Source organism: Quercus robur, chromosome 8 (assembly GCF_932294415.1).
Source record: "Quercus robur chromosome 8, dhQueRobu3.1, whole genome shotgun sequence".
In the NCBI taxonomy this organism is placed as follows: Eukaryota; Viridiplantae; Streptophyta; class Magnoliopsida; order Fagales; family Fagaceae; genus Quercus; species Quercus robur.
This window is the reverse complement of record NC_065541.1, coordinates 31,320,983-31,393,071: the sequence shown is the minus strand read 5'-3', so window position 1 is coordinate 31,393,071 and position 72,089 is coordinate 31,320,983. Positions and strand designations below refer to the sequence as shown.

General features: G+C 35.2%; 4 protein-coding genes across 5 annotated transcripts; 1 reads left to right on the top strand and 3 right to left on the bottom strand.

The window, feature by feature from the left end:
• Nucleotides 1–13,488: 13,488 nt before the first annotated feature.
• On the top strand, nt 13,489–18,212 carry LOC126695207 (WRKY transcription factor 1-like). Its single transcript, XM_050391873.1, has 5 exons — nt 13,489–13,824; nt 15,671–16,365; nt 16,450–16,618; nt 16,714–16,869; nt 17,676–18,212. Exons 2-5 carry the CDS (start codon nt 15,768–15,770, stop codon nt 18,016–18,018), a joined length of 1,266 nt encoding a protein of 421 aa, XP_050247830.1. The 5' UTR covers nt 13,489–13,824; nt 15,671–15,767; the 3' UTR covers nt 18,019–18,212.
• Nucleotides 18,213–18,792: 580 nt separating this feature from the next.
• Nucleotides 18,793–22,578, bottom strand: LOC126695206 (scarecrow-like transcription factor PAT1). Its single transcript, XM_050391872.1, has 2 exons — nt 22,474–22,578; nt 18,793–20,843 (listed from the first exon to the last, which is right to left on the bottom strand). Exon 2 carries the CDS (start codon nt 20,624–20,626, stop codon nt 18,956–18,958), a length of 1,671 nt encoding a protein of 556 aa, XP_050247829.1. The 5' UTR covers nt 20,627–20,843; nt 22,474–22,578; the 3' UTR covers nt 18,793–18,955.
• Nucleotides 22,579–56,003: 33,425 nt separating this feature from the next.
• Nucleotides 56,004–57,559, bottom strand: LOC126695205 (glucan endo-1,3-beta-glucosidase 1). Its single transcript, XM_050391871.1, has 3 exons — nt 57,376–57,559; nt 56,776–57,027; nt 56,004–56,273 (listed from the first exon to the last, which is right to left on the bottom strand). Exons 1-3 carry the CDS (start codon nt 57,440–57,442, stop codon nt 56,239–56,241), a joined length of 354 nt encoding a protein of 117 aa, XP_050247828.1. The 5' UTR covers nt 57,443–57,559; the 3' UTR covers nt 56,004–56,238.
• An 866-nt stretch (nt 57,560–58,425) lies between these two features.
• Nucleotides 58,426–68,299, bottom strand: LOC126695202 (histidine kinase 2). 2 transcript variants are annotated; one of them, XM_050391867.1, is made up of 15 exons: nt 67,581–68,298; nt 67,123–67,485; nt 65,868–66,143; nt 64,985–65,473; nt 64,193–64,468; nt 63,400–63,569; nt 63,055–63,267; nt 62,775–62,961; nt 62,477–62,528; nt 62,161–62,390; nt 61,952–62,050; nt 61,025–61,692; nt 60,182–60,688; nt 59,171–59,593; nt 58,426–58,888 (listed from the first exon to the last, which is right to left on the bottom strand). In XM_050391867.1, the coding sequence occupies exons 2-14, from the start codon at nt 67,462–67,464 to the stop codon at nt 59,344–59,346; spliced, it is 3,759 nt and encodes a 1,252-aa protein (XP_050247824.1). In that variant the 5' UTR covers nt 67,465–67,485; nt 67,581–68,298; the 3' UTR covers nt 58,426–58,888; nt 59,171–59,343. The 2 variants fall into 2 exon arrangements, with proteins under 2 accessions (XP_050247824.1, XP_050247823.1); XM_050391866.1 differs by having other exon boundaries at nt 67,123–68,299.
• Nucleotides 68,300–72,089: the final 3,790 nt, after the last annotated feature.

The following is a 72,089-nucleotide window of genomic DNA, read 5'->3' as shown; positions in this document are numbered from 1 at the left end:
ATTCAAAAGTTTTGAATTAAAATAACACAATTTAAAGAGATTAGTAAACCAAAGTGCTCCACAGTTTCACTCCCACTAACAAATATAGATAACAGCACACATAAATATCTACATAGTTTCCAAAGGGTGGACTTGAAACAACACACATAAAAATAATCCAGCATACTAACAGAAATAACCTAGCCTTCAAAAAAGGTCAAGTCAGTGCACCCCATTTTGCATATAACTACACCGCGGTCAGGTAACAATGTCTAAGATATTAACCATCATTGTCATAAATATAAGTTATAAAACAGATTCTGCATCAACTATCTAACATATCATGATGGCAGACTCAAAACACATTCAAGATACGGGTGTTTTGTACAGACCAAAATTGGGTTCTTGGAGTACCAAATACATTTTTACGGATAAATTGATAAACTAAACATGGATCATCAAAACATTTCCCCCAAGAATCAATAACACAATTAAAAGACAAAAAATTTACAACTATTTAATAAATACAACCATTAGTAAGTCAAAACCTACCAAAGGCATTTACCTTTGAGATCTTACTTTATCATCTTTTTCTGCAATAAGAAGTGCATCTTAATATATCTCACCCTAATGGAAGTATATTGGGTACCGTAGTTGTGCTTATGTACAACATTATATAAGGCAAACAAAACTGCACAAATAGACACGGAAGGAGGTGCCATGTAGATGTTGCCAAACACTGACCTGTTACGCAAAAGCTAAATTTGTGAGATACATATTGGCAAAAATGATTTGGTAAAAGTAACCTTGTGAAAGTGATACATTCTAAAACTTTCCTCTACATATAAATTTTGAGTTTCCATTTTAAAGAAATTCATTCAACTGTTTTCTTATTTCAATTGACAACCCAGGTACATAGTTACTCTTGTAGGCCTTTTGTCGAACACCTAACAAATATGGCCAAGAAATAGAACTTAGTTAATGTATAGGTGCTGAAACAAAAGAACTCGAAAAAAAAATTAGAATAATCTAATCTAGAAATTAAAAACTTATTGACAGAAAATTGACATACCACTAATTTCAGGCTTCAACCAGAAAATCCAATTTATATTCAATACATAAAACAAAAGAATTGGGCATGAGGATAATCTTATTGCAACCCATGAACACCACTGTTAGTCTGTTACCCCGCCCAGCAAATCCGTCTCAATTAAAAAAAAAAAAAAAAAAAAAAAAAAAAAACATTTTTTAATGCCGGCAAACCAAAGGCCAACCATTCAGCCATAGCAACCCAAAACACCAAAGTAGATCACCCACAACCACAAACAAAATTCCATGAACAATTGAAGTGGAGAAAGAACAGTATATTGGAAGAATAACTGGGCAGGTAGGTTTTCAATTGAAGAGCAAATCAGAATTCTTACCTCGGGTTTGGACTTCCTTTACAGAGGAGACTAGCTTCAGTTGTAGTTGACAGCCAAAACCCAACACACCCAAGGGTTAGGAAGTGAAATCCCTAAAATGATAGAAAAATCTAATTAAAGACAAAATCCCTAAATTGACAGAAAAAGATTAATTGAGAAATACAGAGAGAATGGTCTGATACGGAGAAGGGGTTTGGCTGACCTGTATCTACGATTGGAGTGAATCACTTCAGAGGCGTTTTGGACGATGGAGAAGGGGAATGGGATCGGGTTTTGTTTGGAGCTAATATGGGTTTGGGTTTTGAATGATGGAGAAGGGCTTTGGCCGTAAGGTCTGTTTTGGACGACGGAGAATGTTTTGGATGACGGCGAAGGTTTGACCGTGAGGCGTGTATTGGATGACAGAGAAGTGGAATGGGGAAGAAGAAGGGGGAGAAGAAGAAGTATTATCGGGTTTTTCTTTTAAGTGGCAGAGAATTTTTTTTTCCGGTTTTATAGTAAAATTATAATTTTTGTTTTAGATTTTTCTGGTTTTATAGTAAAATTATAATTTTTGTTTTTTTTTAATTTAAATAATGTTGACATGGAAAATTGTGGGAGCTTCAAAAGCTTCAGTTATATATATATATATATATATATATATTATTCCTTATCAAAAGTACTGAATATCTATTCATTCACCTTATGTATTAACTTTTTTTTAAAAATTCCTAAAAAGCCATTAGTTACCACATCTTTAAAAGGAAACAAAATAAATTTTCCTTGTTGTTAATTATTAACTTTATATTGAACACCCTAAATTAAGTGTATTTTAGGAAATTTGACTTAAAAATGATTTAATTACACATTCTTTTTATACTCTACTAAATTGTGGATGCATATTCAGGATTCTATTACTAAATGGTCACCAAACTAATGAATAGTAATACTTATTACATTCCAACTTAATGATTTCCTTGTAATACTTATTCCTATTCTCATGTAATAATCATTACAGTGTACCAAACGTGCCCTTACTATAGCAAGCTGCTACTTTTTCTTTTTGCTTTTTTATTCTCTCTCTCTCTCTCTCTCTCTCTCTCTCTCTCTCTCTCTCTCTCGTCACCAATGCCTCTCACCTATCATTCATCTTTGTGGCGGTGGCATGATGGTGGATTCTCAGTGTTTGTGGGTTTTGTTGGAGGTTCAGTAAGTTTTTGGTTGGGCTTTTTGTTGTTCTATGCAGTGTTTGGGTAAGGATTTAAGGGTATTTTGGTGTTGGCATTGTGGGTTTTGGGTATGATTTACAGAGGGTATTTTGAAGGTTTTTTTAATGATGTCTCATGGGTTAATTTGTTGGGTTTTTTGTGATGTTTGTTAAGTTTTTTGTGTTAAAGGTAGAAGAAGAAAGTGATGTAACAAATGAGGGAGGCAAAGAGATAGAGGGACATGAGAGAAGGGATTTTGAGAGGTGAAAATCAAGCAAATTAAAATTTCTATTTGGAGACTAGAAATGAGAGTGAGAAAAGTGGGAGAGAGAGAGAGATGAATAAATAAATGAATAGTGTTGGTTATGATGTGAAAAATAAGAGATGTGATGTAAGGTGAATTATGAAATGATGTGTTAAAATAGATAAAATAGCTTTTTGGATTGTTAAATGCTAATAGCATCTTAAGAAGCCTGCTCTATGGAGTATAGATAGACTCACAAGACTTTGGGTCCCACAGTTTCTGGTCCACCCTATAGAGCATGCTCATAAGGTAATTAGTCCATGAAAGGGGAAAATCCTCCAATATTTTAGGTCCAATTAACGAGTGTCTCACGAAATTTGTTAATATTTAACTTTTTATGGTAATCGATGAACTTATTTTTGGGTAGAAATGGCAACGGGTCGAATTTGGGGCGAGTTTCTTTATGCCCGAAACCACCCCAAGGGCCCACCCCCATTACCCGAACCTGCCCTATTTAATAAATGGATTTTTTTAACCCCCAAACCCACCCCATTGAGCTCCATCCAACCATGCCACTTTAGGGCCCAATCCATGGCCCAAATTGTGGCATAATAAAAAAAAAAAAAAAAATTATGTTGGACTGAAGCCTATACCATGCCCTAATCAAAAAAGATTTATTTGCCCATATTTAAGCCCTATACTGTGGCCCAAATGCCAAATCAATCCAAAAATCAATCTCATAGCAGCAAAAAAATAAAATAAAATAAAAAACCTACGAAGGACATGGCTAGATTATAAAAATTCTTTTTACAAAAAAAGCCCTACACCAAATTGGACCATGTGTCAAAAAAGAAAAAGAAAAAAAGGAAGGGGCGTTCTGATAACAGAGAACATAAGGACAAAGGGGCAACTGATGGGGATGAGACAAGTATAGCTCGTGCTTAAGTTGTAGTCCAGAGAACATAAGAAACCACAAAGATTGGGCCTATTCCAACTCGTCCATAGTGTCATTCATGTCTAGTAAGGTTGTCCTAATATAAAAATGTTGTCCATCATAAGGAGGCCGTCCAAATTAAAGGAGGTCATCCAAGCATGGAAGCAGATGGACGACCCTTCAACACTTGGAATATCTTTAGAATGAATTTATACACAAAAACTTATATTTTGAACCACGTTCAACTATTTTGAAGTATAAGCAAAATCCTTGCTCATCGCTTTAACTTCTCACTAAACTCCTAACTTCTAATGGCAGTTATAGAAGATAAGATTAAATCTTCTAACTTCTATAGCAGTTGTAGAAGTTAGAAGTTAGGTTTGAACCTTGTAACTTCCATACGGTTTAAGGAAGTTACCAATCAAGTAACCACTCCAGGCTCACTATATAAGGACTCATCCACATCAAACGAAAGTAAGTTTTTCACCTTTCCTCAAAAGTTGGAATTCTTAAGTTCTAAGAAAAAACTAACTTAAGCATCAGAGGGTTCTTGGCCAGTTCACCTTGGTCACCTTTGATCATGTTTTTCTTTCTTTTCAGGCCTTCAAACAACCTCTAATTCATTGAAGCCCGGAGAATTCAACTTACTAATTTTCTGTGCATTATCAGCTGGCACCGTTTGTGGGAAGATTAAATTTGTGTTTTTACAATTTATCTTTCTTTTGACAAAAAGGCTATATGGTTCGGACATGGTTAATGGCCATTAGTCCAGGCCACTAGGAAAGTGGAAACGCTTCTAACCACCTTAATTGTGCTCACCAGTCAGTGCCTATTGTGCAACTGCCTTTCGTCCCACAAATGCAGTCTATGGTAGCTGCCATGGCAGAGTTAACCTGTCAAAATCAAGAGTTGACTCGAGAAATAAACCAAAGAAAGCAACGTTATGAAAGGTATGTGGAAGGACAGGCTTAGAGTCAAGAAGTTAGAGGAGAAAATGTGGAGCATGAGAACCACTCAAGGGGGATAGCATCACGTAGGGTGCCACATTTAGAAAGAGAAATGGATCAGATGAGGAGGGTTATGGACGAGATGGGGGAGAATATGAGAAGGACGAATCATGTAGATGATTTAGTTCAACGAATCGATTCCCCTTTCGTAGCCTCCATTAATAGTCATTCCCTACCTTCCAAGTTCAAGATGCCCTGGTTGGATTCCTATGATGGAACGTGCAACCCATGTGACCACATGGCAACCTTCAAGACCACAATGTACCTTTAAGGAGTTCCAGGTGAGATAATATGTAAGGCCTTCCGAACCACCCTCAAGGGGCGAGCATGGGTATGGTTCAATAAAATACCTCTGAATATTGTTGGTTCTTTCGAGGAGTTAAGTAAGTTGTTCGTCAACAACTTTATTGGAGGGCAAAGGCACAAACACTCCTTATCCAGCCTGCTGACTATAGAACAAGGAGAAAATGAGAGCTTGTGGTCCTTCATTACTTGCTTCAACAAAAAAGCCTTGACAATAGACGAAATGGATGATAAATTGATGTTGGCAGCCTTCCACAATGGAGTTAGTTTAGATTTGTTCATCCACAAGTTTATGAATAAGAGCCATAAACCATGGTTGAACTCGTCCATTCAGCCCAAAGATTTATGAATGCAAAGGATATGATCATTGCGAAGAAGAGGAAGAGAATGGAACTAATGGAAGCGGACTTCTCACATCATCCTGAACAAGGCCCTCGTCCAAAGAAGGCCCGGATAGGAGAGAAGAAGGGTAGAGACAACATGAAGGCAGTTTCATCTTCAAGAAGAGGTTAGCATTACATGCCCTTGAATATTCCACTTGATCAAGTACTTTTGCAAATCAAGGATGATCCATCCTTGAAGTGGCCAGAGAAGATGAAGGGAGATCCTAACAAGCACAATAAGAATAAGTATTGCCGCTTCTACAAAGACCACGAGCATGACACGGACGAGTGCTATGACTTGAAGTAGCAAATAGAGAATCTTATTAGGTAGGAAAAATTGAGGAATTTTCTAGGACGAGATCATAAAGGCGAAAAGTTGAAAGGAAAGGTGGAAGAGCCATCACGTCCCCCACTTGGAGAAATAAGAGTCATTATAGGAGAAATTTCAGCAGGGCAATCCTTTAAGTCAAAGAAGACTTACCTGAAGGTGGTACAGAACGTCCAACTTTCTGGACGACCACCAAGGACCCGGGGGGGGGGGGGGGGGAGGGAGGGGCAGACGAGCAGGCCAATACCTTTACAGACGAAGACGCTGGAGGGTTCATCACCCACATGACGATGCAATCGTCATAACTTTGCTCATTGCAAATTACACAACTAGAAGGGTGTTGATAGATAATAGAAGTTCAGTAGACATCCTGTATTATCCCGCTTTCCAGCAGATAAGGCTAGGACGAGACCAACTTCATCCAGTGAACTCTCCCTTAGTAGGATTCGAAGGAATGAAGGTACAATCAGTGGGAACTATTACTCTACCTATAGTGGTAAGAGCGTATCCATAGCAGATAGCCAAAGAAGTAAACTTCCTTGTCCTGGATTGCTCGTCTTCCTACAATGCCATCATTGGACGACCAACTCTGAATAGTTGGAAAGAAATGACATCCACCTACCACCTGTCTATCAAGTTCCCAACAGATTATGGAATAGGGCAAGTACAAGGAGATCAACTAGTAGCTAGGGAATGCTACTTAGCCATGTTGGCTATGGATGAGCATGTGCAGACGATGAATATAGAGGAAAGAAGGGTTGTTGCAAAGCCCACTGAAGTACTAGAACATATCCCTCTCGAAGAGGGTAATCCCGAGAAGTTTACCAGAATAAGAGCAAGTATGGACAATAAGACAAAGCAAGACCTCATCTAGTTCTTAAGAAATAGCATTGATGTTTTTGCGTGGAGTCATGAAGACATGCCAAGAATTGACCCAAGTGTCATTACTCATCAATTGAATGTGTATCCATCTTTCAAGTCTGTTCGTCAGAAAAAAAGAGTTTTTGCTCTTAAGCAAGATAATGCTATCAAGGAAGAGGTCCAGAAGTTAGTCACAACAGACTTTATTCGAGAAGTCTATTATCCAGATTGGTTATCCAACGTGGAGATGATCAATAATGCAAATGGCAAGTGAAGAATGTGTGTAGACTTCATTGATTTAAATAAGGCTTATCCCAAGGATAGTTATCCTTTGCCACGCATTGATCAATTAGTAGATTCAATGGCGGGTCATCAGTTGCTGAGCTTTGTGAATGCCTTCTCAAGGTATTATCAGATAAAGATGGATGAGGGAGATCAAGAGAAGACATCCTTCATTACCAGTCAAGGCCTGTTTTGCTAAAAGTTTATGCCCTTCGATTTGAAGAATGTAGGGGCAACCTATCAAAGGCTAGTTAACCATATGTTTAGTCCACAAATTGGACGGAATGTAGAAGTATATGTAGATGATATGTTGATGAAAAGCTGGGACGAGGACAAGCATCTGGATGGCTTTCAGGAGACCTTTGATACTTTGAGACGATATAACATGAAGTTGAATTCGAGCAAGTGTGCCTTCGGAGTTTCGTCAGGAAAATTTCTTGGGTTCATGGTTTCACATAGGGGAATTGAAGCAAATCTTGATAAAATCCAAGCGATACTAAATATGGAACCACCGAGGAATATCAAGGACATCTAATCTCTCACCGGACGAGTTGCAGCCCTTAACAGAGTTGTTTCAAAAGCAACTAACAAGTGTTTGCCATTTTTCAAGGTTCTCAAAAAGGCATTTGAATGGATGGACGAGTGTCAGAAGGCCTTCTAAGACCTTAAAGTCTATCCTACCACAACCCCCTTACTAAGTCCATCCATACCAGGTGAGGAGTTGTATTTGTACCTAGCAGTGTCCCCACATGTAGTAAGTTTAGCGCTAGTTAGAGAAGAAGGAAAGATACAGAAGCCTATTTATTATACAAGTCGAGCATTAAGAGGGGCTGGAGGATGGTATCCCATGATGGAAAAGCTGGCCTTTGCACTGGTAACAGCTTCCAGGAAATTAAGGCATTACTTCCAAGCTCATGTTATCAATGTCATGACAGATCATCCACTCAGGAAGGCAATGAACAAGTTGGAAGCCACATGACTATTGATACAGTGGGCCATTGAACTTAGTGAGTTCGATATCAAGTATCAACCTAGGAATGCAATAAAAGCCCAAGCCCTAGCAGATTTCATTGTAGAGTTTACTCCAAGCCATGGTGATTTAGATGAAGAAAATAAAACTAAGGCATGGATCATCCAAGTAGATGGGTCGTCCACACTATATGCAAGAGGAACAGTAGTTGTATTGAAATACCCAAAATGGGATAAGTTGAAGTATACAACTTGTCTGCAGTACCAAACAACCAACAATGAAGTCAAGTATGAAACCCTTCTTAAAAGGCTAGAATTGGCTAAGTCCTTAGGGGTAGAATCAATAGTCGTCCAAGGAGACTTTCAGTTAATCATAGGCAAAGTAAATGGAACACGTGAAGCAAAAGAAGAACGAATGAAAAAGTACCTCAGTAGGGTGAAATGCCTTATTAAGAAATTTAAAGAAGCCACTTTCATTCAAGTCCCAAGGGAAGAAAACATGGAAGCAAATGCTTTAGCAAAGGCAGCCTCCACAAATGGATCGGTGGACGAGCTTGATGAAGTCCAATACATGCCTAGCGTAGATCTTCCAGAGGTGTAGCAGATAGAAGGCCAAGGGAATTGGATGACCCCAATAATAGTTTTCTTAGGGGATGGAAGGCTTCTAGAAGAAAGAGATGAAGCCAGAAAGCTAAGGATTAGATCAACTAAATATGTCCTTATAGACGAGGTGTTGTACAAAGGAGGTTTTTCTTAACCTTACCTAAGGTGTTTGGCTCCAAATGAGGCAAACTACGTCTTAAGAGAAATTCACAAAGGAGCATATGGAAACCATTCAAGAGCAAGAGCCCTCGTTCACAAGGTCGTCCACGCAGGTTACTACTGGCCAACCATTCAAACAGATGCTAAGGCCTATGTAAAGGTGTGTGATCAGTGTCAATGCTTCAGTAACGTCCCTAGACAACCGTCAGAGTATCCCACCCTAATGATGGCTTTATGGCCCTTTGCATAAAGGGGATTGGATATTTTGGGTCCCTTTCCAATGGGAACTAGACAAATGAAGTTTCTAGTAGTAGGGATTGATTACTTCACTAAGTGGGTGGAAGCTGAACCTTTAGCAAAAATCACACAACAAAATGTAAAAAACTTTGTTTGGAAGAGCATTGTGTGCCAATTTAGGGTACCTAGGGTACTGGTGTCAGATAATGGACAACAATTCGATAACACACCCTTCAGAGATTTCTGCGAGCAACTTGGAATCAAAAATCATTATTCCTCACCTTCCCACCCGCAAGCAAATGGACAAGCAGAAGTAGCAAATCGATCCTTGTTGAAGATCATCAAGGCTCGACTTGAGGGGGCAAAGGAAGTATGGCCAGACGAGCTACCAGATGTTCTATGAGCTTACAACTATGAGGACCCCCACAGGGGAAACTCCTTTTAAATTAGCCTATAGAAGTGAAGCAATCATAACTATAGAAGTACACGTGGCTAGTCACAAGGTGATGAAGTACTAGGATAAGGAGAATGAAGAACAACTTCATCTTAACCTCGATTTAATAGACGAGGTAAGGATGGAGGTAGAGCAGAGAACAGCAAAGTATAAAAACCTCATGGCTAGAAAGTAAGATGCAGTGGTGAAACCCAGGTGCTTTAACATTGGGGACTTTGTCCTAAAAAGGGTCTCTTTAGCAACCAGGAACCCAACTCATGGGAAACTGGGGCCTAACTAGGAAGGACCTTACAGGGTTATTAATTGCAAGAGGCAAGTATCATAGTACTTGGAAGCCCTAGATGGAAGAAAGCTGGAACACCCTTGGAACGTTGAGCATTTAAGGAAATATTACCAGTGAGGTATCATCCTAGATGAGCATCATATTAGACGATCATTCTGGACGAGTCAAAGTTTGTCGTTTTCCGTTACTTATGTTTACTTGTATTTGTTTTTAGTAATATATGTTGCTTAGTATTTTAATTCCCTAAAAAAGTGTTAGTTTCTAACTTAAGCACTGTCTAAGGACAAGTTTATGATAGACGAAGTCATGTACTTAAGGCACTAGCTTCTAAGCATGTGCCATGCTTGTGGACAATGTTTATGTTATGTTTGAATTCCCAATATATATATTGTTGTGTGAAATTCTAACTTTCATGTTATTTTCATTTAAACTAATCCACAACAAGGCTATAGGCACAAGACGAGTAAAATCTCTAGACACTGGGATGTAACATCTATAAGCTTTTTATAAGGATAAAGCAAAGAAAAATAAACCTAAGGTACACTCGTCTAATAAATGGACGAGGTAAACCCTAAGGTATATTTGTCTATTCAATTAACAAAATAAAGCCTAAGGTATATTCCTCCAAATAATGGACGAGAAAAAAAAACGTGCACAAAAATATTCAAAATCCATGGATAAACCTGACCAATTAAACAATCCATTTTCTGGACGAGTAAATGCTGGAAAACGTCTTGCCCAAAGACGAAGATTAAGCGAGCTATAAGTTAAACTTATAGACAAAAAGTTGGCAAAAGAAATTCCATTCATAGACGAGTTACACGTGCAAAATATAGTGAATGGAATGTTGAGCATAAAAAGTTGTCCGAATATGGACGAACTGAATGCCTTCACAAAGTGGACATACCACACAAGCCATTAGACATTACACGGACGATATAAACAAAAGAAAACTCATCGATGAACAAAGTATAACATGTCCAATAAATAATAAAGAATGAAGATGGAAACAAACATTCATTCATAAATATCTAAAAGGGTAGACAACCATAGTCCAAAAACCCTTATAAAGTTAGCCTAAAAGGCAATTGTATCAAGAAAAACATGGACGAGTCAAATGTACTTAAATAAATTCAAATGGTCCAAAACAATGGACCTTATATTTAAATATATAAAAAGAAAGGGAAATAAATTATGACAAGATAAAATTTCAAACATCTTCTATTGAGGTGGGTTCTCTCTAGAATTAGGCTCGTCCTGAGCAGACTAAGTAGTGGCATCATTCTCAATCTTGGCATCCTCAGAACTCGTCTGAAGGAGAGAGCTTGCAACACCAGTATTGAGCTTGATGGAGCTAAAGTCAACTTCAAGGAAGTGTTCTTCAGTGTCTATACGGAAATCCTTAAAGCCAACAGCGTAGTTCCTGTCTAAAAGGACGATAAACTGACTGGAAGCTTTGAACTCCTCAATAGCATCTTCTTTGGCCTTTTTAAGAAGGGCGCGCAGCTCATCATTCCCTTTCTAAAGATGGTCAAGACGAGTATCCTTTTTGACGATGTCAGCCATGATTGTATGTTATATGCATACTAGTGTGTGTGTGAGTTAGGATACAAAGTGTTGAACATGTTTTTAATAAGATTAAGACGTAAGACACAATGATAGGAGGCCAATCTTAAGATTGGGCGATCTTGGGTGCCTAACATCTTCCTAAGAACGTACCTAAACTCTGAACTCATACTTTGGTAGTAAGATCAAAGGTCCTTCCTCGAGAGGACGCTATATATATGGTTCCTAGACCATTGCAAAAACTAGGAGAAAATGGGCAAATGCCCCTTTCAAAAAAAAAAATCTAGCATTTTGCCCTCTTTCCCAAACTAATTAGGGAAATGCCACTCTTTTGAAACTCAATTTTCTCAAAATCGAGTTATAAAAAAAAAAAAAAAAAAAAAATCTGGAGTCCTATAGTGACGTTTTAAGGAACCTATAGTGACATTTTAAGGACCTATAGTGGCGTTTTGTAATCCGATCTCCATGAAGTCGAGTTACATGCAATTTTTTTTCTTTTTTTTACTTACAACTCGACTTCATGAATATCGGATTACAAAACGCCACTATAAGTCCTTAAAACGTCACTATAGGCTCCTTAAAAACGTTACTATAGGGCTTAACTCGATTTTGAGAAAATCGAGTTTCAAAAGAGGGGCATTTCCCTAATTAATTTGGGAAAGATGGCAAAATGCTGGATTGTTTTTTTGAAAGGGGCAAAAGCCTATTTTTTCCCAAAAACTAAGTAGCAACTTCAAAAACCCCTTGTGTCCATAACGGGTACAAAATAAAGTGTGTATGATACTGATGGACCAATCAAGGAGCATATTAGGCAAGGATAGAGGACCAAAATAGGCCTTCGCATCGCCTTCAAAGATGCCTTGTTGCCAATGCTCCTAGACTACAATTTCAACTGCCTATTGGAGAGCAACTGTTTCAACTTGGAGGGAAGAGCAAAAGAGACTACCTTTGTCGCATACTCTAATTACCTCGCCTCTATGGCATCTAGCAATAGTAGCCAATGTTGATCTTGACCCTGACAAAGCAGCATTGGCGTTGATTTTGATCTAACCCAAAGGATGAGGAGTCCACATGGGGAGGTTTAGAGATGCAGGGATGGCTGTAGCTGACACCATCTTCGAGTATTCAAGGAACTTGGTTTGAATATTGTGGATTGACTAGGGAATATCTATGTGCCCCTATTGGAAGTGACGTGATTCCTCAAACACTAAATCTCGTCCACAGTGTGAGCCATATTAAGGGAGATAAGCCATTGATCGTGACTAGGAAGGGGTGAGTTGGGAGGTTCCATGATCAGCTTGACAAAGCTTCCAATGAAGGGAAGGAGGCTTGTATCAAATCTGAACCCCCAGCATGCGGATAGCCATATAGCTCTAGCTAGGACGGACATTGAAGGAAAATGTGCACGCTTGGTTTTGATTCATTTTTGCAGAGCACACATCTAGGATCGATATGATCCAACTTTGCATCAAATTTTCTTTGCAATTTTGAGTGACCCTAAACTAATGCCGCTCATCCCCTTACTACTAGCTTTTATTTAACTAAAATATACTTTTTGACTCTTAATGTTTAGGAAGATATATATATATATATTTTGTCCCTTAGGTTTCAAAATTTTTTATTTTAGCTCTTCATATTTGATTTTATTTTCATATTTATATATTCTCTCCGTCCCAGTTTATTTGTCCTCTATTCCATTTTGGGATGTCTCAAAATATTATCCTGATCCTTAAAATAAAAATCATTAATTTACTAATGTTCTCATTATATCTCTACTTTATTTTCAAGACTATTTGAAAAGAAAACTAACAAATATTTTTTTTAAATTAATCTAATTGGGACACCTTTTTAGTTATCTCATTAATAATAACTCTTTAAAAAAAAAGCTGATAAATTTATTTAAGGATAATTTTGTAAATTTATACATTTTTATAAGATAGATAAGATAATAAATGATGTTCCCTTAAAAAGTTTGACTTTTCAAACAGGACAAATAAATTGGGACCGGAGAATATATTAGAATTACCATTGCCCATTTCCATTAGTATTATGATGGTCCATAATTGATTTGTTGCTTACAATAATAAAATTACAATATTTTAAAATTAGTATTTTAGGAAATAGTCAAATATGAAGACACTTAAATTAATGGAAATAACGACAGGCCAATATAAAAACAAGATTAAACATTTTTTTTTTTTAAATGTTAAAAATGAAAATTCAGAAACATTGAAGGACCAAAAATATGTTTTAAGTAGTGTATTTAATTATTAACATCTCCATCGAAGCGCAAAGACGTAAAAAGAGAGCACAGACAATAATAATTCCTACTCCGCTCGCTCGCTCATCGTCTCCTCCTCCCAATCCCAATCCCAATCCAAACTCGATATTTTTGGGATTCGACTTGGAAACCTCTTCTCTCTCCATCTCAATCTGGAACTGGACCCCACACAATCGACGGTTGGAATCCCGAGAGACTTGATGATCGACGGCAGTGATTAAATTAAAACGAAAAACAAAAAAACAATAGTCAAAGAGAAGAAACGGTTGCACGTGGAATTGGAGCAGCTGATCAGGAATTGCAGCAGTTGGTTTAGAACTCCGAGGACGAGGAGACGAAGGTACCGTAATAGTAGTATAGAAAATAAAGTTTGATTGCAAAGTTAGTTGATTTTTAGTAATTACTACTACGTCTTTAATTCTTCATTTCTAAAATTAATACACTCACCCCTCTTGTAATCGGAATTGGAGGGAGCTCTTTAATTTGTTTGGCTGCTCAGGCTCAGAAAGATAATTGAATTTCGACTTCAAGCACCTGATTTGACTTTTAGAGTTCACTAGTTGGACTAAAATTTATCTAAACACCGTTTCAATTATCTTTCTTTGTCTTTAAATTTTAACTTTCGTTTCGGTTTCTCACCAGCCAAACTCTGGGTTATCTTGTTTGTTGTATGAACTTTGTTTGGCTGCAGAGAAAATTCTCAGCAGCCAAACGGGGGGTAGGTTTGTTTGTTCGTTCGTTCGTTCTGCGTTTATTAATTGTACCAACTCTTGTTTGGCTGCTGAGAAAAATGATAGAATTGACCGAGGCTATTAGGACTTTTGTCTAAGCAGCGGTGAATTACCATTTTTTTTTTTTTTTTACCCTTTGTTTTCTCAGTTGCTAAACGCAGGGTTAGTTTATTTTCAGTTCTAGGTAATTGTTAGTTATTATTTGATATATATATATATATATCTATTGATAGGCTTGGATACAAGTTACACCTTGTGTAATTCTAAGCAATATTACACTAACCAATAATTTGTTATTAAATTAATATTTTGAAAATCCAACCGTTGAATTACATGTTCTATATGTTCTTAACATGCATGCCAATTTTCATATCAATCGAATGTTATCTACCATTTTATTTATAAACTTATTTTTTATGTATTATTTGAAACTACAAAAATTTGAATTTTAACAATTGATTAATGACATGACTATTAATTTTTTATCACCTCAAAATTTTGCAAGCATGAAGAATATACGAAGATAATGTAATCTAACGGTGGATTTGTCAACATTCGTATCCAATTAAAAAATATTGAGTGGTATAATATTACTTAAAGTTACACAAGGTATAACTTGGACCCAATCCATATATAGAAGATTCTGAATCCTTGTTGTTCAAGTAATTGTTACTAAATTGGTTAACATATGTGGGAATTATGGTTTTTAGTAGTTGTTTTATGTATGTGTGGGCAAGAGACTGGTGAATAATTGTACAATTTTCGTTACTTTGCCTTTGCCTTTGCCTTTGTCAGTGCGTAAACGTTGCAAACAGTAAAGGAGGAGGGTTGCGTTTGGACAATGGTCTCTATAAATTTTAGTTATTTTATTATAAATGGATGATGATGGATCCTTGGTAGTGGAAGACTTAAAACAATCTAATCTAGGTAGAAAAAGTTTAAAAAGACATGTTAATTACGGAGGTGACAAATAAAATAATACGATTATTGATAGGATGAATTAGTGGAGAAGAATACATGTGATGTGGCTGAATTCAATTAGTCTGTTGAGGATCCATAAGTAACTTGAAGTTGAAAGTTCTGGGACTAAGGCTTTTTTGTTGGTTGTTTGCTGTTTGACATGGTAAATTTGAAGAATATGATTTGTTCAATGTTATTGCATTCCTACTATATGAAACTTATTATTGATCATAGTTACTCGTATGGTATTTAAAATCTTGTGTGGTTTATTCTCAAATTACTTAGTCCTTTACAAAGATAAATCATATGAATCGGAATGGTATAATTGGAAGATTTTACTGTCTTAAGAATGAAATTCTAAAAGGATGACATGAGTTATGAGTACAAGCCATCTTCCATTATTTGTGTGGTTAGTATAATTTCCAATTGGGCCTCATTGCAAGTTATTAATATGTTCTTGTTTATGTAAGTTTCTTTTTTATGGAATCTTTTCAGGTCTGAACAACTGGTAGCATGTGGGATTTCAATCACAGTAAGGACATCCTGAGTTAAATTGAACTCTTCTGTTTCCACTACCAATTATCAGATTCACATGATTTCTTCGGGGGAATGTGCACCAGATGAAGGTGCTTCAGATAAAATGCAGCATAGACAGAGCTCTGATGGTGGAATTGCATTGGATCAGATACCTGATGATGGACTTCAAGCAAAACAATCAGATCAAGAAGCAGGCACTCCCTCGTCAATACCTGAGAAAGCTTCACAGGCACCTCATGCTGCAGTTCAGACAAGTCAATCAGATCAAGAGCAAAGTCCTTCCTCTATAATTTCTGAGAAAGGATCACAGGCCCGTGATCCTAGTAACCTTACATCACAATCGGGTCAGGAAGGAAGCACACCATCTGTAATTCGTGAGAAAGTGGTGACAGAAGATGGATATAATTGGCGGAAATATGGACAGAAACTTGTTAAAGGAAATGAATTTATACGGAGTTATTACAAATGTACACATTCAAGGTGTCTGGTGAAAAAGCAACTGGAACGGACACATGGGGGGCAGATTATTGATGCTACCTACTTTGGTCAGCATGTTCATCCCAAACCTGAACTTATTGTCCCTGGATCTGTTGGTTTAGCCTTGTCCGTTGTAGATGAAAAACCAAATGAGCCTTCTTCAATTGGTGCGACAGGTGAGAAAGACATATCTTCAATATCTAGTTTTGTTCCATTAATGAAAAAGTGCTTGATTTATTTTGTGACCTCGTATTTTGAAGACAAATCATTGGTTGAGTATGGCCAAACACCTCATCAAATGAAGCCAGTAGATGCCTCTCCATCTCGGTGTTCAATAGTTGCAGTAAGTGATGACATGAAAGGGGCACTTTCACAAACAAGTAGGATAAGGAATGAGGTTGTTGATGATGATCTAGACTCAAAAAGACGGTATGTTAATGAACTAGGTACTTCAAATTTCTTGTCTACTAGTAGATATTTGAACTAACTCTTTTGAACTGCCAAAAATTGAAATTATTAAACAGGAAAAAGGAAGAGTGTAATGTTGCCGTTTCAGCGGAGAAGCCTAGTGGTGAACCACGTTCTGTTGTTCAGACTTTGAGTGAGGTTGATATTGTAAATGATGGCTACCGCTGGCGCAAATATGGGCAGAAAATGGTGAAAGGCAATCCAAACCCGAGGTATTTAACAATTTCAATGTTTATATACAGTTTCAGACTCTTTATATAATTCCTGCTCGTAGATTTTGGATTACTGGAAATTGAAGATCTTGTCAGTGTGGTTTGCCTTTCTGCTCATGGGTTTTGGATTATCGGAAATTTAAAACTCTTGTCACTGTGATTGTTACAGCTACTTGATATCGTCACAACTAATGTATATCGTGCAAATATCTAGGCAGGAGCAGAGATATAGTTGGTGATCCTTTTTTGTTGGATTGATATAACACCCCATTAATTTCCTCTATTGTAATTTTCATTTCTTAAGGAGTAATTTATCATGCCTTGGTTGAAAGATTAGAAGGATAAGATTATGGACATTTTAGAATGCTAGTCTCTTTTAGAATGGGGCAGCCACAAATTCAGGCCACTATAGTATCTGCAAGCTCTCTCCAATTTAATATCTTGCTTGTGGTTTTGATTGGTTGTCTTCTTTGGCGTGTCTTTCAGAGAGGGCTGTGAACCTAATGGCTTCTTTATAGTTGTTTGCTATTAGAGCTTCTTTGGTATTTTGGGTTTGTAATCCTCTTTGACTTACTGGAAAGTGCTTTTTTTGTTTAACTTTTTTGTTCCCAAAGATTATGTCATTCCTGGATGGCTTCAAAATTAGCACCGTTAGTTCCAATGCTATTAGTCATAGAAAGTTTCCCTTTCATTTGAATATAAGGGTAGATTAGTGATAAATCAAATGTGAAAATATAGGTAAATTAGTGATAATACTTTGCAATCAAGTTTTATACTGACTCTAGTTTTGCAATCGGTTTATGCAGGAGTTACTACAGATGCTCAAATTCTGGATGCCCGGTTAAAAAACACGTAGAGAGGGCATCTCATGATCCAAAAGTGGTTATAACTACATATGAGGGACAACATGACCACGACATGCCTGCTGCAAGGATTGTTACCCATAATACAGCTGGATCACATGTTCACACAACAGCCCATAACGGTGAGGCAGGCACTAAATCAGAGGAAGTAGATGCTGTTTGCACTGAAGATGAGGAACTGAAGGACAAGCGTAGTAGAACTAAATCAGAAATGAATGGCAAGCCAGGGATTGAGACAAATATAAACGAGCGACAAACGCCAAATCCAGAACCTGTCCAAAGCTGATTCATGATGCTGTTTCTGGTTGCGGCAAGTCAAAGCCTGTATGGACGATGTTTATTCACATGGATTGGGATGGACATGTAGCTTATAGGAATGCTAGAAGAGCACCAACAGGTGTTTTAAAATATGTGTCAAATAACAACAGTACAACACAGAATTTTTCTGAATTTATAATATATATGATAGATGTTTTAGTATTTTCTTGTTAATAACATTGATGCATATTTTTTATTTTTCTGTTTTTTCTTCTCCTGCTTTTATTGTGTGTTGCTATGTATCTTGACAGGGAAGATAGTTCCAATATATCACTGATCTGACAAAAACTATACATAATGCCTTTGAAGGATTATAAGCACAAGCCATAAGCAATGCCTGTGAATTATTCCATAACTAAGTGCGGCCAGTGATTTGATTGTTTCCACAACTACGTACGGTCTACCAAAAACATGCTCAGGATTGGTTTGCTTATGATGCGGTGACTTTGACTAACGCGTATTTCCCCATGCTAGTTTGAGGGAAACATTCAGTCATGGCTCAATTTAATCAGCACAAGTAAAGCCGTTTCAAGCACGTTGAGGGGCTGACTTATTGAAGCCCGCCTCTTGCTCATGCTCAAGTACCTTAAATCTTAATCATGTGGCTTCTTCCAAAATCAATATTTTATTTTCTTGAAAAAGACATAAATTTATGTCAAAGCACATCGATGATTAAATTCTGCAATTGCACCAGAATGCCATTCTCTCTGAGCCAGCAAACAATAACATTCAGGGCATTAAATTGGTCTAAATGAAAATGGCCATTTTGGATTTATAAAAGAGTACACACGTTGACAGCACCTTCTTTAGAGCTGTCGATAAGGTAAAAACACAACAAAAGCACTAGTTCTACCGCAGCTTTCGATGCTGATTCCTAAAAAATGTCTCAATTGTGCTCTGTAGGTTCACTTCCACGCACAAGAAGCAACCAAGTCTCTGTCCATCCAGCCAAGATACAGAGCTCCGTCTCGTTCTTGAAGCCTATATTTGTTACAGTAGTTCTCCAGCAGTGTTTTAATGGTAGCATTCACCAAGGAGCTTAAAGGGTAAGGAGTAAATCCCGCCATTTTGAACCGTGACCTCCACTTACCAAGAAGCTCATGGCGTTCCACCCTCTCAGGCCCCTCACATGCTAATATGTTAACCACCTCCCTTGCCAAGCAGTGCTGCTCAACATTGATTCGCTCCTTGTGCTCCCTTGGAAGGGTCACATCAATCGACTCAAACATAGCAGTGTAGTAGCTCAGCGTTTCAAGGAACCGCGGATAGAATGCAGCAGTATTCGTGTTAGATTCTTGCTCAACAAGGGTAACCACCTTTGGAGACAGGCTCTTGACCAGCCTCAGCAGCCTGTCCCGATGATTCTGGGTGCTGACACTTTCATCTGGCATGTGATGGAGCATAAAAGCGAAGTTCACAGCCAGAGCTTCCCCTGGTCGAACTCCAAGATTTTCTAGCTGAACCTCACAACCAGACACAGCCACAGCATGGAACTCAAATGGCACCTTAAAAGACTCCGCAAGCTTAGATAGCCTCTTTCCCACAATATTTAGACCTCCTCCACGAGCATAAGCTGACATGGAATCATCAATACCTGTTATGCGGATGTGGGGTGGCCCACCAGGCCTAGATGCAAAAGCCTGGATTAAAGTAAGCCATTGACTCCCCTGAGCAATTTGGAAATCAATTATGTGAACTCTCTTTTCATCCTTCATGGCTTCTGCAATAGCTCCATTGGCAGACATATACCCAAATTTGAAGTAAGGGCAAACCTCATAAAGAATGTGCATATAAGAGAGGAGATCCTTGCTTTCTGGTTCTTTACATTTCAATGCCTTGCAAATCGTACTCCCTGAAGAGGCCAACCGCGCAACAAGCCCTTCCAACATGTATGCTCCCAACCTTTGAATTGGTTCACCAGCAACTGACACCATTTGACGTAATTCATCCATCAACCAATGTGCCATTAACAGATCATTATCTGATACTGCTTTTGCACAGAAGATAAGGATCTGCTTTAAGTTCCTATTAGAAATTGCTTCCATTACTTGTCTACAGCTGTCCATTTCCAGTGAAGTATTGTTTATACCATTCTGGAAGGAATTATCATAGCTATCAAGAAAATTGCAATCAGGACCCAGCATTACATTGCAATCAGGACCCAGCATTACATTTTCCAGTTCTTTCAGTTTGTGCTTGAAATCATGTACTTCATCAGTTATGCAGGACCCACTTATTGGAGAGCCATAGGTATTATCAGGGGAATAGTGTGGGTCGGCAGTGTATGAATGAGAATCTTGCTGAGACATCGGGCTACCATTGGGCGAGAAACTGACAGTTGATGGGGAATTATGAACAGCATAGCTACCATTTGCCGAGGATGACTCCAAAGTGCAATACCGCTCATAGAAATTCTGAGCCAGGTAGTTGTTGGATGCTTGGCTGCTATCATTGTAGTATGGCTGACAGTCAAATGTTTGAAATTGAGGCAAGCAGTTGGCCTCAACTTCTCGAATTGGTTGATAGTACAATCCGTTGGACATGCCTGAAATTCTGAGCCGTTGTGATGCTTGCATTGAAGAATAACTTGCTCACAGAGTCTGCCAGGTCCCTCAACAGAGTCTGTACAGGGAGTCTTTTCAGGGTAGGGCTGTTTTGGAACTCAACTGAAATCAACTGGCCATAAGTTGGCCTCTTCTTCACTGTTATTTGGTGCTCATGGCAGCAACATAGAAAGCCTTGAATTTTCTTTCATAATGCAGCACTTGTCTAAATTTTTGAATGAGTTCTTCTCTGTTGACAAGATACATACAGATTTGAGTAATTTGCATAAATAAGTAACAAGATCATATGGTAACTTTCAGAGAATGACCAAAAACACACACACACACACATGGATGGAATCCTGTGGCAGCATTTGTAAGTGAGTATATCCTAATTTACTTCAGAGAGGAAGTGGCTGTTATATTGTTCATCTCAATAATCCACAAATATCCAGTACTTCTAGGGCATATAAATAACAATTATTCCCCTAAAATATTTCTCCTTCTTCCTTAAATTTCTTCAATCATATCAATTGTAGACAAACTACAGAAACTGTAATCTCTGCATTTTATTAATCTCAGTTAGATAGACTCGAATAATTAAGTGGTCAAATTTTGTAAAACATAGAATTCCAAATGCAAGTCAATATTTCGTGCTCTTTAATTTTATAACACAAATATCACAATCGTTCACATTCATATAGTGTCACACCAATTAGTCAGTGATTTACCTTCCTTTCTCCCTTCAAGGTTATCTTAACCCTGATACCAAAAATCAAGGAGTAACCACTTCACAGATTTATTCAATTCCAAGATAAGTAGATACAAAGTTGAAGAACTAGATAAGATGTCATTCTCTAGAACTAACTCACAATGAAAAACAATTAAGGTTAGACAGTCTTATATTCTCTTTAAACCCCACCCCCCAACACCCCCCCCCCCCCCCCCCTCGGCGCTATTACCACAGAATGCATCCTCCATTCCCTCTCTGCATTAAAAGTTACCAAATCTTCCTTCAGCTCATAAAATTCATCCAATTTGATCACGATCTTAGCAAGCAAATAAATTATAAGGAACTGTCCAACTAAATGCGTACAATCCTTAAGAAAGAAATGGCAATTTGAAAGATCATACGATGTAAAAAAGGATCTGAAGTTCAGTATACAATTCAACATATAGATTAACACCCACAAGAGGAAATAAACCATGAACCACATTTCACCCACAAAGTCATCAGCAATCCTCCTCTGACATAAAACAAGGTATTCATCCCTAGCCACAGCACCACAACATTGGAATTGGTTTAAAATCAATGAAACAAAAAAGAAAAAGACAAATGAAAAACTTGTATGCCTCAAGCCAATGACATCCCTCATAAACATGCGAATCCTACTTCACAAAAGGAAAACCATACAATCAAAAAATAAGTTCAGTTCCAATTATCTCATTACCATAATTGGTCATCAAATCTCTCTCACACACACACTACCACACTGGCATTCCAAGTAAGAGCCATTTAGAGAGGAAAAAAAAGGTTCAAGCTTCAATCTTTGAAATCATGAAACAAATATAGATAATAATAAAAACAGAGCAAACACCAAAAGAGAAAAAAAAAATGCATGATAGCTTTTAAAGATCCAACACCAAACCATTTTGAGAAATACTGAAACATGTTTGAGAAAAAGAGTTGGGCCTCAATATTTTGCCTCAAAGAAGTGATTTTTACATACCCAGTAGTAGTAAAATCAGAGACAAAGCAGAGAAGAACTGAAGGAAAAGAAATAAGAGCAAGTGAATTATTAATAATAAGGGTTGAATAGTTTCAGTTTCAGTCTCAGTTTCAAAATCATATCAATATGAGTTTGCTGACAAAAACCCACCTTGCTTCAGAGGAAATTTCAAGGTTGGAATTCCACCTTCCACCACAGACCAAAGTCTCTGAGTCAGATAGAGAGAATGGTCTCCTCAGGCCAAAACCATCTGTCTATGGACTCTCTATTAAAATAAGTCAATTAGCAAAAGACCTGTAATTAATTAGAAAATACTAATCTGCCACTTGTACGTGTTGATCTTTTAAGGACTTATTTGTTTTAGCTTAAAATCTTAATTCAATTATTGTCATCATTTTTTTATAGAAATTATTGTGCACTTTAGCATTTTACGCTCCTTTTTAAAGTATAATTATGTTTTTTTTTTTTTTAATTTATTTCTTTTAAAATATAAGTCAATAAAAATAAGATCATGATGGCATCTATTATGATTTAATTAATTCAGTTTATTTTTTTGGATATATATATATATATATATATATTTTTTTTTTTTAAAGAAAAAAAATATTTTATATATTTATAAGTATATATACCTTAAACTCAACTTATTTCTATCTCACTAAAATAAATTATATCAAACACACACTTACCTCTGTTTTTTTTTTTTTTTTCTTTTTTGTTGAAAAGGACACACTTACCTCTTAATCATATAAATAATACAAATTACATAAGTGCTATATTTACAGTTCATTGAGTTTTGTTAAATGATAATTTTTTTTCTTTTTTTTTTCTGAGAAAGAAGCAAGAATATCATGACAAAAATGTGTATAGGTATTAAAAAATGAGTTGATCTTTCATAAAATTATATAGTTCATAGAAACTTGTGAAATAGTATGTTTTATATCATTAAGATATGGGGTTTTTGTATAGTTATAAATTTATTGTATGTTCTCGAATAAACGAAATAATTATTAATTTATTATTATTATTATTATAGAATGAAACTTGGGAATTTTTTTTAGAAAATCAACCAGTATAGGCTAACAATACAGAATAAAGATGCAAAGGAACATCCTCCATCCACATCGTGTAACCACTAACATGTCTAGCATGTTTAGCTAGATTATGAGCAACAGAATTACCAAGTTGACGTACATGAGAAAAAGAAATACAGTTGGCTTCTGTCATGACTTTGACTGACTCAAGAATATGACCAAAAGCCGAAAGGGAAATCTCTTCACTGCTAAGGGTCTTTATCACAAGTTTTGAATCACCTTCAAGTATAAAGGAGGAACATTCTATTTCCAGAGCAAAAGAAATAGCCTTTGTTGCTGCTAAGGCTTCAACCACGTCTGAAGAAAAGAGGAGAGGAATCTGTTCCTACAGAGAAGCAATGGCCTAACCTTGGCTGTCCCGTATCACCACACCCAGTCCTGCTTTGCTGATATCCTTGAATCTCCATCAAAGTTTACCTTCCAAGAGTTTGAGGGAGGGGGAGACCATCTACTTTGTATGGGAACGTGAGTGGAAATTAGTGATGAGGCTATGCTGTTTGCTGTGCTGAAATTTGGAGTGTTTGTTGTGCATTCGAGGCAATGAAATTGGGTAATCTGCATTCTTCACTCTTATCTGATTTCTGCGAAACCAGATAGTCCATAACAACATCACCATTTTTTTTAGGTTTTTTCCTTCTTTCTTGGCATCTAAAATGAGTTCTGTGTTAAGGACATATTTTTATGTAATTGGCACATCATTTGATAAAACACATTTTACTTGTATTTGGGTAATCTGCATTCTTCATTCTTATCTGATTTCTGGGAAACCAGATAGTCCATAACAACATCACCATTTTTTCTAGGTTTTTTCCTTCTTTCTTGGCATCTAAAATGAGTTCTATGTTAAAGATATATTTTTATGTAATTGGCACATCATTTGACAAAACGCACTTTACTTGTATTTTGGTAAATTTAAGAAGGTTCAAGATGATCATTACAAGTGGTTAAATTGAAGACATGAAGATTACTCAAGAACTGCTCAAGAAAAGTGCAATCTGCAGGTCTCAATACCTCCTCGACAAAAGCTCGATCTGTCGAAATTCATTAAAGCTCTATCTGTCGAGATTTATTAAAGCTCGACACATGTCTTGATCTATCGAGCTTACAAGATTCAAACTATAGCCAACAACATTTTTATTCTTAAAGGCTATTTATTTATGGGTTTGTATAATCCTTATAGGACTAGGAAAACTCAAGGTTTGTGGGTTTGTATAATCCTCATTAGACTAGGAAAGCCCAAGGTTTGTGTAAACTTATTTGGAATAGGAGAGCCCATTAAGCTCCTATTTAAAGGAGGTGGAAAAAGAAAAACCTAACCCTAGAGAGCTTCATAAGGTTTTTCTTTTCCGAAACCATAGCCTCCTCCTACAGAAGAAAGAATTCTTGTTGTGTTTCTTGTACGCCTTTGGGTTCTGTAACCAAGCAAAGTCTCTTGCAACAACATTGAAGATCTTATTGGTGTTTCTATGTGAAGCTGCTGCAAATCAACTACAACAATCAAAGGGTTGTTGTGGAGTTAGTCAAGTACTGGGATCTGTACATCATTGGTTAGTCACGTACTGGGAGCCATGCATTGAAAGGAGAAATTGCCACTACATTACAAGTCTAATTGGGTATTGGGGTAAGGATTCAACTATAGATTGGTATTAGGTACTGAGATTCATTTTACTTATAACCGCTTGTTTTGATAATAGTAGATTTTCGAAAGTGGTGACCTTAAATTCACTCGGTGGGATTTTGTCTTAGTAGTTTTCCCCATTCGTAAACAAATCACCTGTGTCAAATTTATTTTCCACTATATTGTAACTTAGTTGGTGATTTGTTTGTGCTACCACACTTATTACATGTAATTGAATCTAATTAATTTCACTTAGCTAATTAATTGATTAATTTACCAAATGGGTCAATACATTCTTGACCTATCATTCTGAGATGGTGAAAAAGCCATGAGAGAGATGAAACCTGAACTCCAAGGTAGAGCTCTATACCTATGAGATTTCTGGACAATCCCACAGAGCATGCAGCACACTTTCTAAGGCCCTGTTGCAGTGATCACAGGTATCAGATAAAAGGATTTTTTGCTTTTTTAAATTCACCTTCACTGGTATTACATCTCCGCTTGACCTCCAGAGGAAATTTTTGACTTTGTTTGGAACTGATAAGGACTGGACCAGCTTCCAAACTCCACCATTAAGGTTCGGACTTACAATGATTGAGTTATTTGTGTTCTCATTTGCAAGAAAACTACCCGACTGCATTGTTTATTAACCCGAAGAAGTATAAGGCAATATTAGCTTGTCGTCAGAGTAAGATCTACACAATGGGATGCTTCTTTTCAAATCAACTTTATGAGGATTAAACAAACCTTGCAGTAGAATTGAATCCCGCTGTCTAGTAACCGAATCAATAAGATCTGCCACCCTTGCTTCCTCAAAACCATCAACCATTGGGGACAAAACTCTTGGATGCTTACAAGATGGTAACCATGAATCAAGCGAAACCCCAACTGACTCTCCATTGCCCACTCTCTACCTAGCACCATTTAAAAGGACATCACAACCTTTTAATATACTATGCCATGCATAAGAGTCAGTACTAGAATCAGTGGCTTCCATGATAGAACAATTAGGAAAAATTTTGGATTTAAAGACTCGGTAAAATAGTGATTCCTTATGATGCAGTAGTCCCCATGCATTCTTTGCTAACAAAGCATCATTAAAGAGAGCTAAGTCCTTGAACCCCATTCCTCCTTCAGATTTAGCTTGACATAGAGTTTCCCATTTAACCCACTAAACTTTTCTTCGATTACCCTTTTGTCCTTACCAAAACTTCCTAATTAGACTTTTAATCTCTATACATAAGCTCTCTAGGAGTTTGAAGCAACTCATTGTGTATGCTGAGATAACTTGGACCACTGCCTTGATTAATATTTCCCTTCTAGCCTGAGACACTAGCTTTTCTCCTTGAGTTTTTTCCAAAAATAAGGCAATATGAGAAGTATTTAGGATTATCATTATTTGTGGGGAGGAATAAAAAGGCAAGCTTCTATTATTATTATTATTATTATTATTAATTGATCTAATGATTTTACTTATCTATATATATATATATATATATATATATTAGGGATGGCAATTTTTCCCCGCCTCGTTTAACCCGCCCCTCCCCGCTTCACCTCATGTGAGTTTTCCCCACCCCGCAAAGGTGGTTGGGTAGGGATGGGGCAAATTTTAACCCTGCACCACAGGGCGGGGTGGGGCGGTTTAAACTTTTTAGCCCCACCCCTCCCCGTCCCCGCCCTGTCTCGCGTTGCTAAGAGTTATAATTGTAAATTTTTCATACCCTAAAACCCTACTATTTAAACAAACATATCAATATTAGTTTATTTTATTATACCCAATGTGGTTTTTTGCCTTTATTTTGTTATGTGATACTATGAGATTTTTTTATTTTTTATTTTATTTTTTATGATTTTCTTGTTAAACACTTAGATATATTATTCAATTTTTTTTCTAAAAAATGATTTGATTTGATGGGATAAATTTAGTTGTAATTTCAAATATATTTTTATTAATGAAATAAGTTTCATTAAAAAAATTGTACTAGTTGTAAGGCAAATTAACAAAAAGTAAAGTTTTACGGGGTAGGGCGGGGTTTCGCGGGGCCCCAAAGGGAGGGGATGGGGTGAGAAAGTTTTTCCTATCATGCGGGACGGGGCAGGAATGGGGCAAGACAAAACCATGCAGGGCGGGGACGAAGATCCCATCCTTCGGCCCCGCCCCATTGTCATCCCTAATATATATATCTAAAAGCTAAAACGTAACGTTTAATATTGTTGCGCTCCTGTTGAGCCACATTAACGCCACATCATTAACCTATTTTCAATATTTTCTCTCTCCTTTTTAGTTATTTTTCTCCTTATTAATTTGCCACTTTACAATTACACATTCTCCAACATTTACTAACTTTTACATTTTTATCTCCCCACTACTCTATAGTCTATACCTTAACCTTACAATTTCTCCATCCCTTCATCTTCTTTTTATTTTGACTCTTCTTCTCCCTTTTTTTTTACTATAAAAATTTGTTATTTTCTCTTCCATTCAATTCATATTTTGCTCACACAAAAAGGTGAATACTCTCTCTCTCTCTCTCTCTCTCTCTCTCTCTATATATATATATATATATATATTTTGCTTTTGGTGGATGTTTAATTCTTTAGATTGATGGATTTCTATGTTTAACTCTATTTTAGGTTGATATGAATGGGTTATATTTTAATTTTTTATCTTTTTAATTTTATTTTCTTTGTTTGTTATGTGTTATCCTATAAAATTACAGAATGATTTAATGTTATTCTATTACATAGCATGACTTAGATAATTTGGTGTTTACAACTATATATTTTCTTTTGAATATTTATCTACTCATTTTCTTTTATATAATTTTTTTATTTGTCTCACATGCTCTTCCAAAAAAGGTGATTATTCTCTCTCTCTCTCTCTCATATAAATTCTTTTTTGCAACTCTATTTTAGATTGATGATTTTTTTTTTTTTTTTTTTTTTTTTTTTGTCTCTACTTTTGGGTGATACACTTTAGTGGTGTGTTTTTTGAGTTATTTATCACATATACTCTCTATCCCTCTTATAGTTTTGGTTGGAGTTAATTTTTAGATATTTTAGAAGTGAGATGATTATGTATTTGAATGTTTCTATAAATTATTTAAGTAATATTCATTGTAAATTTGTGATGAGGTTTGGTTATCATGATAAGTTTTTTAAGAGAATGAGAAATTCAAATAATTAATTTTGGAACTTAAAAATTTTAGTTGTTGAAAAAAAACCATAACACACTATACAAAAGTTTGAATAATACAGATTACTTAAAAAAAAAAAAATAGTATTTCTATGTTTTATCTCAAAAAAAATAAAATAATAATGGAATAATAGTTTAATATTTTCACACATCGCATGGATATGTGACTAGTATTATAATTGAACATGATCAATACATGGCCAAAAGCAACGCCATCCATAGCTAGCAACTAGTTCTACCATAAATGTTTTATTTTTGTATTGTTTTTTGGCCCTAAAAACCTCTGCCATAATTCATAATTGTAGTACACTATTAACTGGTTGGTTTTATTCACATCACTCACCGGTATAGGATGGGAGCAATAAATGAGATTAGCTTGTGACTTACGAGAGAGGTGTATGAAAAAGATCATTAATCATATAGAAATAAATAAGACCCATGGGCTACCAAATTTTTCAATCAGATAAAAGTTTGCTTGCAAATGAGAGAGAGAGAGAGAGAGTCATTAAAATATTTCAACTAGGATTTGTATGGATGCCTGGGCATCTATATTTGAAAAGAAGGTCAGTATATAGTTATTAAAAAATAATATGGTTTTAAGTGTGGCTAACTACTACATCTACATGATGACACATTAGTGATTTGTATACAATAACCTTTTATCATGTGTTTGCATGCGAGTGCCAACTACTAGGACTACCTTTAGCTCCGTTTGGCCCACATGCAGAGGATGAACTCCACTGGGCTGGGACTCCCAAATCCCTATACGGGAAAATTAATAACTAAAAATTTGCTTTCATGCCATTTGAATGGAGAAAAATGCTAATTTTGATTAATTTATCAAATATTGGAATTTAATTAATTTATCTCCCTTGTACACACACAAAATTGAGAATCATGTGGGTCTATTACTGTTACATTGTTATGAACTAATCTAATAGCTATCAAAATTTTTTTTTTTGGGGTAAATAATAATAGCCAATTTTGCAATTGAACTGTGGAATTCACGTATTAACATTAGGGCTGTACATTAATCAAATGGCTTATTAACAGTTTGGGTTTGATTCGTGAAAAAAAATGTTTATATTTGTTTATTTAACAAATAAGTCAAGTTTAGTTTATGTTTAAGTTTAAGTTTAGGCTCAACTATTAAACAAGTCAAATTCAAACAAATAATGTGTTCGTGAACAAATTCATGAACAAGAGGCTCAATTAATATATATAATATTATATCTTTATATATATATATATATATATAAATTTTTAATATATATAGACTAAGGTTGGACTATGTAAAATTGTAAAGAAGTTCATGCATCAAATTATTACTATGTAAGTTTGATGATATGAATAGTTCATTTTGTAGTAAAATTATAGGACAAATTACAACTTACCCACCTATGGTTTGGTTGAAATTTAAGTTGCCTACCTATGATTTGAAATTTGACACTTTACCTATCTAAGGTTGGACTAAAATTTAAGTTGTCTACCTATAGTTTAAAATCCCATGATGCAAGTGTTCCGTTGGATTCTTTTTTATCTTATTTGATATTGTATTTTCATGTTTTTTGTGTTTTTGGAAGAGGTGGACATAAAAGTGGAGTAAAATTACATATTTAACCATGTTTTTAACAGAGATGAGTAATGGAAATCTAATTGAGCTTACCTCAAGTGGGTAAAGTGTCAAATTTCAAACCACATATAAACAACTTAAATTTCGACCAAACTACAGGTAGGTAAGTTGTAATTTGCCCAAAATTATATACAACTTTTAACAATAAGTTAGTGAATGAAATTTTTATAAATTCATGAAAAAAATTTCAATCTAAATTATTTAAACAATATAGTTTCAATTATAATTTAGTTATTAATTATTATTATGATAAAATTTGTGAAGATAAAGAAAAAAATTTTAGTTGTAATGTTTAATATATATATATATATATATATAATATGAAGTAGTTTATAAAACTTGTTCGACAAGAAAATAAATCAAACATAAACATGTAATCTAGTTTGATAAAAAGCTTAAATTGAAATTATATGAACCAAAGAAGCTCGTTCAATTCCATTCAAAATAGGCCAACTAAAACCCACCAAGCCACCAAATGTCTTGTAGTTAAATTGGTATCTCCCATGTACAAAGTACTTAGGGGTTTAAGAGGGAAAAGATTCGAACTACAGAATATTGTAATTATCCTATAGCATATTATAATTATCTCAAAAAAAAAAAAAAATACTCATTTATTAGATTGTTGCGCATGGATAAGATACTCATTTATTTAAGTTATCTGCAAAATATCTTGAAAAATTGGTGATGAATATGGAAGTCTTTTTGGTTGATGCCTTGCCTGGGGTCTACTACTCTACACTACAGTACATGGTTAAGCGGACAGAACTGAAGCTTACGTTTAAGGCATACATGACGTTGAAAGTAGTGCCTTACACTTCAACTAAAAGCTAACATTGCTCCGTTTTTTTTTTCTCTCCTAGTAACTTGTCCTTTCACTTTCAGGTATCTTCAATATTATAATTCCCCCTTTTTTTTGATAGGTATAATTCCCCATTTTACTGTCTCTTCAATATCTAATATTATCCCAATATCCACTAAGACCTTACTGCCCTCCTATTGAATCCTTTTAATTTGACATATCAATGAGTTTTTCCTTTTTCCTTTTTTTGGTACTTCTTTGGTCAATTAATAATAATTTGTTATAGTGAAAATTTGTTTTGATATGATTTACATTGATTTTTAAGGTTAGATTTTATTGAAACTGTAAATGATCTTATCATCAAAATGATTGTCTGATCATCATGAGTGATATTTACTTTTGCTATTACACATATTTAACTAGGAAAAGTATTTTATCTTCCTATAGCTATTATCTTGTTTTTAAACTTTTTTGATATGCATGCCTTAAGCTAGAAAGATCATGTCTTTGACTCCACATTGATTCAAAATTGAACAACCCACCCACCTCAGTCTAAAGATGGGAATAAATATATATAAAAATAAATAAATAAATAAATAAAGAAGAAAATTGTGTTGAGAAAAACCCCTTTATAAATTAAAAATAAAAAAGAAAAAGATTTAAACAATGTTAGGGAATAGTGGACATCCTCAATGTTGGACTTGGTATCTCATTTACTTATTTTGTCCCATTACTTTATGCGCATGCTAATATAAGATAGAATATATAATATAGTACTGAATTTTGTGAGATCCTATCCTAAGCTCAAATAACAAATCCGTTTATCTAGAAGAACCATAAAATTAATAATGAATAAGAAGAATTGAAGGGGTTATCTGTAACTCAAAGATTTGAAAACCTTAAACATATCCACTCTTTGATGCTAATTAATGAGCATCCGTGTTTTAGGAATAAGAATAATAATAGTACTACTTTATGATCATGCAAGTAATCCAACCCTTAAAAATAAAATGCTTATGGGAATCAATTGTGCAAAAGAACTGAGAAAAAGGTAATCTTGTTGCTATCTTGTCCCCTCGAAAGTTAGTGTACCTTATGGCCCACATAATTCTTATCTTCAATCTCCCTCTTTAATTCTTGATTGCACATTTGGAAATTTGTCTGTCCTTGTACCTGTTGTATGTATTTGCGGGAGACATTATAGTGCTTTTAGCTTTGCCTCAATTCTATAAAAAAAAATAAAAAAAATGCTTTGCTTCAGATTAATACAGCTTGCAAGGGAAAATGACCCACCGAAATGGTTTAATTTTTCTTGATTGTTTGCTTCTGCATATATGACGTTGATTGTATTGGTTGTGGCTGACTGCTTTCTTATTAGAATCTTTCCCACAACCTTATGCCAAGGTCCTTATTATGCCTAAAAAACAAAAGGTTCTGTATGGTTCATACAAACACAACAATGAGAATTTCGAAAAGTCTATCAGACTGCTGTTGCCCATCGTACGCTGTATTGTATTTTATATGGCAATGTTTTTATGATTGATGTACAGGGTTTTATCTGTAGGTTTCTCATGGAAAATTTTAGTAGCAAATAATAATGACAAAGACTCAAAGAGAAATGAAATTGTTCATTTTCTTTATCACTGACCAAAAGTTTTCCTTTGACATTGACACATTGTGATCTATTAGACATATTTAGGTACGTGCCTTGAAACTGTCTGCAGGATGCACGGAGAAAAGGAACATCTAGACATATTTTTGATGAATTGAATTCATGCTAAACAATTAAAATTCTTCACCCATTTTATTTGAAAATTAAAATATTCTTTTTTCTTTCATCAGAGGCCTATTAAGCTTATAGATTGCATAACAGAAGGATATAATTTCTTTCCCTTAAACCTCCTTTCTTTAGGTGTAGGTCAAATTTGGTTTCAAATTCCTTAGGTGTAGGTCAAATTTGGTTTCAAATTCCTTATTTTAACAATAAATTTTATCAATTGAATTTGTTGATAGCCTCAAAAAGTTGATAGCCTCAAAAACAAGGCTTAAAAAGAAAGCATTGGTAAAGTCTGCCATGTCCCCCTCACCCTCTCACCAATAATTATTTTCTGTCCAATCTATATATTTTTTCTCCTATAATATGTGAACTCTATACTTGAAGAAAATGGACAAATGCCCCTTTCAAAAAAAAAATCAACATTTTGCCCCATTTTTCAAACTAATTAAGGAAATGTCCCTCTTTTAAAATTTGATTTTCTCAAAATCGAGTTTTAAAAAAAAAAAAAATCTAGAGCCCTATAGTGGCGTTTTAAGAAGTCTATAGTGACATTTTAAGGACCTATAGTAGTGTTTTGTAACTCAAGCTCCATGAAGTCGAGTTACATGCAATTTTTTTTTCTTTTTTTTACCTATAACTCGAGTTCAAGGAGCTCGGGTTTGAAAACACCACTATATGTCCTTAAAATGTCACTATAGGCTCCTTAAAAACATCACTATAGAACTTAACTCAATTTTGAGAAAATTGAGTTTCAAAAAAGAGACATTTCCCTAATTAGTTTGAGAAATGAGACAAAATACTAGATTGTTTTTTTAAAAAGGACAAAGGCCAATTTTTTTTCCTCTATACTCTATAGTTGAATGGGATTGACACAACTTAAAAGAGATAATGCATATAAGAGATATCTTTTCCACATTAAAAAGTTGATATTGATTATAATATGACACGTGTTATTAAAAGTATATTAATTAATAAGATAATAAATAAAATTTTTAATTAATTTTTATTTTAGATTTGAAAATTATTACATGAATTAAAAAAAATTTGTATAATAACATTCACAACATCCCTATCAAACACTTCACAACATTGGGATGATAATATAAACATGTGCATGTACCTGCTCTGTGACTGTGAGACTAAAGGTAACTGGCAGTCCAAATTCATGTCTGAACTTTACAAAGTTCTATGAAGCAATTGGGAGAACCAAAGTCATTATGAGACCTTGACTTTGTATGCATATTTCCCTGTCATCACGCCGACCATGATAGAGCTTTTGGGAGATTGGCTCCATTAATATTATTTTTGCTTTGTTATTTGCAGGTTTTGTCCTCATCTTCCCAAAGTAGAAGCCCCGGCAGAATGTAATGGGTCCAATAACCCATTTTGTTATACATTTTAGGTCACACGTGGACCCTTGTTGGCACTTAGCGTATCTATCTTGGACCTCATTGTTGAATTCTTTGCTTCAAGTTTTAGGCTCTTTATTTTATTTATCAATAGCGTGGCAAAAAGCAATATGAGAGATGTCCACGTTTTGTTTCTTGGGCACAAAGATGTCTAGGAGAGAAAAAGACTTATTTTTTATTTTTTTGAAAGTAGACTTCTATTCATTCACCAAGAGAAATTGGAGTACAACATAGTGGAGCAAATGAAAAAACAAAGACTATTTCATAGCTTATGGGGGGCATGGTAGAGCAGGGAATGAGACAGAGGGAGCTCAGTTCCTTTCTAGACCTGGGTGATACTTGCAAATAGGGGTGTTCGCAGTGCCGTGCGGTTTTGGGTCATTTTTAGCACCACACTTTACGGTGTAGTTTAGTCAAAATCATAACTGCACTGCACCTCATTTTTGCAATCACATGTGCGGTGCGGTTTAGAATTTAGCCAAAATCATTACCACACTACACCTCATTTTTGTGATCACATATGCGATGCGGAGTATAAGATGCAGTTTGAAACTAGTATATTTTTCAAATTTTGGGCTTTTCCTACCCAACCCAAAACTGATTTTTCCCTTTGTTTTGGGCCAAGTTTTAAATTATTGAGCTAATTTTCTTTATTTTAGGTTGGCTTTCCTAATCAACACTTGCTAGGGTTATTAATTTTTTTTTAATGAAAACTAGGGTTATTAAACTATTAATAATATATTTAATATTAAAAAAATAAAATATTAATATATAGTAAGGGTGTAGTATGGTGCAGTTTGTGCAATTTTCTTATTATAAAACTGCAAACTGCACTGCAGCATGTAGTGCGGTGCACTGTTACTTGTAGTATGGTACAGTTATGCCATTTTGCGGGTGGTCTTAGTGCGGTTTGGTGAACACCCCTACCGCTGCATACTTTGCAAGCTAAGCAAGATCATGGACTACTCTGTTGTGTTCCCTTTTTAGGTGATGAAGAGTCCAGCTACTAAAGGAGGGTAAAGTGTTGAGGATTCCGCTGAAGATGTGGCCAAGTGACCCATCAGTCTAGGAGAGAAAAAGACTTATTTTTTATTTTTTTGAAAGTAGACTTCTATTCATTCACCAAGAGAAATTGGAGTACAACATAGTGGAGCAAATGAAAAAACAAAGACTATTTCATAGCTTATGGGGGGCATGGTAGAGCAGGGAATGAGACAGAGGGAGCTCAGTTCCTTTCTAGACCTGGGTGATACTTGCAAATAGGGGTGTTCGCAGTGCAGTGCGGTTTTGGGTCATTTTTAGCACCACACTTTACGGTGTAGTTTAGTCAAAATCATAACTGCACTGCACCTCATTTTTGCAATCACATGTGCGGTGCGGTTTAGAATTTAGCCAAAATCATTACCACACTACACCTCATTTTTGTGATCACATATGCGATGCGAAGTATAAGATGCAGTTTGAAACTAGTATATTTTTCAAATTTTGGGCTTTTCCTACCCAACCCAAAACTGATTTTTCCCTTTGTTTTGGGCCAAGTTTTAAATTATTGAGCTAATTTTCTTTATTTTAGGTTGGCTTTCCTAATCAACACTTGCTAGGGTTATTAATTTTTTTTTAATGAAAACTAGGGTTATTAAACTATTAATAATATATTTAATATTAAAAAAATAAAATATTAATATATAGTAAGGGTGTAGTATGGTGCAGTTTGTGCAATTTTCTTATTATAAAACTGCAAACTGCACTGCAGCATGTAGTGCGGTGCACTGTTACTTGTAGTATGGTACAGTTATGCCATTTTGCGGGTGGTCTTAGTGCGGTTTGGTGAACACCCCTACCGCTGCATACTTTGCAAGCTAAGCAAGATCATGGACTACTCTGTTGTGTTCCCTTTTTAGGTGATGAAGAGTCCAGCTACTAAAGGAGGGTAAAGTGTTGAGGATTCCGCTGAAGATGTGGCCAAGTGACCCATCAGTCTTCCTGGCATTGACAGATTGCATAGTGGCTAGAGAATCTAATTCAAAGATAAGGTGGGAGATGTTCATTTCTTGGGAAAGAACGATACCACTTTCCAAGGCAATGGCTTCAGCTGCATCAAAAGGGTAGTGCGCTAGGAGGATTTTGCTCATTGCAGTAATGACATGCCTAGTGGAATCACGGTTGATCACCCCAATGCGGGAAGGCTTGTTATCAGGGCTTGTTGCTTCATCCACATTAATTTTGTGGAATCCAAGTTTGGGGGGGGGGGGGGGGGCTTTCTAGTGGGTGGTTTAGCTCCTTGGCAGCTGAATTATGGATGACATTACACCTTGTAGTCCTTGGCTAGTCTCATAGTAGAATTCCAGATTTGACTAGGGAGGAGGAAGGTGGAGTCATGCACTATTTGGTTTCAATTGTACCAGATAGACCAGGTTGTGACAAAAAGAGTCTTGAGGTCATGGGAAGAGCCTTGGCTAATGATTTACAAGGCCAAGTCTGATATGTCAATTGATTTTGCGTTAAGATGACTGGGCAGTCTTCCCAATAGCACTAGACACATTTGGGGATATCACAGGCAAAAAGGGCTTAAGCAGTATTTTCAGGGCAGTGGTCACATATGGGGCAACAACCATCTGTGTTGACACCTCATGTCCTCAGATTCTGCATAATGAGGAGGGCGTTCATGCATGCTCGCCAAGCAAAGATTCTAATTTTTGCAGGAATGTTGAGGTGCCACATTCTCTTCCGTAGAAGGGTTCGAGGGTCACCAAAGGAGCTTTCTCCCTCATGAGTTGTTTCAACAATTATGAGAGCGACGTAGTAAGCACTCTTGACAGAAAATTCCCCCCTTTTGTTCCCGGTCCAAGTGAGCTTGTCCTCTAGGAGGGAGTAGCTCAGTGGGATGTTTAAGATGGTGTTAGCTTCGAAAGGAAGAAAATTTCTTCAAACTAGGCCTGCATTCCATCACTTAGTGTCTTGATTAATGAGAGCTGATACCATAGGAAAGTAATCAAAGATTCGGCTAGGACTGATAACCTTGAATGTTGTAGGGGTTGGAAGCCATTTGTCTTCCCAAATATGAATCAGTCTGACATTGCCTACTCGCCATCTTGTGCCTTTACGGATTACTTCAAGGCTATTATGGATGTTGTGCCAAGCGTAGGATGGGTTGCTTCCTAAATTGGCACTAAGAATGTTTGATGATGGAAATATTTGGCCTTGTAGATTCTTGAGATCAAGGAGTCAAGACTAGTGAGCATTCTCCATGCCTGCTTAGCTAGCATGGCCAAGTTAAAAGCTTGGAGATTTCAGAATCCCACTCCCCCATAAAGTTTGGACTTGCACATCATTTTCCAAGTGACCCAAGGTATTTTTTGTTCCTGTTGGCATTGTCCCACCAAAGTTGCACATCATGCCTTCAAGTTCATCACAAAGCCCATTTGGTAGGAGGAAATAGCTCATGGGAGGAAATAGACCAATATGGTGTAATCTGCTATATAAATCATATATTATGTTTGTGTTCAGTGTTTGTTGTTATTGACATTTTGCTTTTGTTTAATCAATTTTGAGCATCACTATTTTGGCTTTTATTATTAAATAAAATTTCAAGCTTATGCTGTTTGTATTTGGCCTTTTTTGTGTTTTTATTTTTTGCATAAGTAGGATATTGTTTCTCCTTTTTGGTTTGTGTGGTTATTATTATCATTATTAGTATTAAAGCATTAATTTTATTTGTTATTCTAGTTTGCTAATATGTATTTTTTTTATTTTTTTATGTCATGGAAACCTCCACTAATGAACCCTTTTATCCAAACACCAGTTGCTACACAAGCTAATGGTGCTATTCCCACCAAAGTCGAAGCTTCTACTGCTACCCAAGCTGAAGTAGTTGCTGCTAATAAGTTGCCCCCAGTTCCACCATGCAAAGTGAGTATGACAGTTCCTGTTAGTGGTACTTGTAGTGGTAGGAAAAAGTCAACTGTTTAGGGCCATTTTGAAAAAATAAAGATAGGAGAGGGTGATACTAGTAAAACTAAGGCTATTTGTAATTATTGCCAAAAAATTGTATAATGCTGATAGTAAGAGTTGTGGTACTAGTAATTTGTTAGCTCATGTGCCAAATTGTCCCAAGAACCCTAATAGAGAAGATCTAGTTAAAGGGTAGCAAACATTAGCTTTTGAACCCAAAAAGGATGAAGAAGATGGGTTCCAGCTTGTGTCAACAACCTTTTCTATCGAGGCTTCTAGAAAGGCATTGGCCGAAATGATTATAATTGATGAGTTTCCTTTTAAGTGTGTCAAGGGGTATGGGTTTAAGAAATATGTAACTACCTTACAACCTAAGGTTCGTTTAAAGGATATCCCATCTCATCAAACTATGGCTAGAGATGTGATTGGCATTTATAATAGTGAGAGAGAGAAGCTAAGGAAATCCTTAAAGGGTTGTAGGGTGTGTCTCACTATGGACACATGGACTTCTATTCAAAATTTAAATTATATGTGTCTCACATTTCACTTTATTGATGATGCTTGGAAATTGCATAAGAGAATTTTAAATTTTTTTTCAAGTTGAAGACCACAAGGGGGAGACAATAGGTAGAAAGATTGAGAATGTCTTTGCGTGAGTGGGGTATTGATGGGATATTCACTTTGACAATGGATAATGCTAGCTCAAATTTAACAACAATTAAATTTTTGCAAATGGTGACTAAAGATTGGAATGGGACAGTTTTAGGAAATGAGTTCATGCACATGAGGTGTTGTGCCCATATCCTAAATCTCATGGGGAGGGTTTGAAAGAGATTGATGCATCTGTTGCTAAGGTGTGTGAAGCTGTGAGGTATGTGAAGTCCTCACCCAATAGAAATTAAACTTTTAGAAGTTTTATGGAGAGGTTAGGTATGGAGTCCAAGAGTCTTCTTTGTCTAGATGTACCTACTAGGTGCAACTCGACCTACCTCATGTTAGAAACTGCTGAAAAATTTGAAAAAGTGTTCCTTCGAATGGATTTTGAAGATGATGGTTATTCGTCGTACTTTAGGACCAAGGAAGATAGTGGTGGTTTGGGATCTTCTTGTATGTGTGATTTCCAAAATTGAAGGGCATTTGTGACTTTCTTAAGACTTTTTTATAATACAAAAAAGAAGTTCTCTGGTTCTTTGTATTTTACTTCAAATGCCTTCTATGATGAGATCTTTGTTATTCAGGAGAGTATTTCTAATTTAGTTAAATCCCAAAACACTCTCTTGAAAAACACAGCCACAAACATGCAAACAAATTTGAGAAGTATTGGGGGGAAAGGGAAGAAAATTAATCCTCTTTTGTATGTGGCTATGTTTCTTGATCCATGAAAAAAATTAAGGTTTTTGAAGTTTTCTTTTTCTGAAATTTATGGGAATGCAATGGTAGAAGTGATGGTTGATAAGGTGAAAGATATTTTGTATAAGTTGTATAATTTTTACTCTTCTATTCATTCACCAAATGTGCAAGAACAAAGTGGGAGTGAGAGGACAGAACTGGAAAGTGATGCCGGTGATCCATATGTGATGGTTCACTCGCGATATGAACGTTTCTTGCAAGTTAAGCAATCTGTAAGTTGTAGTAATGAGCTTGAAAAGTATTTGGCTGAAAACTGTGATGGTAGAAAGGATGCAAATTTTTAGATATTGGGGTGGTGGAGGGACAATTGTAGTAGGTACTAAGTGTTGTCTAAAGTGGCTAAGGATGTGCTGGTTGTACTAGTTTCCGTTGTTGCATCTAAGTCAGCATTTAGTACCGGAGGTCGCATTGTTGATCCATTTCAAAGTTCACTCTCTCCTCTCATGGTTCAAAACCTTGTATGTTCACAAAATTGGCTTCAAGCCACAATTCCATTTCTCATCGCCAGTCAAGGGATGATGTAGAGGCATTGGAGGAGGTGTTACTTGACTTAGGTAATATGTTTAAATTTTGAAACTTATTGTCTATTAATTGTATTGAATTTCTCATGTATTCAAGCAAAATTTAATCTATTGTGTTTATTTCCTATTCTTTTCTAGTTTTAAATCAACAATCAATAGCAAGTGCAACAGTAAATACCAACTCAAGCAAGGGTTCCACCTCAGGGAAACAACCCTTAATTAGTATTAATGATTAATCATTGACTTGGTATGATTTTTCCTTTAGCCCCTTGCTAGTTGGTCTTGAATTTGGTACTAATGTATTGTTTGTTGAATATTTTTTTGGCTATTGTAGGAGGATGGTCATTTATTTTGTAAAGAAGGCAGCTTTTTGGGAACATTTTGGAAGCTTTTTATGGAAATATTTCTTTTCTAACAGTACTTAACTCTCAATGCTTATAGAAAAGAAATCTTAGTTCATAGGTTTTCCTTTCTATAAGTTATAGACTTATTAACTATAGAGCAGTCATTTAATGCTTTGGAAAAGCTATTTTTTGGAAATATCTATGGTATTTCATTATTGTAACTAATTATATTGCTAGGAACATTGTATAACTAGCAAGCTTTCTACCTTATGGTTTATTACCCGAAAAACTTGCAATAACTCCTCTATGGTACTAGGTATATATATCCATTAATTGGAATATTGTAGTATACTATTATCTGGTGTGATTTATTTGTTGCTGACTTGCTAGAAATATTATTTGTTGTGGTTGGCAGGTTTAATAGGTGTTGAGCTACTAGCTTACTGCCGAGATGCTTATTATATTATTTAACAGATCACAGGTGGTAAAATCAAGTTTTTTTATAGGTTGTGTTGTGCTATCTTTAGTCTATTTTGTTGTGTTTATTTTTTGTAGTTAATGTGGGAAATATTATATATTTGGATTGATATGTACTGCTTAGGTGCTTCTATTGTTTCAGAGATTAAAAAAAAAAAAAAAAGGCTTTTGGTGTATTGTGTTGTGTTATTCTGTCCAGGTTTAAATTTGTGAAAATTTGTGAGAAACTAAAAGATTATATTGGGTTTGATATGTCCTGAAGGCCCAACAAATCTAGTGTAGTTCTTAATATAAACTAAGCTTGAAGGCCTATTTTAAAATAAATTAAGTAAAAAGAGGCCTAATTTAAAATATATAGGAAATTCAAAAAATCTGAAATCAATATGGTTTATTAAACTGCTAAACTGAGTAATTTGAGCTAAAAAGGCCCAAAAAAAAAAAAAAAAAAGAAATTACGATAATTTTAACTATGTCCAAAATTTTAGGCCAATCTAAAGCCCAGACTCGACAAATCGACAACTCTAACCCGGCCAACCGATTACCCGAAACGTCGGATCCGACTCGAATAATCGATCAAATACGGATCCGAAACTCAACAACCCGATCCAACTAGGTCAAGTTCAGTTTAGGCCTTAAACCGACCTGGCCCGACCCGTGGACAATCCTAATTAAGAGCATCTTCAATCCTAATAGGCGATGACAAAAGCCTGCTATATAAACCGAAAGCAAGTTCTTGATGATCATGTTGATTTGGACTTTCTCATTTGGCCTATTGACCATTCTAGACACCTTGGTCTTCCATCTAGTCATGCACTCAGAAAATGTCTCCCCCGCACCTTGCTTGGTAGTCTCTAAATCCCTTAGAGTCCCATCAATCATGGTGTTGAAGATGAATTGGTCCACAAACAACACTACTAGCTCATTCCACACCTTAGTTTTGCTTAGGTCAAGGCTATAGTACCACCTTGATACATCTCCCATGAGTGAGAGGGGAAATGCATGCAAAGTTTGCTTCTCATCTAGCCCTTTTTATTTCAGCAATGCTTAGGTATGTTCTTATGTGTTGCATTGGATCCCCAGTCCCATCAAAGTTTTCCACATCGGAGATCTTGAACTTGGGAGGCAATGCAAAAGGAGCCTTTGAGCTTACTCCCCCCATGTTATAGAGGTAATCATCCATTCCTTGTGCCTTACAGAAGGCAAGTTACATCTTTTCCATCTTTTCCCTCGTAGCCATGGTTTCTGTAGTGAGCTTCTTAAACTGCTTGTTCCTTTCATATTCCACTTTGTCCTTTTCATCCCATTCTTCATCTTCTTCCTCATCATCATGGATCCACATGTGGGGGTTTTTTGAGCTTAGATTCTTCCAACCTAGTGATACGCCCTCTCATTTTCTTAAGGGCCTCTCCATGTTCTTCCAAAGCCTTAAGGATCTTTTGTGCCGTTGGGTCTTCCATGGAGGTAGCCATTGTTTCTTGGGGATTTTCTTCTTCTTGGTGTGTGTCTTCTATCTTGATCAAGTGCCTGCCTTTCTCTCGAATCCAATGGGAGTAGGGACGTGTTTTCTTGACTTTGATGGTGCAATGATGCTTGAAAAGAAGCCCCATTTTCATTAAGTTCATGTCTCAATTAAAGGTTCCTTTTAAACTTTAGATGTCCTTAGAAAATTCTTAAGTTCATTTTAATGAAGGCCCAATTACAATGTCAGTCTCTTTCCTCTCATGGATCCTTCCCCCTTTACTCTCATGGGCTTTCATTAGAATGTACTTAGGAATTTTTCAACCCTTTGTCTCAAACTTTGGGCTCTCAATGTATTCATCACTTTTGGGCTTTTCATTCTTTATTCTTTATTTCATCATTTTTTCTTGAAATAGCCCTCTAGCTAGAATACATTGTAGCCTTTCTCTCAAAGTCTATGAATTTCTCATCATTTTGGGCCTAGGCATGCAACAAGGAGGCTCAAGATTAAGGAAGTTCATATTGGCTTTGTATGATTTTGAATGCTAAGTCCATAGCGTATTTGTTACCTTAGGCCCAAAGTCCTCTTTTTCAAAAAGGTTTTTTTCACTTGGGCTTATGATAGCAATTATGCTATGGTCTTATGAACCTTTCAAGTTAAAATATACCTTTGGATTTAGGTACAAAACTCTTATATGTGAGAAATTTTTTTCTTTTATCTCATAACATCTTAGGGTATACCATAACTTTAGGGCTATCCCTTCCACTTTTAACATTTTTTATTTGTCCTTAGAATTAGGTGAACACATGGTATATGGTTGAACAAATAAGAGATATATAAAGGGTATCATTTGTGATAGGGTCTACAATCTCTCTAGTGTGGGTAAGCTCCCTAAGGCTAAAGGGATAGATAAGTAGGTCACTCATAACTAGGTGGGCTATGATTCCAACAGAGGGCCTAAGTGAACCCCATAGTGAATTGGTAGCAAACCTTTAACGTACTCAAAGCCCATTATAGGCAATGGCACTGATTGTGAGTTGGTGGGATGAACTTAGGAAAATTTGGGCCCGAATGGAGCATTTCATCTTCCCACTCATCACTAACCATGGTTAAGGGACAAAAGAGAACAAGTGATGTGTGTGTAAACAAGTATCGAAATAATTTCTATTAAGGTTAAGAAACATGACACATAAGAATTAAACTCACTATCCCCAGTGGAGTCGCCACTGTGGACACAAGGGAGGAGTCGCCACCTAATTTTGCAATGGTCTAGGAACCATATATATAGCGTCCTTTTCGAGGTAGGGCCTTTTGATCTTACTATCAGAGTATGGGTTCGGAGTTTAGATACGCTCTTAGGAAGGTGTTTGGCACCCAAGATCGCCCAACCCTAAGGTTGGCCTCCCATCATTGTGTTTTATGTCTTAACCCTATTAAAAACTATTTAAATACTTGCGTTCTAAACTCACAAACATACTAACATACATCTAACAAACAACATGGCATTTTTAACCCTAAACAAGCATACTTATCTATCCACAAAGCAAAGAGAGCCAAAAACACAATAGAAACCCTAGCATTCATCTAACATATGAAAACCCTATCATACATCTAAACATGTTTCATCATATCATCAAAACACAGATGCATGGACATTTCTAATGTATGACTTACCCTTTACTTACCTTGCAGCAACATAACACATATGGCATTATGCATGAGCATGTGAATGGATGGCATAGCATCAAAGCAAGGAAACAAAACAAACCTTAATCTAAACATATGATAACAAACAAGCACATGAAAGAGGTAAACAGGAACTTATAGAGCCTAAAACATGTGAAATTTTAGAGGATAAAAGAACAAACATGCGAAGGCATAAACAAAACAAACAAACAAAAAATTTTAGGGTTTCTGGGCAATGGCATCACGCATGCTAGAACAGGCTTGCATATGCATAATCAAGCCTGCGTGTGCAGGCAAGATTATGTATATGCAAGTCCTTGCCCAGAAAACCTAAAAGCACAAAAAACGAAGCACAAGCAAGAAAAACCTAATTCTAACACCCTAGCATGCTCAGAACCTAAACAGAACTATATACTACCCTAGGCAAACATGCATAAACATAAACAAAACTAAAAAAAAGATTAAAACAAGAAAAGAAAGGCAAAAAAGAAAAAGAAAAGCTAAAAAGAATACCTTAAAGCAAAAGCTCCTAGGCTTGATTTTTGACCATTCCTCTTAGTCAAATCTATTCACAAACCAATAAGAAAGTGATTAGCAACGTTAAACTAAAAGGATTAGGGCCAAAAAAGGTCCCAATCAAATAAAACTGACTTAAGGTTATTTTGTGAAAAATTCCCTTTTGATTCACTATTTTCTAGTGAATCTTAGGTTTTTCCCGTTAGATTTTTGTGTATTTTGAAACTGTATCATGTAAGACTTTTTATAGTTGAAAAAATGGGGTTTGGAATGGCTCCCACACGAGATAGGATTCATTCCAAACCTCAACCATTATTGCAGAAAACTTATCTTTCTTATGTTTCTGAAACCCTGGCTGCGTACGCAGAAACGTGCCTGCATACGCATGATTTGGCCTGCATACGCAAGCTGCAACCCACGTACGTTGGTCAAAGGCCATTTTGGTCATTTTATTTCCAAAAATAGATTTTTTGCTCATTTAAAAGGTTATATTTTCCATTTTAACACTCCTCAAGTCAATTTGATATCTGATTGGGCTCTAAACTGGCCTTAGGCCTTAGAGTTCGATCATCATTGGGGATTGGGGGCCCGAGTCGTAAAGGTTACAAAATACGGTGTCTACAACAGAGACTTCAGAGAAGAGGCTCGTTGGATTGGGTTATCTGTCGAGAGATATCGAGAAAACCCAGAAATTCTCAATAGATTGAGGAGGTGTCGAGCAGCTATCGAGCTTTTATTAAAAGTTCAGAAAAGATGTGTTTCAAGAAGGAAAATAACAAGAGATGAATGTAACCAAGATAGACACCAAAACAATCAAATAAGAGCATGTTAAGCAATCAAACACATCATTAACTCTAGATGCAAAGCATTCCTAGATAAAAAAACATACTAAACAAGTCTAACCAATTTTATTTCAAAAACAAGTTTAGACAGTTTAGTGAGCATATAATACCATATGTATTCCTTGTGATGGCCAAATTACATTGTACATGTACAATGGTATCAAGAGTAGCAAAAAGTATGCGTGTTGTGTGTGAAACTTTTGCAAGAGAGTATAAGTAAATCATTATATGAAGAGTAATGATATAGGAGGATCATATATATTCACACACAATTATAACTGTTTGATGGGGACTATCACCTTTGAGGTACATCATACAATTCTCACATCTCCTAAAAACACGCTTGCAACCATATTTGAAAGCATTTTGATTCTTTTTGCTTTACATGTGCTTGGCATATTTTTTATTTTTAAGCATAAAATGACATAACATGCATAGGTATATAAAAGAGAAAAGAATTACCCAATTATGTAAGCCAAACATCTTGTTTTTGTTGTGCAAGTGCTAAACCTTACCGAGCACGCCTTTTATGAATTACACACAGATGTTTTATGATTGACGAGTTTTAGTGGTGAGATGATTATTTATACCTTTCTCTTAGGATTTTTTAGTCCTTCCCGTCAAAAAGAGTGATTTAATATATGAAAGATAAAAGATCAACCAAATCATACAAATCACATGAAAGAGCCACAAAGTTCACATTGCTTAGTTGTGCATGAAGATTCTCATCTAAGCTACAAGAGATACAAAGTTAAGAACTTTGTTTCAAAGGCCATCCAAGGTACACAAGTACCAGTACACACATACACACATTGTTTTTGTATTTTTCAAAATTTTCCCATTTTTTTTTGTTAAAAACAACTTAAAACAAAGCATAAAGAAAACAAGCAAATAAATAAACAAAGCATAAAAAATTAGACTGACTCAAACCACAACTCACACCATGCATGAGATCAGGAAAGTAAAGGAATCACTTGGAACCTTTTTCCTTCCAGATGGAAGACTTGGAGGGAAAGCCTTTCTTTTGTATGAACCTTTGTTTAGAAGAATAAGGGGGAGAGTTGAAACCATTAAAATTAGAGATTAACATAACCACCTTAAGAAGTTCTCCAAGAAGGGCTAAAGAAAGTTGGAGTTGATTTTGGTTCCCAAAAGATGACACATTATTACTTTGTTGAGTGGCTAACCACTTATAGCAATTTGGATGAGTGTGCCTAGATGCTCCATAGTAATGGCAGAAATGAGGTTTCTTTAGTTGAGACTTCTTGTTGGTGGAGCGATAATTATTCTGCTTAATCTCTTTCTTACCAACCTTAGGCGGTGCTCCTAGAATAGATTTTCCCTTATCACTTTTATCCTCACTCACATTTTCAGTCTTAGTATTAGTTACCTCAGAGTTATAATTATTAGCAAGTAGAACAAAAATAACTCTATTTAAAGTATTAGAGGAGGTACTGCAAGAAGAGAGAGAATGATCATACTCGAGACCTGTTTTGTTAGATGCAGACTTCTGGAAATTGAGCATTTTATCTAGCTTCGCACTTGAAGTTCTTTCCAATTGTGCTCTTACCTGAAACAGTTCAGTATCCAATTTCTTGGTCTTTTCATCAAGAAAGTTGTTCTTAAACCTCAGTGCTCCAATGGTTTGATTAGCTTCATCAACCTTGGTGGAGAGTTCCTCTCGTTCCAAATCCACTTCACTAAGCTTTCTCATAGCTAACCTGTAAAGTTTCTCATACTTCTCAGAGACCTTGTACAACTTAGAGTTGGAAGCGTGGATGTCATCTTATTCATCTATCTTCTCAAACTTTGATTCTTTCAGCTCTTCTTCCTCATCAATTAGTTCTACTGTTTCCTTAGGGGACTTAATAGTAGCTGTGAAAGCACTCACTAGCCCATCTTGATCATTTTCATCTGAATCTACTTCTAGTTCCGTATCACTCAAGGTGGCAGCTAGGGCTTTGCTTTTGACAAATGGATTTGAGATATTTGGAACATTCTTGCTTCATGTGTCCAAATCCTTGACACCCATAGCAAGGGCTATCCAACAGGCCAAAGACCCGATCAAACCAACCAAATCCAAACCAAACCCGACCAAACTGAAGCCTAATGGGTGGAACCAAATGGCCTGGTCGATCAGATACGGGTCTACTTTCTTTGAAAACCGAAATTTTGGTTCGAGTGGCGGGTTGAAGAATCAGAGACCCGCATAAATTAACCCGATCGAAGTGCATTTGAAATGTGTTTTAAATTTCTCTCCCCCCATGTGTCTTCCTCTCGTTGGTAGAAAATCTACCACCTTATCTTCCAAAAATTATATATTTTTTTAGCCCTCATCGGTTTTAAGGCAAAGTGATAAGGTTTAAAAAAATTTCCAGCACATGTCTTTCTCTCATTGGTAGAAAATCTACTGCCTATCTTCAAAAAAAAAAAAATTTCATCTCGTTAGTTTCTAGGCAGGTTGTATATAGCTGGCTTACACCTTATTATGAGACTTGCACGCAAAATAAATACATCAACTCAAACTAAAAAAAAAAAATCCGGATCTCTCTCTTCCTCTCTTTACTTTCCACTTTTCACTTCTCATTTTTCAAGCTCTCTCCGGTCTTGAGACTCTTCTCCAACTACCCCTATCATCACCATGTCTCTACCTTACTCTCTTTCCACCATGTCTCTACCTCTGTTGGCTTACTGATAGAGTACCAACACCTTATGGCAACACAACAAAGCTCCTGAGAAGAGACTAGTGGTGGTCTTCCTTATAGTTGATTGCTGGCACGGCTTTGGCAGTTTCTTTTTTCATTTTGCTGCAATGGGGATTTTTTTAGGTGGGTTATGTTGTTTCTGAAAATGGTCCTCTCCTTGTAAACTTTTTCTTTGTAAACTCTTTTTCTCTTTTAATAATATTCCTATCTTTTATCTAAAAAAAAATTATAGTTAATGATTTGATTTGTTTAGTCATTAATTTGAGTTATCACTTAGCAAACTCAAAACATTAACTTAAAAAATTAAAACCCAAACTTAAAATAAATCATTTGTTTGACATATTTTATTGATAATTTGTTTGATTTATTTTGTTACCTAATCTGTAGTTTAGACCAGCTAAACCGACAGTTCCAACCCGCCCAATCGACGACCCTAAACGTCGGGTCTAACCCGCATGTTCAGTCGAGTACAGGTTTAATTCTTAGTCACCCAACTCCATCGGGTCGAGTACGGGTTAGCTCCAAACCCGATCCGACTCGACCCGTGGACAGCCCTACTCGTAGCACCTTGGCCTAGCAAGAACACTATTGCCTTGACCAACATCCTTGAATTCTCTCTTGCCTTTGTCTTGGGACTTGAATTAAGAGAATGCTGATTGTTTGCGATCCTTATCACTTGCTTTGGCATTCGCATTCTTAATGAACTTCTTGAATTGTCTGGTGATATAATATTTTAACTTAGTATCCTCATCTTTAGACGACTCATAATTATCATCATTCTTAACCTTCAAAGTCATGTTCTTGCCTTGGCTACCCTTGCCAACCCTTGCTAACCCTAGTTCATAGGTTTGCAAGTTCCCAATCAGTTCTGTCAAAGGAATAGAGTCAAGATCTTTTGATTCTTCTATAGCAATGATCTTGACATGAAATCTTTCCGGAAGAGATCTGAGGATCTTCCTGACATTCTTGGGCTCTGGAATCTGTTCTCCAAGATTGAAGGCTGAATTCACTATGTCCTTGAGGTTAGCATAGAATTCATTAAATTACTCGTCCTCATCCATCATTATTTCCTCAAAATTGGTAGTTAACCTTTGGAGCTTGGAGTTTTTAACAGCTTTTATGCCCTCATAGGTATTCTGAAGAATAGTCCATGCTTCCTTTGCATTGTCAGTGGAAGAGATCTTCTTAAATTCTTCTAACCTACTTCAACTGCAAGCCATACTTTCTCATCTAAAGACTGCAAAAAGGCTCTCATGCGTACCTTTCAATATGCATAGTTAGTACCATCAAATAAAAGAGGAATAATCAGGGATTGCCCACAATCCATAACTACAAGGGTCAATGGATCACACAGTAATGATTAAAACCTAATCAGAGTGTGTCTGTTTTGACACCACTTGTTGGGTTAAGATAACTTGACCCTGGCTAATTAATTCAATTACCCAAGTTGATTAATTAGGTTCGATTGTATTCAAATCGTGAAGGCACCAACAAATCACCAATTAAACTAAATGTAGCGAAAATTAAATTGATACGGTGATTTGTTGACAAATGGGGAAAACCTCTCACAGGGCAAAAACCCACCAGGTGATTTTAAAGTCATCACTCCCAAGAGTCCACTAATCAACAATCAAGTAGTTACAAGTATAAGAAATCTCACCAACTAACCTGGCCTATCCTGAAATACCAACCTATAGTTGAACATTCGCTACAATATCTAATTGGACTTGATCTTGTATTAGCCTTCTTTCCCTTGATGCATAAATCTCCAATTTGTGACTAACCCTTTGCATGGATCCCAGTACGTGACTAACTCTACCAACTTGAACAGATGTTGTTGGTTGCAAAGTTCTTCACTTCATCAACAATGAAGATTAGGAAGCACTTGGTTACAAAACCCTATGGCGTACAAATGTAGCTTCTCACAGAGAAAATAAGTCTCTTGGTCTCTGTCTCCATGTTGACTGCTTTTAAAATAAGTCTTATATATGTCTAGTGTTGTGAGAAAAGAAATCCTAAACAAATACAAAACTCTGGGCTGAATTTCAGATTTGGAAAATTGAAAATCGTAAGTCTTGATAGATCAAGTTGCTATTGAGCTATCTATCGAGCTTAACATTAAGTCTCGATAGTAGGCATCTATTGAGTTATTTGTCGCGACTTAAAGAATGGTTTTTCTTCACTTGTTTCTTAAACCAATCTTCATGACTTTTAATATGAACACTTGATATGCTTTGAACAACATTTTTCTTGATGTATTAAACTCATCTTAGATCTACCCAATTACATGTAAAGTGCATTTTATTAAAGGATTAGCCAATTACATAAAATATGACCCTAACAAATATGAATGCAAATGTTTATGAAAAATCTTAGCGACAACAAATCCGTAAGTCCAAACTTTGTATGATCCAGTCAAAAATCTTCCAATGCCAATTTATTAGTGATTAAACCAAATGATGCAACAAAAAGAAAGGTGATGAAAGATCAAAAATTGAACAAATAGGGATGAACTAAACTTCAAATGTTGAAGATGAAGAAACAGAAGATGATAACCTACACCTCAACAAGCTTTACAAAGTCGTCATACCCCAATAAAAAAGCATTGAAGAAACAAAATAAATAAATAAATAAATAAAAATAAAAATTTCGTAATAAAGCTCTTTATTACATCAAATAATAAAAATCAATAATATGAAATGAATTAATATACTTTTATCAACTTTCATTATACAATATTACTCCAAAGGTTTTTTTTTTTTATTGCTTATTACTTGAACAAAATAATTATAATAGGTATGCGTGAGCAATTTATAATTATTACTTCTTATGATGAATTCATTACTAAGTAAGTTTTATAACAAATATGCAATAATAATGTACAACATTCTCCAAAAAAAAATTACATTGAACATTACAACATTATTCATGCATCGCACAGACAACTTACTAGTTTAAGATAATTGAAACATCTATACATAAAACATCATTACCCACTCCTTATTTAAATTAAGACTTTCGTGATACTGAGCAAGGATACAGGGAACTTGAAGTTAAAGGCCTTTCTCAACCTAAAGTCATTGTTGTTTATTAGTTTTCAATTTTCATATCGAACTAATGCAAGCTGCATTGCAATACAAGAACATGTAACATGATTTCGTAAGAAAAATTCAAACTTGTCATCATGTTACCATACTTGCTTTTGATCCTTCTTAGGCTAGACCTCTCATACTTTTAATATCAAAAGGAAAATCGTTGAATTCAAATGCACAAAAGTAAACGATTCAATTCTCTTAAAATAGAAATAAAAACTCCGGAGATGTCAGTTTCACTGGTCTTTAACAAAGAACAAATGTCTGATTCCATTCAAACTCAATATAATATATTGACTTCACTTCAATAGTAGACCTTAATGGTTTATAAATAATTCTTTCGGTGAACATAGAGTAAAAAAATAAAAATAAAAAAATTTAAGTTGACTTGTGCTGCAGAGCTGTGTAAAGTATTTTCAACCAACTAAAAAGGTTTGAATGAATTAAGAAATTCCGTTCCTTCGAATGTGTATCTCTACTCTTTCTAAGAAAGATGAAAGCTAATATTAATATACCCTTTGGGAGAATTGAAAAAGAAGTACCCGTAAGAAAGCGTGGGTTATATTACGTAAGACAGACGAAGGGAATGAATACGAATCTGTTCTTCATCTCTACATCTTATGACTTTGTCAAAAAGAAAAGAATAAGGTTTGGAGACCTTCTGGTGGTCTTTCTCCAACTCCAACTCACATGGCCCCGGCCAGAATCTATTCCCTCTTTTTTACGTGTCAATGTTTTAATAGGGCTTTATGACCAAATTGTCTTGCTTAATGTTTATGTAGTCTTTGCCTAATTTTTTATTCTTTTTTAAGTTTTTGCTTGTTTATGCCCCCAAAAAAAAAAAAAAAAAAAGAATCTTTCTGAAGTAATTCCATTGGTTTGTGAAAGCTGGTTATACAATTAAAAAGACTTGACCAAATTAACATAGTTGAGCTTGCCATGGACAATGTTTCACTTCAATCCATTATATGGTCACTCACAAAACATTTCATGTGTATCAAACTATATAACTTATTAAATGATTTAAACAAGTTATATGACTCATTAAATATATTATGTGACAACAATTATATATGGACATTCATTTGAATCATTATGTAGAAAGTTGAAATTTTTTTTCCTTTAAACTAATTTGGAGAAAAACTTTGTTCTTAATACATTGTTTAACACACGCAAGTTGCAACACAAAATGAGTTTACATTGGAGATAAAAAATTTTGTAGAATGGAACAATCCATACATTAACAAAAGCAACAAATGATAGTCATTCTTTGTTAAAAAAAAAATAAAAATAAAAAGAAGATTATTTCAGTTGCTCATAATCATGACTCTACTTAAGTGGTAAGTGCAAAATGGGCTCTTTCTCAATCACCACCTTCATGGAGCGGCCCGGCCTGGGGATCCACTCCTAATAATACCCAGAACGTGCAATAAGGGAGTTAGGACCACACATTTTTAATCATATTGAATGGTCTTTGGAATTGTGGACAAGTGAAGCCGAAGGATGGAAACCTGACAACTTTGCTATAGACAACATCAGTGTCATGATCATGGGTATGGGTATGGGGGGTATGTTATCCCAGGTATTTACAGACAGTGATGGAACTAAGTATGCATGGAACTACAAAGCTAACTCAAGTTCACCTACTTTGCCAACTAGAACACTAATAAGGACCATCTACCTTTGTCCATGTCCAACAAACGCTTCTCTTCTATTTTTTATAGTAAAAAGCAAAGGAAGCCCACCCCTAGTCCAACCACATGTACTCAAGTGAGAGTTCATGCCCAAGTCAACTTGGCTTATCCAGCCCAATATATATGCAGCCCATTCTAAGTTTTCAATCCAAGCATGGTATTCTTGCCTGTTTCACAATGAAATCATATCATAGCTCTATTTTATATCTTTTGGGATGATATGGTTGCTATAAAGTTTCTTACCGTCTTCTCAAAACAAAAACAAAAAAATAGAGCCACTAACAGGCTTTACGGAATTTACATAAAATACTCTCACAGAAATATCTTGCAGTTATTGACTTTGATGCCGGTCTACATTTGTTGGTTACTGCAACTATTTTTAAGAACATACGTGTTAAATGGATTCCATAAATCTCAAAGAAAGTTTAAAGGTTAGTAACTCTTAAGGTTTTATAACACAATAGTACTTATAAATACATTTATAACTTTTAATAATAGGCACTAGTAACTTTCATATTCAATAAATGAAAAATAATTTGTAAGTTATATTTATCATTAGAACCGTAATATATAAACACTTACTGTTGTTACCCCGTCCAAAACAGAGCCTCCTCCTCCTTTGTTATTACACAATATAGACTTTTGTCGTAGGCTTGTAACACAAAAAAAAGTACTCCAATAGTGATGGCTTCTTTCAAGTACTTCATCTTAACTTTATTCATTGCAATGCTCATCTCGAACATTAATTTTAGCCTTGCAGCTGGCCATCTTTTACAATCATCTCAACTCGTTATACCAACCTTGTCAATCATACCTACGTTACCTAAGCTAACACTGCCACCTCTGCTTCCATTTCCAAAACTAGCATTACCACCTTTGGCTCCATTGCCAGTATCACCAAAGCCAACATTACCACTTTTGCCTCCATTGCCACCGTTGCCAAAACTAGCATTGCCATCTTTGCCTCCATTTCCAATGGTTCCAAAGTCAGCACTACAACCTTTGCCTTTGTTGCCACCTTCATTGCTAGTGTTGACAAAGTCAACACTTCCGCCTTTGCCTTGGTTGACAATGTTGCCAAAGTCAACATTGCCACATTTGCCTCCATTGCCAACATTGCCAAGACCAATGGTGCCACCTTTGCCTTCATAGCCAATATTACCAAAGCCTTATTTCCGTGCATCCCTACTATTCCAACTTTACCAAAACCAACACTTCCAACCATTCCCTCAATCCCTAATTACAAATGCTTAGTCTATTTCCCAAGGTATTTTAGTTCAATTATAGGGTTTGCTTGTAATACTAAAAAAAAAAAATTAAAGGCTATTGTACTCACTACCAAAAAAAGTTCTATAGCCACATTTTTAAAATGCGGCTATAGGTTCAAAAAACGTGGCTATAGGACGATTTGGCCTATAGCTGCGTTTTTTTAAGCCGCGTTTTCAAATGTGACCTAAACCCCATGACTATAGGCCTGAGGGGATCTATGGCCGCACTTTTTCAAACGTGACATAAGACTTGGTCTTAGGCCGCGTTTAAAACGTGGCCTAAGGTGAAGGCTATAGCCGCATTTAAAACAGGCCCTCAATTTTACAACCATCACCTAGTACTGGGAGATGGTAGTAAAATTGAGGGCCTGTTGCTTTTTTAGTATCTCTAATGTTATGTGAGAATTCAATTTGTTTTTTGAGTGTTTATTCTATATCATTTTGGAGTTTAATTTCACATTATCATCCTTAATAATTTATCTCTGTAATAATCTTTAATAATTTATCTCTGTAATAATCCTTCAAAACTTACAATTGCCATTTCTTCTTATTTGTTGTTGCTGTTGTTAAGAAATGAGAATGATGCCTATCCATTAACATTGGCTATTAGCTTATCTTCCATCAAAATTAAAGTTTAAAGGCTTGAATAAGAGATGATTAAGAAATTGTATACAAAGTAACAAATTTAATCAATAGCATTAACAACCATCGCCAAGAACTTTATAGTTTAATTGGTAACTCATTGTAGATAAATTATATATATATATATATATATATATAAGCTGAGAGAAAGTTAAATCATACAATGTCTCATATTTTGTCATGTAAAAAAAACAGCCACATATGTACAGATTTTAGTTACAAGGTATATTGTTTCAGGATTATTTAACTTTTATAATTGTTTACTATTTCAAACGTCGTTATAATCCCGGTCTGTTGCTTAAAAGTTAAAACCCATAGAGCTCTGCATCTTCAACACCCCCAAACCATAAAATTTTAGGCTTTGGTATTTCAATTGAATTGCTTTTGATTTAGGCTTACGTTTGGGTAAGTTATTCTGTAGGATGATTACTAGATAACAGTTATTAACGATAATTGTTAAGGTTTAGGTCAATTTTCTTTTTCTTTTCTTTTTCTTTTTCTTTTTTGTCTTGACAACGTTATTGGGTTGATCATTAAATAATTTATGTCTTCTTCTAAATCTGCTATAGTGGCTATTGATTATTTTAATACGTTATGCATAGTCTTGTATGATAGGTGATTAGAAATTGAATTCATAGATTGATGGGGTTGGAGGAGCCGTAGTGAGTTTTGATAATTCTAACCAATTATTGGCTTCTGTTGGTATTATTGACAAGGGTGTCTAATATTACATTATTATGCAATTTCATAATCCCTGTTTTGACACCGTTTAGCCATTGATTTGCTGCAATAAGAACTACCCAAACAAGTTGAAAGGTCCGCATAGCCTAATTGTTTTACACCTTGGTTTTATTTCTAATGCAATTCTCTTTTTCCTTTTTTTTTTTTTTTTCTTAGTACTCTATGCAGTTTGGGGTTTATACTATTTAGGCAGTGATAAAGTTAAGCCAACATATTCACAACAAAAGATAAAAAGATACCCAGAAAAACAAACAGACTATCCAAAAAAGAAAATATCTCATCTGTTTAAGCAAAGAAATTAAAACTGATTTAAAAATAACTTACTTTGAAATTTTGAATATGAAAATTAATTAATTAAGTTTATATGTTTGCAATCAGATTGAGAAAATATTATCAATTGCAAAAACATTTAAGAATTAATCAAAGACTTTAAAAACTCAAATTGTGTGGAAAAGTCAATGAGAAGGTTTCTAGTGATTTTTTTTAATATTTCTTTGTCTTTTTTAATTCTCTTAAAATATAGATGTAAAGAGAGTACTAATTTGGAGGCTACATAAGTGAAGGAAGAGAGTGTTGAGTGATCTAAGAAAGATAATATGTGGAAACTTCATGCAAGATTTTGTACTTTACATTGTGTAGATGGGAAGTAGTAGCTAACTTATATTTTATTACAAGCAAAACTCTTATAAAAAAAGTAAAGAGGTTCAATAAATCTCTTATAAAAAAATATTCTAAGGAATACAAGCATGTGTGCACTTTTGTGTACACACATACATCACTTAATGACACCCTTATGGAAAATCACTGCTAAATTCATGCCCTCAATTCAATTTTTTGAGATAAACAGAATACAAATTGATTTCAATCTCGCTTTTTTTTTTTTCTTTTCTTTTTTTTTTTCTTTTTTTGCCTTTTGAGTTTGCTTCCATTAAGGAAAATCAAACGCACTGTAGTGGTACATGGGAAAATCTAGAAACAAGAAAATCCTCTCAAATTGTACTTAAGTATAGGCATTTCGAATATTGATTTTCTTTTGAATCAAGGAAAATACTCGTAGAGGCAAGAGTTATGACCTGCAAGCAAACATTTAAATGAACAAATATGATTTAGGGAAAAAATAGAAATATTAAAGCAATAATCTTTAATGTATGACAAACTAGGCAAATTGATTAAGATCACTTTTATAAGTGATTCCTTCCTTTAAATTGAAGAAATGAGCATTCATTCCATAATTTCCATTACTTATATCTTTCTTTTACAGCTTATTGAAAAATGAAACGTACAGCAACATAATTTAGTAGATTCCATGTGGGTTTTGTTCCTGATTTGTCTTCTTCAAGATCAAATGAAGGTTAATTCCTCTAGCATCACATAGTTGAAAGTATTCATTAAAATTGAGAAAGAAAAAAAAAAATTAATCCATTGTAACCTCACGTGACTAGATTTTCTAGGCACATGGTATATGCACTGTCCTAGACTCAACTCCATGTGATTATGCATAGGCTATGCCAAAAATCCAATCCAACATAAAGAAAGTAAGAGAATAGTTATTAAGGGATGTTTAATGTTTATTACTTGGGTCAAGTTCTGTGATCATGGCAGCACCCTTGAAGTAGCAAGATCCACCTTTGTGCTTGAAATTCTGAAAGTAGTTATTGAAGGCATAGGAAGCATGGTCTTTTACAGTGTTAGGGAAATAGCAAGGTTGGTTCACCTGAATCTTACTACAATTTGCACCTCCTTTCCCACAAGCCCAATCCAAGGCCACCTGCAACTCCTTATCTGGGGTCTGTACATCGGCTACACACCATTGCTCAAGCTCCCCATCTAATTTATGAACACACATTGGTTGAACAACAATATGAGTATAGCTGCATTTTGCTAATATGGTAAGGGACGACAAGAGCTCCTAAAGTTAGAAATGTGTCTATTGCTCTTTATGTGATTCACTGGATAGGATTTTTCTTAACTCTGAATTAAGCAGAAATGCATAGAAGACTAATAGATAGAACAAGCATGGGAATTCACAAATTTGAATTTCAATATAAAGTTGAAACTTAAGTTTGGCATGCTGCATTGGCCATATATATTTTGGAGTTGCATGAGACTGATAATTGATAAAAGATTTTGAAGTATTGATCAATTGGAAACTCTTGTGAGCGTCAGTTAATTTACCTGAATTCTGTGGCATTATAGACAGAAAGAGCAGAGCCAGAAATATGATCAGCAAAACATTTGACATTGTATGTGTGGGTGTGAGATACTGAGAAAAAGAGGGCGCAGAGTGAATGAGTGATCTATCCTTAGAAGTTTCAGAGGCCACAAAAGAAAATAAATTCTGGTTTTTTGTTTATTAATTAATATTCAACAAAAGTAGAGAATTATTCTCAAAAAAAAAAGAAAAAAAGTAGGGAATCCTGTAAAGGTGGCACATGTTATGTAGGATTTGATGGTTAATGGGTTCCAGGTAAGCTATTACGTCCTAACAAAAAAAGGTTATGGGTTTTCAAACTAAACAATTATATCTTATTGAAAAAGAGCAGGGCTGCAGGAATTGATTTTTACCCCCTGCATGGACAAAACTGTGTGTTGATAACAAGATCTAATAGTAATTTTCTTGTGGTGTTTCTATCATTAGCGATTCTTGCAACTCACTATTAGTGGCTGCCAGTTTTTTGCCTACTTTTTACAATGACATAAAGGGAAGTCTCCAGCCTTGCTCCTCAATCACAATCTTGAATATCCATCTCTTTTTTATTTTCTAGTAAGTGCTGAGTTGGTGACCTCCATAGTTGGAAGGGGATTTGGGGTTTGGGTTTATTGAAAAAGAGAGAGATGAAGGAATGAGAGAAATCAAAGTTATTCATTTCTTATCTTTCTTTTCTTTTTCTTTTTCTTTTTTTTTCTTTTTTGATGTTGGGGGGGGGGGGGGGGGGGGGTGTTTAGAATTTGAAAAGGAGAGATAAAGTTAAACTTGAAACTTTATCCACATCTGGTTTGGGTCAAATTTTGCTTTTGCCAGCTGGAGATGTAATTGTATTTGTTCAATTGTTCTTGAATGTAATACGTTCATATTGCACATTGAAATCGGATTACTGTTTTTTTGTCACCAAAGGCATACCATTGGAAGTATAATTGATTCTCTACTATGCACCCCCCCTTGAGCAGTAAGTCCAACAAATCAATCAAACCAAAGAAAACGTATAGAGAGGGAAGAAATCGGAGTTGCGACAGTCACAATTAAGCTACTTATTATTTCACTATACCAATATATATATATATATATATATATATATTACAATTCAATTACACATTTTAATACAAATACTGTGAAGATGAGGGTAATAGATCATTCATCTCACAGATAGAAAATTGGGTGATTTCATCATACTTTATCCTTAACCTACCTACTTCAATAGACATGCATAATAAATAAAAAATAGGGGCACTAACTTACTTACAAACAAATAAAAATCCTCTCCTGAGTGCTTTATGTTCCACCAATCACGGTATGCCATGCCTACTAGTAGCAACAGTGGATATATACAGAAAAAGCCTCTCTCAAATTGTCCTTGGAGGGTGATCAGGCAATGTGGAATGGTTTAGGACAAACTGCTAACATTTGATTGCTCTCCTCCAATATGCATATAGTTGTTAAACCTGTTACTTTGGTCACACGCCAAGATTTCTGAAAGCAAATAACTAGTCAGTGAGCACCCATGATAAACATTTTTTAGCAGGATAAAGTTAAAGATTGTGTGCAAACGTAGACACTAGAATATTACTCTGACATGTACTGGTTTAAAGTAAATCTTATACGAAATTCTACATCATTGAGTCTTCATTATTACTAACGAAATAACAAATATAAAAAATGCAAAGTTAATATGCCTCATGCAGTAGATAACATATATGATGCTGACATGCATGTCCAAATTCAAAACATCAGCTAGAGTAATGCTGAAATTACCATGTTCATGAAGATGGCAAATGCAGTTGGGATTAGCCTAACTGCCAGCTCATAGCAGTGAAGCTTGTCATTAGCCAGATAGCTCTAATTTATGAGGGTCAATCCCGAATGTAACACAGATCAACCGCTTGGCTAAACCAGTAATGAAGAACCAATCATGTTAGTTCAGTTCATCAACCAGACTCAAAGAAATGTGCCACTGCTGAATAAAGTTGTTCCTCTTCAAATGGTTTTGACACATAATCATCCATCCCACACTTCATGCACTCTTCATTTGTAGCCTGAATCACATCTGCTGTCATAGCTAATATTGGTGTGTGCCAATGAGCCTTATTCCCAAACATCTCTATTGATGCATCCCCTGACACAATTTCCTTATTAACCTTACTCTCCATGCAGCGGATTTGCCTTGTCGCTTCAAACCTGCATAATTGTAGACGGTACAAGAATGTAATCCATTCACTGGATGGGATTTATTAAATGGGCAACCTCCCATAAGATGCTAGAACTAAAAGTATTCTTAATCTATATCATTTTTCTAAACTTATTAAACTTGAAGATCAATTGGCATAAAATCCAGTTAACAACAAATAAGTGAACAATAATTTAATAACTAATTAATAAAAAAACTAAAGTTTTCCAATCTGGACTAAACAAAAAATTACAGAATTGACTAGGTCAATGATCCACTCAATGCCCCACTAAACTGAAACATTACTATTTAAGTATTAACCATATTCAAGGAGTACTTATATACAGGAATTAAATAACTCTATCACAATCAATGTAACAAAGACAGCAATAAAAAATAAATCCTGGTGTGAAAGTTCTAAGTGAGATAGGATGACTTTTGGCCTCAAGAACCTCAAGTGAGGCCCCCCATCACATTCTTTACATGCTGTCAAACAAACTTGGTAAGGTCCTCAGTTTTGTCAGATAAGTCACTAAATCCCTTTGCATTTAAAAATTAAAAAGGAAATTAGGGACTAAAGAGCAAAAAAGATTGATTACCCATCCATTTCAGGCATCTGGAGATCCATAAAGCAAGCATCGAAACTGTGGGGTGGCTTAAGCATTGCTAAAGCAGCCTTGCCACTCTCTACACAGGTCACAATTGCTCCATACTTTGATAGAGCACCTTCTGCAACTCTTCTATTAACTACATTGTCATCCACCACCAAAATTCGCTTTTGTCTTAGTAAAATTCCAAGTATAGATGGTTTTTTTCTGCTTACTTGCCCCTTCTTACCACTTGCAAAGGCTTCTTGGAGGCAGGCAATTAAGACACCTAACCGAAGAGGCTTAATCAGTACATTATCCACAAAACCAGCAGATTTAATCTCAAAGCGTTCTCTAGGGCTAATGGAGGTAGTCAAGAGAAATATCTTTGGAAGGTTTATAGAAATTTCAGTGCTGCTGTTTTGCCTGTGATCTTTGAGAAACTGATGGAATGAGAGACAGGTTTCTTTATCCCAAACATCTTTGTCAATAAGGACCATGGACAAATTTGTTGATAAACTGTAGACCAAACAATTAATATGTGTTAGCAAATCAAGCATGAGTTGTACGGTAAAATTGTAAGAAATCTTTATAATTCATTTACCAATAATATGCTCTATTTCCCTTAATTCTATGATAGGCAGAGTAACTCTTTCTTTAAACGTCCAACATATGGGCTTTGAGAAGAAAAAATATTTGATGCAACTCTTAAACCTTAACAAATAAGCTTTTAGTTGAGAATGATACTCAAGATGAGTTCAGCTCACCAGACGAATTTTTTTATTTTTTTTTGTCTTTTAAAAAAAAAAAAAAAAGGTATCCGATGCTCCAAAGAGCAAGCAAAGTAAAATCTACCTTGTTTTGCAAGCACTTGATAGATAAGAGCAAGCTAATTTCAAACTGAAAGCTATATCCGCGGTTATCCCCAACCTCTGCAGATGATATCTTGTAACCTCAGCTCTGATGCTGCTTTTATCAATTACCAATGCTCTCAATCCTTGGAACTCTGAAACAGAAGGATCACACTGTTGCCACTTTGTATCCAGAGAACTTGTTTCTCCTTTCCTGAAAACTCCAGTAAATGAAAAAGTACTCCCAATGCCAGGTTCACTCACAAACCCTATCTCCCCACCCATGAGATGCACCAGACGTTCGCTAATGCTCAATCCTATTCCCGTCCCACCATATGTTCGAGAAGTGGAACTGTCAGCCTGCATGAAAGGTGTGAAAATACGGCTTTGTGCCTCCAGAGGAATTCCAACTCCTGTATCCTCAACTGTTACTAGTAACTTGATCATTTCGGATTCCTCCATTGAAATTGTACTGCCCAACTTTTTAAAAGACTTCCAGCTTTTCCATCTGTCAACCACAGGAATCCCACTCAATGTCTTATAAGTTCCATCAGACATGTCATGAGCTAAACTCAAGCCTTGTCCCAGAACTTGGTCCATAATAACTGGTGTGCCCCTCACTTCATCTGCCAGATGCACTGAGATAAATATATGTCCTTCATCATTAGTGAACTGCAGTTTAAACAAGTAAAAAGTCAGGGAACCACAATTATGAAACCAGAAGCTTTATTTAAGAATGCATGACCATATAGAACAGACTGTTCTAAAAATGATCATCTGATTGGATGTGTAGCACAAGTTAAACATGTGGATTTGCATGGAGAGTATAATCCAATAGATATATAGAACAGAATGTCAATGAGATTTTTTTAATAATAATAATCTTAAATAAGAGGAATCTTTGCAAGGACTAGCAAGAAGCAATACTAACCTTAATTGAATTTCCAACAAGATTTGTAATTATCTGCCTGAACCGTCCAGGGTCACCAATGACTACTTCCGGTACTTGATTGGAAACATAAACAGCCAACTTCTCTCACCCAAAGGAACACCCACATTCAAGTTTGTATAAGAACTGATATCAGCAACAACAGCAAAAGAATAAAGTAAAGGAGTAGAAAGAAAATAACTTAGTTTTACCTCAATCCCTTTTTTGTTAGATTTGCCTGAGAGAAGTGATAAAACATTATCAAGAACAGCGCGCAGATCAAAAGGTACAGCTTCAAGCTCAAGCCTGCCTGATTCTATTTTAGCCTGATCAAGAACCTCATTTATCAGTGCTATGAGATCTTTTCCACTAGCATGAGCAGTTTGAGCATAATCCAGTTGGTTTGGATTAAGATCAGTGTCCATCAGCATTTGCAGCATACCTGTAACATGATTGGAAATAGTATCTTGTTAATTAATCTTGACAGGATTCACACAATATACTTTGTAATTGACAGACTTATTATACCTAAAACACCATTCATTGGAGTCCTGATCTCATGGGAAACAGTTGCAAGAAACTGCAAGAAGAGAAAAACTCAGTTACAGGATAATTTGAAGAAAATTTACATCAGAAATAAATTTACAAGGAGATGGGAAAAAAAATGAGAAATGTGAAACTCATGATGTTATGATCTAAAGCTGTGAATGTAAAACCCATTACTATGAGAAATATAGAGAATCATCCTGCAGTTATGAGTCACCTAAATCTTTTATTGCTAATGCCAAAGGATCTACACAAAAAGAAGACCGGAACTAAAGTGCACCTGAGTTTTTGCCACATCTGCAGCTTCAGCACGAACTTTGAGCTTTGTCATTATACGACAAGCCTCCTCCACTTTTGCAATTCGATTTATGGCTGCATAAAAGATATGTCCAACAAGCAAAGTAATAACTAGGAGTCCAACTGATGCATTTATCGCCGTCCATGGTAAAGGAGGTTTCTGCTTAAACCTGCAATCAAAGGAACACAATTAGAACCATCGAAAAATATGTGACTCGTTATCTTAGGCTGACATGTAGACATGATAACATGTGGGAGCTAACCTGCAATGCATCTCATGCTTCCGTTGTGGATCCCCAAAATCAAGGTTGCTTGTTTGTAAGAGGCCAGTATCAGTAACTTCATCACCATACATGTTGATGGGAGCAGATGCATTAGTTGTATCATAAACATTCACAACAATCATTTGCTTGCTGGCAAGTTGATGCAGAAGCTTCTCCACTAGTGATGGGACATCATAAGAAGCACCCAGATACCTTTTTAATAAGAGACCCCCAGTATATGAATCAATTCCACCTCATTGATATTAACACAGTCTAATTCACAACAGTGAATAGATGAGTTTAAGGCCACAAGAAATAAAGAAAATAACTGGAAGATAAAATTACCCCACAGTAGCTTCAATACGTTGCTCTGCCGTAGCATCCAGAGGGAGGTCAGTGTTGTAGACAGCAAATGTGAGTACCACACCAAGGTGATTTGATTTCAATAGCTTAAAAGGAGATGTAAGCACTCCTTTCCCAGTTGCTCTTGCTCGCAGGATGTTCTCACGATCTTCCTATATTAAAATTAAAAACAGAAATTCTTTTATATTGATGCAATCAAATTGATGGGTGGAAAATTATAAGTGCACTTAAAGAGTTGTGCCCAAACATAAATCTTTTCAAAAGACTTGTAATCTTGATTTATAATGATACAATGAGATGAAGATCTCAAATAGATGTGCTTCAAATGCAAGAGGCTGAGTACAGTTCTGCAATATTGGACCTGTAGAATTAGCTCTATATGACCCAAAACTCCTCATGCATACATACATGAACACCTAATTTTGACTGACTAAACACATCACCAAACAGCACAGCACAAATCCAAAGCTTAGAATCAAACCCCAGGGACATCAATAAGTTAAATTCCTTTGACTTACGTTTTTTTCTTATATTGAAAGTTTTTAATCATCTAACTAGGTCAATGTCCTAGTCAATAAAATCAACTAGGATAGCGCCATTACACAGAAGATAAGTCACCATGTGAGGTCCAGAGACAGTTCTATAGTGCATCAGTTACATGGAGTCTTGGAATTTTTTTGAGCTAAAATTGTGATCATAAGGCTTAGTGTACTGCACGATTAAAATCAAAGTAGTAAACTGAATGAAAAAACAACATTAGATAAATCAAGTTCACCTTTCCAGACATCATGTCTATAGAGACAATATGGGAGACAGTTTCCTGAGAAAATATCACGGGTGCATATTCATCATGAATAGGTGCAGGATCCAACTTTTCTGGAATACAATCTTGGACTAAAGTTTGGTCCTCTGTTTCCATTTTCTTGATTGTCCATCCATGCTGCTTCTCAAACAGCTCCCTCTCTGAGTGAGGAACTTTCAGAGCATAAGCAACACCACTAGTAAGCGGTCTCTCAAAAGCTGTTCTCTCAGTATATGCACCAAATGTTTTCTGTAATCATTGAAAAAACTGAATAAACATCACTGAAATATCAAACTAGTATTGCACAAGGTTACAATTATGACTTGTTCCTTACATCAAAGCTATTTGAATTGTTAAACAAATGAATTATACATTAAAGCTATTTGAAATATTAAGCAAATATATTTCAAACCTATAACAACATTTTCATCCTTTCAGGATGGTTTTGCCTGACTATCTACCCATTATTATATGAGGAAACAAATAGGCATTATCATGATTTGCCTATTACGTATTAAAAACTATACCTTTTATATATGTCATTTATCTGCATGGCAGGAGAGTTTAAGAGTGATATGAGGTCACCTTTCTTCCTCATTTAAAGTTCAAATAACCATTAGTTTCCCATTAGTTTTGAACAAGCCAATTCCAACAACTGATTCTAAGGTAATACTCGAGTAAACTTTGTAAAGAAAGCTCCGAAATGTTTACATATAAGTGAAAAAGCAATAGACAAATAATTAAAAATTAAGGCAGATAGGAAACCTGATCAATGGCAGAAGGATGTTTCCCATGGTGAAAGGTGGAGACTAGAATAGCCAAGGCATGAACATGGTTCATGCTCACATTAAACTGGTCCTGCAACATTCGGGCTCGTTCATCACACATGTTGGCTAGTGTTTCCTCCCTCCTCAAAATGATTCGTTTGTTCAAGTACCAAAATAACCAAATTGACGTAATAACTCCAAACAAGACAAAAATTAGTAGAAGCATCTTCCTCCACTTCCCAGCACCTTTAGGAGTATGGGCTTGCTGTTGCCACTTCTGCTGCTGTTGCTGTTGTTGCTGCTGAGCCACCAGCTGTTGATGACCAACCTTATTCTTTTGGTTCCTCCACAACTGTAAATGCAAACCAGACATCTTGCAGCTCACTATAGCTACAACAAGGAGCAACCAACTTACTTTTATAATTGTACAGAAACTCTCGCAATGCTCTTTTACACAATCCACCAGTGCCCCTGATTGCAATATGTTCTGAGTGAAAAATACAAAAACATTAATTCTTTAGATCATCACTCAAGTATATAAACTTTAACATTTTCCAAACATTAGCTCTTTCAATAAGAATTCTAATTCAGAAAAGTGTTAGGTATTATGATATGAGAGTACTCATTAGCTCATGTAAACCCCTTGTTCAAAATTTCATATTTAATGCACTATGCTCATAACTCTGATTAGAGATTGAAACATCTCATGGTGTATGAATGGAGTTCTAAACCAAACCTATCCCAAAACTATCTCCCCCACCCCCAAAAAAAAATGAAAACATTTTATGAAATTGCTTTTAGAAAGGTCCCATTTTTAAACCTATCAAAGTCCCTTGGTTCATGCATGAGAAAATCATATTCCTCTTACAACATGGTTATACCTTTTCACAAATCTGATTATTAGCTGAAATTGAATAAACTTTAGATTGTGAGATAAATGGTACAGGGCTGTCATCTAGCATTGACAGGCTATCCTTCCTGGAGATGTTCTCATCTTGAACTGGGCATTGGTCCCTTGGTTCATCATTGTCTGCAACCCATCTATGCTGCTTGTGAAGCTGCTGCATCTCTGAACATGTTACACTCAGAGCACAGGTAATGCCATCACTTAACTGCACTTTGGATCCTAATTCTTTGGTACATTGGAGGGATGTCATCTGTGATACATTAACTAGTGAGAGGAACTTAAAATAATAATAATAATAAAGCAAACAATAAAAATGAAACTATTCATCCTTTTCATCTAATATGTAACTTGATAGATGGTCTCAGGCACTTTTTGCACATAGATTCTTTAAATTGTATATCAAATTAGAAGGAAGAAATTACATGTAAAAGCCAATTCAATGGAGAGATCTATCACACATTGTGATCAATAGTTTAAAAACAAAAGCCTTGTAATGTATCTGCCGTATAGTGTAATCATAGAAATATGTGCTTATCTAACATAGAAATCTAAAAGCCAATTCAATGGAGAGATCTATCACACATTGTGATCAATAGTTTAAAAACAAAAGCCTTGTAATGTATCTGCCGTATAGTGTAATCATAGAAATATGTGCTTATCTAACATAGAAATCTTTGTCTCTCTTCTGTCTAATTACAAATCTTTATCACTCCTAATATATTCTACTTATATAAAGATATTATCCTTAAAACAAATATAATATTTTTTAATGACAAAGCAGCTAAGAATATTTCCATAACATACTTACCCTTATTTGAATTTCAAGAGGAGTGTGATCTTTTTGCCACTCAATTATTCAACTATATAAAAAACGATAATCATAATAGCAAAACTGGTCACTGTATTAAAATCCTATTTTCAGCTTCAAACCACCTTGCATCCCTAGTCCATCTCTCATTTCTGACCAATTTTTTCACCATAGTCCAATTCAAAATGTTTTTCTTCTTCTATTCTTTTAAATTTATAAGAACTCCAATTTTCACTAGAGTCCAATTAAACTGTAATTAACTCAGAGATCATACGTTGACTACAAAACTGGTTCTACAAGTACAAAATTTGTATTTAAAGCAACGCAAAAGACAATTCAAGTTATAATGAAACAGTCAAGACTAACGCAGTAAGAGTCCAGAGCTATTAAAGACGCAATTTAAAAGCTATAAACACAGTACCTGATCTGATTCAGATAATAAGGAAGTTAAAGCATGAAGCTGGTTCTTGCTAAGATTGAAATGCTGTAGCAAGATTTGAGCTTTTTCTTCACAAGAGTTTGGAGACTTCTCCTTCCCCCATAAAGTTCCATGATTAAAACTTAAGAGAAACCCAATGCTTCCTAGAACAACAGAAACTAAAAGACAGAAGAAAAACAGAAGCTTTCTTCTCCATTTTCTGACAGAATTAGGCCCATGTAAAGGTTCCTTTGCCTTCTTCAGCTTGGAACAGTTTGGTAATCTACCATTAAGGCCGGAGAGCTTGCAATTTAGAGACATCCTAACCAAAACCCACCTATGCATCCTTACAAAGAGCCTTGAAAGCTTGAGAAAAACCCCAGCTCCAGCAGAACAAGTCATCAAAATCAAACCTTGTAGAGAAAATTCCAAATGAGAGTAAAAGTTTGCTGAAAACTAACCAAATTATTAACCAAGCCCAAGTCAAGACCAATGCTTTGGCTAAGCAGATACAAGTAAGAAGTGAAATTGCAAGAAACCCAGTTCCTATTTCAACAAACACAGCTCCAATTATCCAGCATGCCAAGAAAACAAAGTGGCTCGACCTCTTTAAATCCCTCCTGCACTTTTCCACTTAATGATCCAGTTCCAGGAACAAGTTTATTTTCTCCACAACATGTCAAGCATTAAAGCCCTTCAAAAGCACACCTCTTTTGAAGCCAAACCAAAGAGTAAATAATCATGCCAAACTACAAACTGAACCAAACCCAGTTGTCATTTTGGCAAAGCTGTGATGTGAGTGTGAGGGAATCATGAATGAGATAAGAAAGAAATTGGACTTTTTCTAAAACTGGTTCTTTCTGCCTCCCACAGCCGAAAAGAAGCATCAAGAGTGTAACATTTTCAAAGCAAAACCCATCATCAACAAAGTTTGGATTAAACCCAACCCCAAGTGGAATCAATGATCAGAGTGGGATAAAAAAGTGGTCCCTCTTTCTTTTTCCTCTTTAACCCAAAACAGAGAAACACACATACACAGTTACACACACTCTCTTTTTCTTTTCTTTTTCTCTCTCTCTCTCACTGTTCAGTTTGGTGTCCAGCATTTGATATTCGAGGTTGGCTACATGATTATCTCATCATCTGTTGGGGGAAGTTAAACAAAACAAAAGCAAACGAAACCCAAGTAAAAAATAACACCAAAAACAAACAAACAAAAAAAAAAAAAAAACTTTAGTTTTGTTTCATTATTTTATTTTTGCTTAAGTTGTAATTACTTAGCTTTTGTTTTTTTCTTTTACTTTTATGTTGAGAGTTGAAAGAGACTGCACCATTCAGCGATTAAAGTTGAGTGGCATTTGTTTTGTTTTCTGCCTCTCTGCATTTGCTCTGCACAGCTGATATACGGATTTGGAAGTGAGAGAGAAGTAGAATTTATTTATGTGGAGTATTGTAAAATAGCAATTCACGCGATGTTTGTAATTCTAGGATCGAAGGTTCTAACCTCTAACGTCTAACTAATTTTTGGATTTCTTTAATTTTTCTCCATTATTATTAATGATTAAAAGTATTTTAGTTTTTTGCTCCAAAAAAAAAAGTATTTTAGTTTTGGCATGAATAACGTGGATTTAGATTTTAATTTGCCTCTTGTTTCTCAAAAAAAAAAAAAAAAAAGATTTTAGTTTGCCTCTTGAATTATTCTATTAAAAAAAAAAAGTAAGCATAATGCAAAAAGTCCTTAAAATACAAAATACAGTACTTATTCTCTGGTGCTTTCATACCTCTCGAACCGCAAACTAAACGGAAAAAACAAGCAATAGATAAAGAAAACATTCACTCAGCTATTCCCATCACTGGGGTTGGTACTCAATCGCCCTCCAAACCATGAAAATTCTTAGCCTCAACTGCCTTGGGCTTGAGATCCTAGAGGTTGTTCTAGAATTTTCGCTGTTTATCAATTGAAGAAAGTCCCCAAGTTTTTGTTTCTATGTGGAAACTAGACTTGTTCATAAAAATAAAAAATAAAATAAAAAAGTGAAAACTAGACTTGACAACCATTGATGATGCTTCCAAACACAACATGGCTTCAAACTCTAATCCAACTGAATTATGTATGCACCTGCTATGAGATTGTTCCTTTGCACATGTCATTTGGCTTCATGCTCCTTATTGGAACTCATTAGGCCAGCCATGCATGTTTAGCTTATAGAATTTAAATGAATTAATGTTTGAAGTCTATGGTCTCGTACTACTATTTACACTATGGAGTTCATGGAGGTCAATTCAATCAAAATTAGGTTGTGTTCTTTGGAAGTGGCTGGCTAGATCTTGAAGGATATTAAGTTGATTTGTAAACAATTTGTTAGTATTTTTTTTTTTTTTCAAGATGTAATTGTATTGCTCTAGCTTTTGTTAGTGTTGTAAAAGAGAATGAGGAGGTCATTGTTTTGACCCTCTTTTCTCTTTTTCATTGTATAGCATGATATTAAATGAATAAAGTTTACTATCATTTCCTCTCAACAACCAAAAAAAAAAAAAAAAAATTGTTTAAATTTTTACAAAATGCGTAAAACATGCAAATCTTTCTTTTCTTTTTCCTTTTAGTTGCCTCTCTCTCTCTCCTCTTTCTTTCTCGTTCTTCCAATTACACCAAAATAGGAGAAGATGGGACTCTACGTCATACATAATTGAGGGTTTTGAACGGTGAGACTAGGATTATGGAGGCATTGTGGTGGGTGTCGATTTACAAATTGATTTGGGTGTTAGGTGTGGGTTTGCAAATCGGTTTGGTGATGGTTATTGGGTTTAGTAGCGATTATTGCTAGGCTATGAGGTTGATGGGTCATGGGTGGTGGCACCAATGATTTGATTGTGTTACTAGGTTTTTGTGGGGGCATTGCTGATTTTTTTTTTTTTTTTGGTTGACGGAGTTGCTATTGGGTTAGGAATTGAGAAAGAAAATTATTTTTAATAGGGTTGTATTTACAGGCACCATAAGGTGCCCATTCACAATAGTTTTTTTGGCAGCTTTTGGCAATTTTTTTGACAATTTTTTTCTTTTTTTTTAAGTCAGACCCATATAGGAAAATTTTAACAGGCACCGCACAATATTTATTAACATTTCCTTTTTTTATATACCATATTGCAAATAAAAATTGGAATGTGGAATGTATTTCAAGAATGGGTTGGTAAAATAAATAATTTTTTTTTGGTAATGTAAAATAGATATAAATATTTTGTTTGACATTCCCATATGAATGGACAAAACTTTGATAAATAACTTTCATTGCCATATTATATATTTACTTTTAAATAGGATAAAAGCCTTTGTGACTTGAAAAAAAAAAAAAAAAAAAATTATTCAATTTTTCTTGAGTAAAACTAAAGCTTTACCCAAAACCATGAATCATTAAGGCCTTTCTATTTTAAATAAGTTTCATGCACAATCACAAAGAGCATTATATCATCATGGGTGTAATAACATAATAACATCTCTGAAAAGTCTCTTGATTGAAATATAAAGTTTTATCCATACTTACTTTAAAAAATTTTTAAAAAAACACTAAATTATTAAATTAATAAAGTGGATAAAAAATTAATTAATTAACTAAATATCAAAATAAATACAATTGTATTTATATTTTTTTTTAATAAAAAAGCAGAGATTTCCCTCAAATAATTGGATAGATATATAGTTTTCTTCACTAACAACATCATAATAGTATGAAATTTGACTGAAAACACGATGACACAAAAGACAAATAAGGTACTTCTTCTTTTATTTATTATTTTGTATTTTATATTATTGTTTTTAATTTACCAAATGTAAAATGCAGATTGATACAGAAACAAATCGGCAATTACTCGTGACTTGGGGTAATGGTTAACTCGCTAGCATGCACTTGTTGTTTAAGGTTCTTAACCTACTCAATGTGCTTGGATTATTGGAAGATGTATTGGTGATGTAGGCATCAATGAAAATATATGTCGGCTTTATACCTTACCCACCAATTTAAAATAATGAAGAAACGAGAATTCACAAGCGATGGCCATGGGATGGGACCAAATAAAGCAACATTTAAACTAATCACTTAAAATCATAACCATGATTAGGCTGACCATTATTGTTAGTCTTTTTTTCACTATAAGAAAAGCTTCTTTTTTTCTTTTCTTTTTGCTAATTTATAAGAAATGCTTAGGTATTCATCAAATATGTGACAATCATATTGAGGTTCACCCAATGGCGGCTCCAAGATTTTTCTTAAGAGGGTCAGTAAGAAGATATTTCTTGAGTAAAAGATGAATTTTACGGTCTACATGGTTTCCTTATTACAAATTTGTCTATAGTACATACTAGTAAATAGTAATAGAATATAAAATAAACTATAGGTTCATTTGACATATTTTTTTTCTTAATACAATGAACATATTAATTATTGTTGTTAAGTGAATTTTAATTATTACTGTTTAAAATACTTCTATCTATTAGTTTAGGATGATTATATGTTTACATTGTAATATCAATTATCTAGAATCAACATAAGATTTACATTATAGATAATTATACTATACACATTTGCAAAAAATATACAAAATTGTACACATTTGTTTAGAAACAATATAAATATTATATTGATAGTACAATGTAAACTATGAATTTTCCATTAGTTTATTTCAAATTTGTTAAGATCTAAATGTGCTTCTTCTTTTTTTCTTTTTCTTTTTTATAGATTTAAGATGATTTTTATTTTATTTTTTTATTTTTTTACTTTTGTTGTTGGGCTTACTATTTCTCCCAGATTTTCGATAAAATTGGTTTGTTGTTAGACTTTTTTTGTGTTTAAAAAGATCAAAATATTTTTAAGAAGATCATAATTAAGCTTATTTCAAGTGGATTTAAAAAATTTTATTTTAGAAGGGTCAAATTAAAAAAAAAAAAATTATATATATATATATATATATATATATAT

What these genes read in the sequence shown, in the direction of transcription:
- LOC126695207 (XM_050391873.1), top strand. Translation starts at nt 15,768, where the DNA reads ATGATTTCTTCGGGGGAATGTGCACCAGATGAAGGTGCTTCAGATAAA. An exon ending in TTCTTCAATTGGTGCGACAG is followed by an intron (nt 16,366 to 16,449) that starts GTGAGAAAGACA and finishes CGTATTTTGAAG; the next exon opens with ACAAATCATTGGTTGAGTAT. An exon ending in AAAGGCAATCCAAACCCGAG is followed by an intron (nt 16,870 to 17,675) that starts GTATTTAACAAT and finishes CGGTTTATGCAG; the next exon opens with GAGTTACTACAGATGCTCAA.
- LOC126695206 (XM_050391872.1), bottom strand. Translation starts at nt 20,626, where the DNA reads ATGCAAGCATCACAACGGCTCAGAATTTCAGGCATGTCCAACGGATTG.
- LOC126695205 (XM_050391871.1), bottom strand. Translation starts at nt 57,442, where the DNA reads ATGTCAAATGTTTTGCTGATCATATTTCTGGCTCTGCTCTTTCTGTCT. An exon ending in TATAATGCCACAGAATTCAG is followed by an intron (nt 57,028 to 57,375) that starts GTAAATTAACTG and finishes TTCATAAATTAG; the next exon opens with ATGGGGAGCTTGAGCAATGG. An exon ending in GATCACAGAACTTGACCCAA is followed by an intron (nt 56,274 to 56,775) that starts GTAATAAACATT and finishes GTTTGCTTGCAG; the next exon opens with GTCATAACTCTTGCCTCTAC.
- LOC126695202 (XM_050391866.1), bottom strand. Translation starts at nt 67,521, where the DNA reads ATGACTTGTTCTGCTGGAGCTGGGGTTTTTCTCAAGCTTTCAAGGCTC. An exon ending in TATTATCTGAATCAGATCAG is followed by an intron (nt 66,144 to 67,122) that starts GTACTGTGTTTA and finishes AATGTATCACAG; the next exon opens with ATGACATCCCTCCAATGTAC. An exon ending in ATAATCAGATTTGTGAAAAG is followed by an intron (nt 65,474 to 65,867) that starts GTATAACCATGT and finishes TTTTTCACTCAG; the next exon opens with AACATATTGCAATCAGGGGC.